The 50795-nt window shown below is 25.7% G+C and overlaps 1 protein-coding gene across 1 annotated transcript; it reads left to right on the plus strand.

The window, feature by feature from the left end:
• The first annotated feature begins 15604 nt into the window (after nucleotides 1-15604).
• LOC145842414 (uncharacterized) lies at nucleotides 15605-45265 on the plus strand. Its single transcript, XM_082949852.1, has 14 exons — nucleotides 15605-15786; nucleotides 18342-18479; nucleotides 21065-21151; nucleotides 22112-22214; nucleotides 37837-37967; nucleotides 38801-38880; nucleotides 39255-39297; nucleotides 40429-40565; nucleotides 41035-41185; nucleotides 41816-41968; nucleotides 42230-42397; nucleotides 42697-42828; nucleotides 43695-43809; nucleotides 44699-45265. Exons 1-14 carry the CDS (start codon nucleotides 15667-15669, stop codon nucleotides 44746-44748), a joined length of 1608 nt encoding a protein of 535 aa, XP_082805978.1. The 5' UTR covers nucleotides 15605-15666; the 3' UTR covers nucleotides 44749-45265.
• Nucleotides 45266-50795: the final 5530 nt, after the last annotated feature.

Raw genomic sequence — 50795 nt, forward strand, 5'->3', positions numbered from 1 at the left:
AAATTCAAAGTATGCTTAAATACCACATCCACAAACGTAAGTGTTTGATAAATTTAATAGATGCTAAATGTAAGAAAGGTTTTAGCAGCTAGAATGGCGCTTGAATTAGAAAACAAGTTTCAAGAAAAAGAAGAACTTTAAATTTACCGTTCTGCAAGTAGTGAGTAAACATAGAAAAGAATTGTTTTAGATTATAAAAAAATTATGGAAAGAAAGTAACAGCTTATTTGTCAAGCTGAAACTTTAATGAAACACTAATATTTATTTGACTACAACTACAAAGTCCATAGAACTGTGTCACTAAATTAAAAAAACGAAAACTTAGTATTTGACAGATTTTCATTTTTAAAAGTTTTTTATCATACCTAGTTTATTACGTTAGACAATTTTCCGAATGTAAAAGTAGATAGGAATAAAATTAACAAAGGCTTGCTGTTAGAACTTATTCAAACTATGTAATTCTACAACTGCATAAAAGTAGAAAAATTGTTTTTTCAAGTTTTTTAGTAAATTTATTCAGTAAATCACGAAAAGATAACAAGTTTAGATAAAAATGCATAGGAATTTTGACATAGAAAAAGTTCAAGTATTTAATTGTTTGAGCATTTAAAAGTAAAACTTCCTTTCAGACTGTTAGAATTCTATTCTAATTTTTCTAGTATCAATATATTACATTTTATAAGTTAATCAATAATCTTAGATAAATTTATACAAGCTTGGATAAGCATTTTATGACACTTATTTCATCATGTTTGTGATATTTTAAAAAAATGTTTTATAAAAAAGAAGAAAAAAGTACTAAAGAACGTGAAAAATGAGTCGAAAACAAGTTCAGAAAAAGAAGCAAAAGATTAAAAGCCAAACAAAGTAAATCAAACAAGTTAAATTTTCAAATAAATGCAATGAAAAAGTTTATGTTATTACGTCACTATACGATGTGAAAATTTCAAACTGTACTTGATCTTATACATTTTATAACTTTTTTGAATTTCATGCAAATAGATAAAGCTTTTATTTTGCGTACTTTTTGCTTTAAAGGTTGCAATCAAAGTTCTCGATTTAAAAAGGAGAATGATTCAATGATAAATTTTTAAAATTTTATTACAATACAATGTTTCACTCGTTTAAAAAAACGAGATCTTCAGTTGTTTAAAATCTGTAAAAATTCATGTGATAACAAGTAGGAAGGCATTAGGCTAAACTTGAAATAAAAGAAGTTAAAAAGAAAAAATGTATAACAAAAAACTGAGTAAAATCTAATTTAAACCTATAGTATAAAGTTACTAGCGTATGATGATTTTAATGTTGCTAGGCTAAATTTAGGAAAATGCACGTTACTTAATATTAACAGTCTTAAAACTTAAACAAATAAATAAAAAATATACAGTAAAAAATAATTCTACTAACATTTAGTGGCCTTGTGAAATCTGTAGATAACTAACAAAGAAAAACATCTCTTTAACTAAACCTTTAAGTTAAGTTTACTGGTTTAAAAAAAAAAGTTTGGCTATTGTATTATGACGTAATTATATACTGGTTTAAATACTTGTACAAATTAAAATAGATATTTATTTATCAAAACGCTCTTAAGTTTTGAAATAAAGCTTCTTAAAGTGTAAAAAAAGATTTAAAACAGATACTAACTAAAAATAAAATCATCCTTTTCGCAGATAAAACAAGAAACCTATACCAAACAAACCCAAGCAACTACAAGAAACTCTTTACTAACAACATAACTAAAACTTACAAAACTTCAAACGAAAACCTAAACGAACAAATAAATACCGAGTCACAAGAATTAATCACCGACAGAAAATACAAAAACAAAAAAATACCTAAGTTCTCAACCTCGGACACCTTTATAACAGTAAAGGATCACAAGAAACAATTCCCCCTCAATGTTGAGTGCAGACTCTTAAACCCAGACAAAAACGAGCTTGGGAGGATAAGAAAAAACATCTTAGAAAGAGCTGTGACGAAAATAAGATACGCGTCAAGATTGGTCCAGTGGAAAAACTCATTTGAAGTAATTGAATGGTTCAATAATGTACAAAATAAATCAAAAAAATGCTTTATAAACTTCGATATTGTGAATTTCTACCCCAGTATCACTGAAAATCATTTAACTAACGCTATAAACTTTGCAAAAAAATACACCATAATAGAAGACAGGGACATTAAATTAATTAAGCACACCTGCAAAACAATTTTGACTTTTAGCAAAAAAACCTGGATCAAAAAAGATAACAACAACTTATTCGACGTTCCCATGGGCTCCTTCTTCGGCGCCGAGTTATGCGATTTAATCAGGCTATATGCATTGAGCAAGCTTGAATCTCTTTATGATACTAAAGAGATCGGTTTGTATAGAAACGACGGCCTTGCAATTATCCAACCAAAAAACAACCAAGGTTTAGAAAATAAAAAGAAAAAAACAATAAAAATATTCAGAGATATTGGTTTTAAAATAACGATAGACACTGGTGCAACTATATGCAACTTTTTAGATATAACATTAGACCTTTCAAATAACTTATTTAAACCGTACAAAAAAGAAAACACAGAAATAAGATACATTAATAGAAACTCTAACTATCCTAAAATTATTAAAAAGAACTTACCGGCAATGATAGAAAATAGACTGATTAAATTATCTAAAAACAAAAACATTTTTGATCAAAATGCATACACATACCAAAGCGCTTTAGACAAATCAAATTTTAAACATAAACTGACTTATAAGGAAGATTTTAACAAACAGAAAAAGAAAAGAAACAGAACATGAAAAATAATTTATTTCAACCCACCATTTTGCGAATCAGTAAAAACAAAAATAGGAAAAATGTTTTTTGAATTAATCAACAAGCATTTTAATCAGAACAACAGTCTAAACAAGTTAATAAATAAAAGCAACTGTAAGTTAGCGTATAGTTGCATGAGTAACATAAAAATGTTAATCCAAGGACACAACAAAAAAACTTTAATTAATGCAGAAAAAACTGAAAATACCGACAAAGAAGAGTCACTATGTAATTGTAGAAACAAAAACTTATGCCCGCTAAAAAACAAATGCCTAACTAAGAATATTATCTATAAAGCTATGGTCACGACGAAAAAAGAATTAAAGCAATACGTAGGAAGCACAGGAGGAACTTTCAAGAAAAGGTGGTATAGCCACATAAGACATATAAAAATTTACAAGGAGAACGGAACCGAACTATCCAAATATGTTTGGAAGCTAAAACGCAACAACACTAACTACAACATCAAATGGGAAATTTTACACCACATCGGACACATAAGGAAACCGCAGAGAATCTGCAGGACCTGCTCCTATGAAAAAATGGAAATAGAAAACGTTGACGGGGAAACATCTTTAAATAAAAGGAACGAGTTAATATGCTCTTGTATACACTTTAAGAAGCTTTATTTCAAAACTTAAGAGCGTTTTGATAAATAAATATCTATTTTAATTTGTACAAGTATTTAAACCAGTATATAATTACGTCATAATACAATAGCCAAACTTTTTTTTTAAACCAGTAAACTTAACTTAAAGGTTTAGTTAAAGAGATGTTTTTCTTTGATAGTTATCTACAGATTTCACAAGGCCACTAAATGTTAGTAAAATTATTTTTTGTTGTATAATTTTTATTTATTTGTTTAAGTTTTAAGATTGTTTATTTACTAAGTAACGTGCATTTTCCTAAATTTAGCCTAGCAATATTAAAATCATCATACGCTAGTAACTTTAAACTATAGGTTTTAATTAGATTTTACTCAGTTTTTTGTTATACATTTTTTCTTTTTAACTTCTTTTATTTTAAATTTAGCCTAATGCCTTTCTACTTGTTATCACATAAATTTTTACAGATTTTAAACAACTGAAGATCTCGTTTTTTTAAACGAGTGAAACATTGTATTGTAATAAAATTTTAAAAATTTATCATTGAAAGCTTTTATTTTATGTCTTGGTAAACCATGGTTTGGTAAACTGCAGTAAAACCAAAATATACGGCCCGCAAATTTATTTTTTGCTAAAGCAAACTCGGAAACTATAGTAAAAACCTACAATTCTGCATTTAATTTAAAAGCTAATCTTCGCTAGCGCTCTAGTTTTGTTTACTTTATTATTTTTTTTTGTTTATAGTATATTTTTATTGAGTACTTCAGATTTTTCAAATAACGGTTGCACTCTAAATAACAGAGTTTTTTACATAGGAACATTTGTTGTATTTATGTTTCACTTTCAAGTGATAATCTATTTGGATTTTTTTCGAACCAGAATCTGGCCAGAATCGAATCACCAACACCAAATTAGGATTTGGTTCCGAACAATTTAACTTTATCAAAATAATAAAAGCTAATTTACACTCCTAATATTTTTTTTTACTTCCTTATAGTTTACTATAACTAAGTTGAATTGTTTAAGTAATCTCTGTTTTGTTGATTTCAAACTCAACCAAGTTGATCTCTGTACATCTAAAACATGCGGAGGTTATTTAAATAATTAATAAAAGGTTTCAATAAAAATCAAAAACGTAAAAAATGAAAATAGTATATGAAAAATTAATCTCACTCACATTACGATACTTGGAGAGCAAATAAATAAATTTTTATAAACTTTCATGATTGTCTGATATAGAGTAAGCAAATTTTCTAATAAACATGTCAAAGATAGTAAATGGTTTGTTCTCAAGCTTGTTGAAGAAAGTCTGAGTGGGCAGTTGAATTAAAGAAAAAGTACTAGTAAGACTAAAAAACGTCTGTTAAAGCAAAAATCTAAAGAAATAGTCATCAAAAATGCCATAATGTGCACTGAAATTAAAACTATAAACAATTTTTAATTATTTGTTGATTAAATAGTTGTTATTTTTGTTGCGCAAAGTTTGTTTTTAAGATATATCGAAGCTTATACAACTATTTTAAAGGATCGTATAAAATATCTTAAAAGCAGGTAACTTACGTAAGTCAATTTTCAGTAGCTCATCCACATGAAATTAAGCTACTCTAAAAGTGAAGTTAAAGTATAAGTAATTGAAATCATCGTTTTTGTTTAACAAATTCAATTTTGTGATGTTCATTGACCAATTTAAACAAATTTAGTGCTATTTTTGCAATTTGTTGTTTTATCTCTTTTGTGTAATTCTGAAATGAAAAGTCTAAACTAAATACTTTTAAGTCAGCAAAAGTACTTTTGAAAGTTTGAAATGGATTTAAAAGTTTTAAAGTTTAATAAAAGTATTTGAAGTTTCTTAAACGTTCTTGATTTATTGTTCTAACTTAATTGTGCGAATTCAAAGATATAAAAAAAAAGTTTTTCAAAATAAAAGCATATAAAAATAAAAATTGTGTCTAAATTACAATTAAACAAAAACAATATTTAAAGTAGAACTGCATTATATATCAAAAGTAAACGTCAAGCCTTTAATAAACAGCAGGTATCTAGCATAAATTAAACAAAAAATAAAAATTGGATTGATGTAAGATGCAAGTATTAAATTACGCGGACTCCTTTAGTCAGTTTCACCAATTACTAGTAATTGGTGTTATAAAATTGTTAGTTAGTTAAACTTTCAACTACACAGCAGGTATACAACACAAAATTTAAAACAAAAAAAAACAGAAATTAAAACGGCTTAATGTAAGATGCAGTTATTGAATCTACGCAAGACTTCTTTGTTGCACAAATCATTTTGCATAAACACTTATGTTTAATTATTTTCGTATACTGCTGCTCTGGCATATAGTAATAGCAACCCTGAAAATTTTTTACAATGAACTATGTAAATTTAATGTGTTAAACCTTATTTTACAGTTAAGGTTATTTTATAGAAGTTTAGAAACTGTTTCAATTGTTGAATTTACAAAGTTTTAGATAAAAAGCCAAAAATCACATACAAATAAATATATACGAGGGTTACTTTGGCTAGAATATTTTTTTTGTAATTTTTTTTCCTATCCAACTTTAAAACTCATTATTTTTAATTTCTTTAATGCTAACTTGGATTCATTTAAATTCTAAAGAACGTTTTAGGAATTTCCTAAATTTAGCCTAGCAACATTAAAATCATCATACGCTAGTAACTTTAAACTATAGGTTTTAATTAGATTTTACTCAGTTTTTTGTTATACATTTTTTCTTTTTAACTTCTTTTATTTCAAGTTTAGCCTAATGTCTTCCTACTTGTTATCACATAAATTTTTACAGATTTTAAACAACTGAAGATCTCGTTTTTTTTTTAAACGAGTGAAACATTGTATTGTAATAAAGTTTTAAAAATTTATCATTGAAAGCTGTTACTTATAGAAAATTTTATGATGATGATTGTAGTTAACGAGTTAATACTCGCTTTAGAATTTTCTACTAAATGAAGAAATGATGGAAGGATTTCTCTAGGTTGAATCAGCTTCATTCTTTTAAATACACTAACTTGAACAATAGTTCGTTTCAAAATCATTGTTACGTCACTAAAGCCCTCAGAACGCACATATTTTGATGATTTACAAATCTTTAAGTACACTAGAGTGCATTGGTGCAGAAAGACGCTATAATTTTCAATATATGCTTGATTTTTTTAAAAATTTTTTTGATAGGTACATTACTAATTTCTTAAAATAGCATATTTTATCTTTCTAATAAACTAATAAGTAGTAAGCGGCTAGTTTTTGTATTGAAAAAAGCTTATTAGGTTTAAAAAACATAAAAGACTTTTCATTTTATTTACAATCTGTTAAACTACTATTTTATTTAGGTTTTTATTACATACTACGAAAATACAAGAAAAAGTAATCAGTAAATATGTAAATATAAAATAAAAAACAATTTTAACTTAATTTTTGCGTTTTTAATAAATTGATAAATTTTAAAATAAAAAACATTTCAGATAGAAACTTTACCTTTTGACGTAGAGTTCAATATATATTTTATGTGTATATAATGTTAGATATATGTGTATATCAAAAATATTTTTTTGTTTTTTAGAAAAATATTTAATGTTGTAAAGTTTATTAATTTCATTTTTCATTGAATTTTTTGTTTTAGAGTTTAAATTTTGACTGTAAAGTTTTTTTATTTGTAGCTCATTATAATTTTGACAAGTCGGGTATGCAACTCGATGACCGAGTGGTCTTTTTGCGTATCTAGGTCCTTAAACCAAAAAGTGTTTGAGCAATTTTTCGTTCTTGTTAAATAAACCCTTATTGATAAAATGATAAAATTAAAAACTTTTTTTTACACAGTTTAAAAAATTCAAAAATAAAATATAGCGATGTTAATGTTATTTTAACACAAAAAAAACATAAATAAAGGCGAAATTTTGTTGCAGAATACCAAAAACTAATGTAAGTTATTTTATAGCTAAATTAACATAACTTTACAATAATCTACTTTACACAGAAAAAATAAACATTTATAAAAAAACATAAAAATCTATAAAATTCTTAACAACTGATCCAAATAAAAGCAAATAGTAAAATTAAAATAAGATATTTTTTATTTAAGTAAGTTTCTAAAGTTAGCTAAACATTAAAATATGTAATTTGATTAAGTATAGCATTTAGCTTAGCATTTATGTTTAGTTTAATAACTTAAACTTTTTGGCATCTTAATTTTGTGGAACTTATAAGGTTATTCTTTTAAACAATTTTGGACTTTTATGCTTAGTTGTAAAACATCTTAAAAAACTTTTCTTAAAATTTTTAGTATAAGTAAGACGTATTAAAAATTAGTAAATAGTATAAAGTATTGTGTATTTAAGAAAATAAGTTGCTATGTAAATTAGTTTTGCTAATTTTTAAATCCTTATGTTAGAAATTTATATTTAAGATGTATCTAAAAACTTACTAGTCTATGAGCAGAGAATTTAACTTGAAAAATTTATAGTTTTAGTTTATTGTAAGACAAAAAATGACGCTAAAATGCTTGGTCCTAGGACCTGGTGCACGAAAAACCTTTCGATTATTTAGTCGTTAACCACGGATACCTTTTAACGTCTTGTCCAGGACAATTTAGTGTTATAAAATATAAAATTACAAACATTATAAAAACTGCTCAGCAGAGTTTTTATTTAATTATCAAAACCTTAGATATAAAAATTACTCGAGCATTACAAACTAAAGTCCAAAATGCATTAATTGACTATGCAATGATAAAATTATTATTTTAGAAGTTCTGCCATGGTTCTAAGTAAATAATCAAGTTTAGGTATAAAATGACCTTAAACTATTATATATGCTTAAACATTTTCTAGAGAAATCTATGCCAAATAAATAAATTTAGCTTATTAAGATGATATAAATAATCCTACTTTGTAAACTTAAAAACCTTTCTTATGAAATATATCAAGTTTTTTAATGGTGTTTTTAACTTACGTTTTCAAAAGCAGAAATTTCTTAAATAAGTTTAAATAAATCTAGCTTTTTATTATTTAACTTTTTGACCTTGGTTCATTAAAAATTTGAGGTTGACGATCTGTGTTTAGAAGTATAAGTATTTACTATGTCACGCCATAATCAAACTCTGGTAATTAGTTTTTAGTTTGACAAAATTTTTATGTTTAACATAGACGTGTTGCTTGATAGATAGTGTTTCTGTGAGTTAAACATTGCAAGATATAGTTCAGTTGTCGACGACACACATATAAAATAAATCGAAATTAACTTTTAATCTAAAAGATAGTATTTGAACTTAACTAAATTATAATGTCGGCTGCAGTTTCAAGGTCGATATCATATTTTACTTTTTTTTATTTTTTTAGTTTCAAGAAATAAAACTCTTTTTATTTGATATGATTTTATATATTTCGGTAAGGTGGGTTAGGGATAGTGTGTATATTAAAACTTTTAAACCTTTTGGGTAAGGTGGGTTTAGAAAAACGATAAAGTTGTTTTTCATATACTGCTGTATTATATTTTTACCTCATTTGCACAGTTTTATGAATGAAAAACTTCCAAAACCTTACAACTGCAACTGATCCTAATATTTTGAACAATGAATGTTTGCTAAATGCCACAAAAATTTATAAAAAAATGTGTAAATAAAGTTCTTACCAGGATGTAATTCTGTTTAATCAATGTTAATCACATATAAATTTTTGTTATCCTTGAAAATAAGATTAAATTATTTATTTAAAGTAAATTTTTATTTAGTTAACAATTGCTAAAAAATTTAGATGAAAAAATAGCGATCTTGGAAAAACTAGACAAATACTCAATTATATGATTTAGTAAAAGCTATATTTTTTTGAATGAGTATTTTTAAATATACCTTTCACATCATTTAAGTAAGGGTTTAGATTAATAAAAGTTGTAAAGTTAAATTCTCAATTAAAAAGCTTAATTAGCTTAGTTTTCCATTCCATTTCAATTATAGCTCAGTATATTAGATATTTAAAAACATTTTATAAATGTTGATATATAATTTTGGTTAAATTTTTATTAAAATGTACCACAAAAATGTCTAACAATCTTAAAAAAGTAACTTAAATTAAGATTAAAATTTATTTTTACTTTGTGTTCTGTGAGCCAATAGCTTAAGGGTCCCATAGAACTTGCTGAGTTGAGCTTTGCAAGATTTAATCCAGTGGTCAACACATATACAAAATACAAACAAATATTACATCTGGTTTTAAAATCAGTAAGTGAAAGTTTAAGCCACTTCAAGTAAGGATTAAAGTTAAATCAAGTTTTAATTATTAATTAAAATTTTCATCTTGCTAAACTCAAACTAGAGACTGACAAAGGCAGTCATTAGGTCTTAGATCATTACATCATCAGGCCATATACTCTTTAAATATATTTTAAATATAAATATATAAAGTTGAAGACCAGAAACTCATATTTACTAAAGTTATTGCACAAATAGTTATAAAAGTTTGTGTGTGTACTTTAGAAGACCTTAATAGATTTATTTCCATATTTAGCTTGATCAGCTCAATTATTATGACTTGACACCACATCAATTAAAATTAAACAAATGCAAAAATTATAAAAAAATGGATCAACCCTAAACTAAAAAGCAAGTTTATAAAGGTCTCCAATTGGGTACATACAAACTTCTATATCTTTAAGTGCAGAAAAAATAAGGTTTTTTGTTTGATGTCTAAGTTTCAGTGTGGATTTACATAATGTCAGGAAGTTATATTAAAAGGTACTTCAATTTTACATATACATATTTTCATAACAAATTTCCAATAAGGAAAAATCTTATTCAGAACTTTACTCAAACGTCTTTTAAAACTATAATGTCACAGGTGCAGAGCAAATGAACAACCTTAAAAACAATATCTTCTATGAATAAAAACAGTAAATTCTTATGTTTAAATTTTAATAGAAATCCATAATTTATTTTAAAATTAAACAAAATAATAATCATTTAATGGTGCTCCTTATAGTATCATTGTGCTTAACCCTGGGTTGTTAGATAAGATTTTGGTTTTAGTAACTTTCAGTAAGAACTTTTTTTTATTTGATTTATAAAACATACCACTTGAAAAATGTACAACTTTTATTACTTAATTGCATTTGGAGAGGTAAGATCATTTGTTTTAGAAAAGTTAAAATGGATTTTTCTCAAAAGTTAAATTATAATATATATGTCAGTTTTTATAGGGTATCAAACTTCTAATTAACTTTTGAGATACATTCATTACTGTGTAATTATTCAAAACAAATATACAGACTGATTTTTTTGTAATAATTTAGCATTAAAACTAAAAAAATACTAAAAATATATCTACTTTATAGTTTTTTGACCCAAGGTCTAAAATTTAAGGAAACATTCTTTAAATGAAAAAAACCAGTTTAAATTTGTGAAAAAATTGAAGTAATAAAAAGTATTTAAAACAAAAAGGATCACTATTTAAATAAAAAAAAGTTTTGGGTGAATCATTTCAACAATTGTAACAGTCTAATTGTAAACAATGAAGAAGACAAGGTTGCCAAAAAACTTGGAAACCTGGAAATTAAAAATTAAAAAATAAAAACCTGGAATTTTTTAAAATTTTAAATATGTTAAGTAGTAAAATTTTGGTTTGAATCAAAAAATCTGTCATATATATGTAAATCTTTTGTCATCATCAAATTTTTTTATTAGTAAACACATTTACAGTAGCTTTACTAGATCTTTTTAAATTTTTTATACTATTTAACACAGTTTGTTACCTTAAACTCATGGCATAGGGGGGTCAATCAACTTTTTCACAACTTAGTCTTATTTTATTGAGTTTTAATGATGCTACAATTTGATTTTTACAGATTTTTGAGTTAGTTGTAAATAGTTTTTGAGATATAGCTGGTCAAAGTTGGAGACTACAATAGATTCCATATGGGAGGCACAAACTAAAACAGCAAATAACTAGAAATCACTAAAATAAAAACCTATCTCCAACTACGTTTTTTGAGATAACTACCTCAAATTTTCAGGAAATGTTGCTTGCAATATTTAAAAAAAATTTTTGGAACAAAATTAAAATAAAAAATTCCAACAAAAAAACAAAAAAAAAGCTGTTTATTTTGTTTATTTTTTAGATAAATTTTTATTTTTTAACATTTAAAGAAACTTCTGCAACAGAATTTTCTAAATATTGCAAGAAAAATTTCTTGAATGTTTAAGGTAAGTAACTCAAAAAATGTAGGAGAAAATAGATTTTTAGTGAAACAGTTTTTTTTTGTGGTTTTAGTTTGTGCTTCCCATGAGAAACCTATGAGATTCCCATGAGTTTTATTGTAGTCTCTGACTTAGACCTTCTATATCTAAAAAATCGTTTGGAATTTTTTAAATCTGTAAAAAGCATCCCATACCTTAGTTAAAACTCAATAAAATAAAATTAAATTGTGAAAAATTGATTAACCTAACCTCCTTTGATTTAAACTAAAAATAGACCCAAAAATGTGTAAAAAAATGAATGTTTTAAAGTTTAAATAAACATTAAGTTATTCTGTAAAGACAAAATATACATTACAGCAGTTTTGTACTCTTTTGTAAAATGTTTTTGCTAATTTAGTCTGTATAATAAAATGTTAATACAACTTGATAAAAGATATTTTTATATGTAGATGAAAGTAAAATGTAATAAAATATAAGGTTCATCATCGTGTTTATTTGAAGGTTATTATTACTACTTAAATACATATAGTTCATAGAATTATTTTTGCAGAGTTGGCTTTTTAAAATAAATTTTACCTAAGCTGGCATTATTAGGTAATATAAATCACAATATTAATTTTTTCAGTTCAAATTACCAGTTTAAACTTATTTGATTAAATTGAGTCAATAGTTGTTAAGTTAAACAGCTTTATTAAGTTTTAATTTCATTTTAAACTTGATCTTTTAGATTTCTAAACAATGGTATAGTTTTTTGCAATGAAATGTTTAAACATTTCTAATTATGTCTGATTAATCTTTTTAAATCTTTTTTCTCTCAATTATTTATCTGTGTTCTTTGCAATAGTTGTTTGTCATTTAAAAAGTTTTCAGTCAACCTTTTATAAGTAGTTCGAGTAAATGTCTATTAGTTTTCAAGCTTTAAAAACTTTAAAATAAATTTTAAATATTAATAAGCTCTAAATATATTTGAATTTTTTTTTTAAATTGTTACTAAAAAATCTTGGCTGTTTATTCTACTTCACTTGTTTTTTTTAAATTTTTTGAAAACAAATTGTATTAATAATATTTTTAAGATTTATATTTACTGTTTTGCTTTTGATATAAGTTTTACATTGTGTTTACAAATTTCATTTGGTACTTTTAATATCAAAAGTTTTCAAGTAAATTTTTAGTTTTTATATGTTTAAAGAAATTAATTAAGAAAAGCCAGTGCATACTAAATGTGACATGCTAAAGTAGGTACATATTTTTTATTGCATTTACATAATGTTTTGCACGCATATTAAATACCAGCTCATATTCTATAAAGACTAAGCAATGTTTTTTAGAGTAATTTTTTCAAAAATTTTCATTGTATGTATTTATAATAAATTATCAATTATTTAAGTAACCACCACAAATTGTTATTTAAGTTTATTTTGTAAGTTGTTGTTAGCTTATATATATTGTTTTAATTACAAGTTTTATTCTATAATTGTTTATACAGTTTTGTACAAAACTTTTTGATAACATCTTTACTTAAAAGTTACTTAGTTTTCATCAAATAGTTGTATAATCAGTTGCTTCAAATTTTTAAATATATTAAAATATCTCAACAGCTTTTGTTTGAGCAATTGTTTTTATAATTTTGATATATTAACATCATGTAGTTTTACTTTTATTTGATGCAAATACTTTAAGAACAACTTACTTAAATTATGTTACTTGTATTTATAAAATTAAATTAAGCTTGCATATTATGAATTCAAATTACTAATTAAAAAATTACAAAAAATAGCTTACAATTTTGTAATAACACTTTACAAAAATTATAGTTTATTATTTTTACAATTCTAATTTCATATATGTTATGTTATTTATTATTTTGCTAAAATACAATTTCTCTTACAAGATTATAATAAGTTTTTATGCTTTTTAATACCACAGCTAACTTTTATTGTCATATTAAATACTGTTGAACTATATATAATAGACAATTTGAAAATTTGCTATCAATTATTATTAAACTGATTTTTATATCTAAAACCTGTGAGATTGTAATAAAAAACAAGTAAAATTGTTTTATTTTGTTTTAGTTACACTACATTATTTATTTCTTATTTTAATGTTTTTCTTATTTATCAATTGCAGCTGTAGAAAACAACATGTATGAATTCAACACAACTTTACCAAACATTTTTTAGTTAGCACAGCTATGATTGTTCTATTTTTGTTTTTGTATTTTTCAGCAGTCTGAAATAAAACTATTTGCAGCTTGACTATTTTTTGTTCAAGTTTAAAAAGGTTTGAAACAGCAAATAACAGGAAATAATTGATAAGTAGTTTGCTAATTTGTTTAAACTGAATTTAGTTAAGCAATAATCTGAATGCTTGCTGTAAATAGGCTAATTTTGTAGAATTTTTTTTTAATTATTACTTTGTTACTATTTTGAGTAATTACTACTTTGTTATAACTTTTGTTGTAATGTAAAACAATCCCAAAAAATTTAAACAATGAAAATAGAAATGAAACTTGTCTAAGTTTAAAGCAAGTTTTGGTTACATTATTATTTACTTAAACTCAGTTTAAATTTTAGTAGATTTATGTACTATAAGGGTAGAAAAAAATCTATAAGCTTAAGGATAATGTTTGATAGAATTTCTACAAGCTTATATGTTATTATCTTTGTTATAGTAATTTGAAATGTCACAGATGTTCTTGTGCTAAAACTTCATTTCAACTAACGGCGTTTCACTGCTCTCAAATAAATTTAAGAACAGATCTACGGAGTCTATAAAATGTTAACACACATTAGAAAAAAGCAGAAAAAAGCATGTATAATAATTTTTCTGCTTTTTTCTAATGTGTGTTAACATTTTATAGACTCCGTAGATCTGTTCTTAAATTTATTTGAGAGCAGTGAAACGCTGTTAGTTGAAATAAAGTTTTAGCACAAGAACATCTGTGATATATATTCCGATAAGCTTAGCTTATCAGGATCTCCAGGATTTAACGCCTTATAACGTTACATCTTATCTTGTAATTTGAAATGTTAATATTATCAAAAGAAATGTCAGTTTTATTTATACACTGCTTTTTAACCTAAATAATATTTATAACTTTTCATATTTCTTTTGAGACAAGTTAATTATTAATAGTTTAGTTGCATAAATAATAATTAGTATTTAAGAATACTATTTAAATACATTATTAGAACTAGTATTGATAATTTGAATTACTACATTAGTTATATTCCATTTTATATAGTTATTATAAAAATTTCATTATTGCTGAGTTTTTTCACTGTTTTGTGTTTTAGTTTGACCATTGTACTACTACATTTTTTTATCCAGTTTTTTAGAAAAGGTTTTTAGTAACATTTATATAATATAAAAAACCAATCTTTACTTGAGTTAAACTTTAATAATAGAACTTAAATATTATTTAAAACTTTTATAACAACCATTTTAGTTATTATTTAGAATAAAAATTAAAATCATTGATGCTTATAAATTTTGTGAAAATTGTTAAATTACAATAAGTTTGATATGGTATATGAATGTGAGTATTTATTAAAACCTAAAGAAGTTAAGTTTTTTTTTTGGTTGTTTTTAAATATGACAGTAACTTTAGTCTAAGTTGCTATTTAATTTTTTATTGTAAATAAAAACAAAAATTATGTACTTACAGCCAGTAATATAAATCATTGAGATACTTTGTTTATTTTGAATATAGAGGTTTTGTTTATGAAACCTACTATTTTAGTTGTACTGTAACATTTGCTAACAAAATCTGATACAATATTTTAAAATAACTTATTTAGTTGTCTATGATTGTGTCATAAGGTAAGACAACATTAAAATAAGTCAATCAGAAAAGCAGGATTTATTTTAACAAATCAGCTAACTATATATCTGTAACACTATTGTTTCAGTATTGAAAATTTAGCTATTTTCTTTTTTATTTTGAAAAACTTATGTAATTTTTAGTATCTAAAAATAAACTAAAACAGAAAACAATATTATAAATAGTAAACAAAGATTTGTTATAACATGCCAGCTAACTAAACAAATAAACAATGAACGGAAGAAACTATCAACAGTCTAAGAAGAGACCTACTGCACAGAATGCTCCATCAGTCTTGCTGAATGACCACGAAAACCAGTCACTGTTTGCCCTGCTCGGTAGAAAATGTGTGGTGAGTTGAAGTTTTAAGAATTTGTAATAATATTAAGTAAATTAAAAAAACAATAATTGTTTATCCTCATAAATCAACAATGTTTTGTATGACTTGAAGAAAGTTTTTAGTACAAATGCATTTAACTTGTTGTGTTTTGTTAAAGATTCTTTTTTTTTGGTAAATTAATATTTTGTACTTTAAAAATATTAAAAAATGAGTTGGAAAAAATTTAAGTATGTCTATAGACAATCAATATAAGTATGAGAATACATTGTTTTGCATATAGTAAATCTTTGTTCAATTTATTAACCATTGGAAATGTTTTCAAATATTTTTCCATGCTTATTTTGTAAAAATATGTTTTGATTTTAAATAAAATTTCAAGTATTTTAATAGATTTTTTTAAATGATATACTGAAAATGTTAGCTCAAAAAGTGAATATCCTTTCAATAATTGTTCAATACATTTTATATAATGAACAAAACGAAAAAGAATTATCTTTCTAAGCTGGATAGTTTAAACTTTGGTTAAAATATTAGTTTTAATATGTTTATTTTTATTATTAATTAGATTTATTTTTATGCTAACTTATTAATATTTTTAATTTTTTAATGACATTTGATACCTCATATTTATAATTTTGTGTATTTTTAGAATAGTATTTAAAACAAATACTAAAAAATTCCTAAACTTTAAGACTTTAAATAGATTATTTAGTTTTCAAAGTAAAACAAAGGGTCCCTTAATTTTTATTTCTATATTTTTAGTTTACTTAATACTCATAAATTAATAAATAAACATAGTGTACTTTAATTTTTTGAGTTATATAAAAGTACTCTTATACATGCTTACAAATTGTTTTATTTAGATAACTTATATAGATATCACTAAACAAATAATCAATCTATTGACAATTATGTATAGTAAATAAATCAGTTAAGTCATTTTTAACAATATTTTGTTATTGGTTTGGTTAAGTTCAATTAAGGATGAGCACAAGTAATAACAAACTTAAGTTTTAAAATTTTATAAACAAGTTTAAAATAATTAAACAAGGCAAACTGTATAAATAATCAAGGGTTGAACAAATTTAAACAAAGCAAGTTGTAGGACACTTATTTAACTGTGAGCAAGGCATAAGTTAATGATTAAAAGTAAATATTTGCAATGCATGGATTTAACATAGGTGAAATTGTATCAAATCAAAAACATTAACAACTGTTTATATTGTCAAAAACATCCTGTTTATGATATAAGTTTTGTAAAGCTGCTTCTTAAGTATTTTGGTATATGTGTTTTGTTTTTAATTTGATAAGATAAATATTTACAAAACTTTCAAGCATTGATGTGGTGTTGCTTATGTTGTATATTTACACATAATAAAAAAGTCACAACCATAAATTATTTTTCCGTTGTCCTTGTAATATTTTACTAAATTTTCCAAGAAAATTTATGAAAATGTTAATTTAATATTTGAATACGAATAATTAATAAAAAATAAGTTAACTTGAACTTGTGGCTATTTACATTCTAGATTTATATAGTTAGTTTTTTTTTAAAGTGCTTTTTTTTAAATAGATAAGTCTTTAAAGGAAAACATTTTTTGAAAATAAATTATCCAAGTTAAAATGGTTTGGCTTTTTAAAGTATAAGTTGCTGTTGATACATTTAGATTAGATTTATGGTAATAAATAAATTGTTTAAAGTCTATCATACATTAAAAAATAATCAACATATTCTAAAATAATAACCATGTGTACTATAAATTCAAAAATTTAAGTACTTTGTATTTTACACACAAACTTACACATCATAAGTTCATTGTTGTAATAACAGTTATAACAACTAGTTTTTGCAATCTGCTGCTTGCTGACATATCTAATCGAAATACAAGTTTTCTTGTTCTAGGCTAAATCTTTATGTAATCATAATGTATTCTTTGTAAAATGTTCTCTTTTTATCATTACAAACGAACTAAAATTAACAGTTTTATAAAATATATAACTTAGCTGGGAAGTGCTGCTTAAATTATAACTTGTTATTTATACAAATTGCTTACATATCTCCTCACAACAGACACTAGCAACAGAAGTAACACAGGCGTTTCAATAAAATTAATTAACTATACTAAAAACAATTGTTTTAACTTGATATTAATAACTGATTACATTAGTTGTCAAAAATAATCTTTATTAAAGATACTTGCCACAATTATATAGCACAATTTTTTTTTTTGCAAATTGTAAAGCTCAAAATATATAGTGCTTGGCTAAATAAAAGCTGTAAAATTAATTTTTTCTTATATTAAATTATCTTTAACACAGACACTAGCCACCGGGGTTGCACAGGTGTTCCTCGCAAAAGGACCGCAAAGGGCATTCAATAAAAATTATTTAGACTATAAAGCAATTACATGAGTTATTTGAAGCTATCTTTATGTTAGAAGCTAGCCAAAATAACAAAACACATTTTTTTTGTAAATTGTTCAGCCAAAGTCGATAGTTCTCGGCTAGATAAAAGTTGTTGAACTAATAACAAAATTTTTCTTACATTAATTATCCTTTTATTGCAGACACTAGCCACGGGGGTTGCACAGGTGTTCCTCGCAAAAGGACCGGGTGGCAGCTGGAACAAGGAGTGCACAGGAGTGTGCTGTTTCGTGAAAGACAACATAAAGAGGTCCTACTTCATCAGGGTGTACAGCATAAAGGTTTGTTTGTAATATTTTGTACAAACTGTGTACACTAAAGAAATTATACTAATAATATAGTAACATAGTATTTAATAAGTATTATTAACTTCATAGAAGGGTGTACAGCATCAAGGTATGTTTGTAATATTTTGTACAAACTGTGTACACTAAAGAAATTATACTAATAATATAGTAACATAGTATTTAATAAGTATTATTAACTTCATAGAAGGGTGTACAGCATCAAGGTATGTTTGTAATATTTTGTACAAACTGTGTACACTAAAGAAATTATACTAATAATATAGTAACATAGTATTTAATAAGTATTATTAACTTCATAGAAGGGTGTACAGCATCAAGGTAAACTTTAGATGTTTTTGTACAGTATAAATAAATTTTAAATGAAATAATAGTATTAACTTCATAAGGGTGTATAGCATAAAGGTATGATAAAAAGCTTTAATATTTCAAAAAGTTATTTTTTTATAATAGTACGTGTTTTGTTGATTAATTAGGTTGTTTCCCTGATAATTTTGTGTATGATTTAAAGGTGTTATAATACATTCTAGTGTATTGAAAATTTAAATGTTATGTAATTTTCCTAAAATTTGTTTGTTGTTAAAGCAATTATTTAAAAAAAACCTTATTTGTTGTATTTCAGCCTGTTTATTTTATAACTATGTGATTTTGAAATATAAACACAGATGGTTTTGTTTTCTATTGTTATAAAAAGTAATTTATATTTATAAATCAACCCGCATAGTTAAAAAAAAAGGCATTTGAATATTAAAATATCGTTTGACCTATACTATTATATGATTAATGTTTCAGCTGAATAGAAATGTTTTGTTTTCCATTAATCATATAAATATATAAGATTGTCAGCGAGGTTCAAATACACACTAATGTAAATATGTTTCTGTTTTAGTATAATTTGAAACTTTAAAAGTTATTGTTAATTAAAGTCACGTTTTGTTATCACATTGTTTGGCAAGTCTTAGAAAATTTGTTTGAATAGGAAACACTTTGTTTTAAAAGTATCTATTTATAAGAAATAAGTGTTTAAAGTAGTTAAAATTGTTTTCTTAAGTTCTTAATGTATTCTGAGAACTGTAAAGCACTGTTTTTGGTATTTTAGTGATAAAACTTAAAATATTATAATTTTTCTAAATTTTCTAAATTTAAGTCAGGTTTTTCAATTTTTTTAGGAATGAAGTTTACTAATTACATTTCTAATAATATGTAACAATTTAATCTTTAACTATCATCAGTAAAGTAGAGTTTTATAATTTATACCTATTTTAAGTTTAAAACAATACTATCAAGATTTAAAAGTTATAAGGTTATGAAGTTTTGTAAAAAACAAATATTAACTTTTGCAGTTATAAATAGCAGTAGTTTGTATAAGCTCTTCAATAAATAATGCTGGTAAATTTTGAGATCACCATAGAAATTAATACTACAATTTTAGGAACTTTTTTCTAAGGTTTTATGTTTTAACAAAATTTTAGTATGAATTTGCTTGAAATAAATATTATAGTTTGTTGTTAATACATATAGACACTTAAATTTTTAAAAAGTGAAAATATTTTGTATTTACGATATTTTTATTTCTTGGTATGGTAAAAAAAACACATCTAAAAATTGTATTTGTAGTTTTTTAAAACTGTTAACATCTAGCATTTTATTAAGTTATTAAAATACTTTATTTTTTATATAAACAATTTTGATAAATAGTTGTACTACAACATATCATATATTAAATTAATGTTCTAATTAATTTATTTTTAATCCATTTAATTATATATTTTAATAATTTTTATGTTCACTAAAAACTTCCTTATTAACAACTGTTTGTATTTATTAGTATATAAATACAATAATAAATAGTTATGTGGTTAAAGATATTATTTTTAGATTTTTTACTTTATAAAAGATTTAATTATATTAAATCACATACCTGTATAAAGTTAAATTTTTTTACATACTTTGCACATGTTTGAAGCATTAAATTAAAGTAATAACCTCAATGCCTCTTCTAATATCAATGATTAGAATGAAAATACTTTAGTATTTAATTATGCACTTAATCTTAATCTCCAAAATAACATAAAAGATTAAGAAAGTGAATGTCTATGTATAACATATATAAACCAAATGAGCTTTAATGTACTTTATTGTCAGTGCTTATAAGTCGTTTGTGGTTTTCAATTTTTTTTTTGAATTTATGTAATGGAAAAGGTGCAGTCAGGCGATTGTGTTTTAAATCTATATAAAGTTTGTACGTTTGAGTATTTATAAAAAGTACTATTTAGTTTTAATAAATAGAGGTAGAAATTGTGAACCTTAAAATGGCATTATTCTAGTTGGTATTTGTTTCTAAAAATATTTATATTCAACTAGTTTAGGTTTTTTAATTTATATTTTCTTTTTATCAAGTTGTTTTTTATTATTAATTTTTTTTTATATACTTAGATAATGGCAGATATAAGAATGATTTGTTTCTTAAAAACCTTATCAATAAAAAAGTTTTATGGCAACAATTTGATTGCAAAATATCATAATTAATAACTATTTATAAATGTTAATTTTTTTTCCAGAGATCAGAACAATTATGGGAACAAGAAATGTACAGTGAGTTCAAATATGTAGCTCCAAGAAACTATTTTCTTACTTTTGAAGCAAATGTTAGTTTTATTAATGTATTTTAATATTTATTAACTATATTGAATTCAAATATGTTGCTCCAAGAAATTTATTTTCTAACTCTTGAAGCTAATGTTAGTATGGTCATTAAAATTGTTTTTTATTTTTTTGTTGATATTAATATAAATATGTCGCTTCAAGAAATTACGTCTTGAATTCTGAAGCAAATGTTAGTTAATAATTTGACATGTAAAGTAATACCATTTGTTGATAAGTATATTAATGAATTCAAATATGATGCTATATAGGAAATTATTTTCTCACTTTTGAAGCCAATGTCAGTACTATTTTGTATTTTAAAATATGTGTTACTAAGTATAACTAGTAAGGTAAATTGAAAATGTTGTTGTAGGTATGATCTTTACGACATTGTAATTTACATAATGCATTATTTCCTTACAATTGAAGTCTATTAAGTTTAAATTATAATGAATAGTCTATAAGGATTTGTGGTAACTACCAAAAATTGTTTGATATTGAATCAGTAGCTCAAAACTAGTACTTAAAATAATTAATAATTGTAAAACAAACTTTGTTGAACTGGTAAACGTAAAGTTACTATTATTTATGATCTACTACAAAAAAAAAGTTTAGTAGTATATGAAAAAAGTTGTAAAAAATCAATTTGTTTTTAACTAATAGTACACAACTTTGGCTGAGGAACACCAAACAATTGATAAATAAACTACTCATAAAAACTTCTATTTTATGTATCCATATTTAAAACTAAAACTCAACTTAATAAATTGCAGTAAACATGTTAAAACAATGCACCACATGACTACTCAATCCCATTAATTTGAGTGCGGAATTTTATGTATATATGGGTAACAAACATCATATCAAACATTTTAATTTACATGGCTACTAGTAATCTAAATACAAACAAAGTTTATTAATTTAATACTATTTTCAAAACTTTATTTATATCTAATCAACAGGACTACAGAGCAGCGCTAAATTTTGCAAGTAAGGAGGAATCCGCAAAATTCAGAGGAATTCTCGATGACAAAATAAGAGCCAAGAGTGAAAGTAGGCAACGATGTTAGTAGTTGTGATTGCTTTATTATTCTCATATTGTTGTAAAGTATATAGTCATACTGAATGTTTTAGCTTTGTAGAACAGATATGTAAGTTCAAAAGGTCGAAGATGAAATAGAATAAATACTATAATTGTCTTTAATGTTTCAAGGACCTCATTCAATTACGTGTCTTGACCAAAGTACATGGTATAGTAAATTGACTGTAAATAAAACAATTTAAAAGTTTTAGAACATTTTTCGTAGGTAAAACGAAAACGCATGGAAACTTGTTATTTAACCTTTTTTAAGTAACCATTACTTATATTTGACGCGGTACTTCACATAAAAGATGAGTTATAATAAAATAGTTTAGAACCTATATAATATATTTTAAAGTTAAAAGAATACATAACAATAGAATAAGTGTCAGAGATTATTGTAATATGTATAATGGGCATTTTCTAAATTTTCAAGGACTTAATTAAGCTTTTTTAGACATTATTTAATCAAATCAAGCTATATACATTATTTATTTGTAGACTTAACATTTTTTAATTTTGTTACAATTTAGATTTTTTTGTTGTAAAATCTTATGTTTGTTCAATATTGATAATTAAAACAGATTGCATTCCTTGGGTTTTTGTTACATAAGTGGTTAGATCAAGTTTAAAGAGCTTGGCATAATATGCGCATCATTATTTAAGCTGAAGTATTTGAGATTTGTTTGCATAAATTGCATATTTTTGATGAAATTCAAAGTTCATTTCCCCTAGTTGTTTGCATTGCAAAATAATTTTGATCTATTTTTAGTTTTAATTAATCTCGTATTACTAATGCTTGTTTAACTTTTAAGAAGAGTTCTACAAGGCAAATTTATTAAGAAGTTCTGAGATTTAAAACTTTGAAAACTGTTATTAAATCATGCTTTATAGTGAAATATAGTTTGGTAAATCAAACAAGTATAAAAAAATAGATTCAGGAAATAAGTATGCAGTTTCAAATTAGTATGCTTAAGTTAACACGTTAACTATTAAGCTACTCATTTTTTATGTTTTGGAAAGTTATGAACTACCAGATAATAAATGTTGACTGTTTTTAAATGTGTTAATAAAGTTGTGTTTCTAGTGTTAAAATTTTATGAATATTAAGCTGTGTTTAATTGAAAATAATTCTTTGATGTTTTTGGTTGAACATGTTACTCAAATATAAAAAAAATGTGACCAACTATTTTGTAACATTTCAAACGTCGTGTTTTTTTAATTTTACTATAGAAATAGAAATAAAAACTAATTTATTGTGACTAAACAATTAACTTAATAAAAAAGCAAGTATGTTTTATTATTAACTAGGTTAAACTGTTATCATACTGTTGTCAGGGTTCGTGCGCTTCAGGCTAAATCAGGTTAAGTCAGGCTAAATCAGTTTTTTTGAAAAAAGTTGAAAAACGTCAGGCTAAATCAGTTTTTTGATCAAAAATTTTAGAATCTCAGTTTTTCTCAGTTCAAATGCTTGAAAGTTTTTTGATTGAAAAAATTGAGAAATCTTTTTAAGATGAAATTGAGATGTGAATTTATTTCTAAAAAAAGATTTAGTGATTATAGACAAAATCGGTCAGTATTTGTAAAAATAAATGCTTAAAACCTTTTGTTGAATCTCTAAAAATTTTTTAAGAATCTTCATTATTTTGTTTTGAGTAGATTATATACGTCATAATTATGAAAATTCATTTAAAAAAATCAGTTTAAACACTACAGTTTAGTTCAACTACTTAGCTGTTTGTTTGAATTTGTTTACATCAGCTATGTTTTCAGAGCTTAGTTGGTTGAACTGTTTTAGTTTCTTATTTAAAGGCTTTATACCAAATACTTTTAAATTAAAACTGTTTGTAGTTTATTCATATATTTTACTGTTTGTTTAAAGTTATTAGAGTTATTCACAACACTTAAACTTAGCTTCAAGATTTAAATACTAAGTTTTGTGGGAGTACAAATTTTAGGTATAACTCATATTTCTTTACAAAAACAAATATTAAAGGTTTTTTATTGAAGTGTAAGCTTTTTAAATCTGATATGACTTATTTATTTAGAGTTTAGGATTTGATTATGTACCAATTTTAAGTAACAGTCAAAGTACTGTAATAAACATTATTTACTTATTTTAGTTTTATGTAAGGGTTTCATTTAAAATTTTAATAAAACACGACAATGAACGTCGTTTTATTATAAATCTTCTGGTTATAATGTTTTTACTTAGTGCTTAAATAAACTGAACAATTGTGTTTATTAATATTAAATTTTTACACTAGTAATAGATTAGATATAAAAATTATTTTAAAACTTATCACTGAATTTGTTATGTTAAGGGCATAGGGGGTCAATTACCTTTTTCACAATTTAGTCTTAATTTATTGAGTTGTAACTAAGCTATGAGTTGCTTTTTGCAGATTTATATAGCTCAAAATAGTTTTGAGATAAAGCTGGTCAGTAACTATAATAGTACTAATCAAGACCCCCAAATACCTTAAATGACTTCTAAAGGGGATTTTTCTTTATTTGAAAAGATGTCAGGCTAAATTGGTTTCAGTCAGGCTAAATGAAAAAAATCTTGCGCACGAACCCCGTGTTGTTGATATTGCGTATATAATAGCAAGTTAATCTTTTCAAGTATTTTCTCTTTAAAATAGTATTTGAGTGGACAAGTGCATATGTGATGATCTCAACAAATGTAGTTGCTCAATTTACAATATTTAATAGGTCAATCCTGCATCAGTATATAAACTCGTTCAATAGTTTATTAACTTTTTATATTCGAAAAGAAAGAGTATCCTTTTGAGTACTTCCCACTTATAAGTGTTACTATACACACATAAAACATTTAATTGTGAAAATTTTTTTAAGTTTACGATTCAATATTGATTTGAGTGCCCACTTTACATAGCTTTGTTATTATTTTCTATTTCAAATTGTAAGACAAATTGATTAAGACAAGTGCATATGCCACATATAATGTGAACATTTCAACATATACAGTTAATTCAGCAAAGTTTAATAGGTTAACCTTGCATCAGATTATAAACATTTTTTTAAATACAAAAAGCAAAAGTATCCTTTTGAGTACTTTCCACTTGAAATTACTATACACACATGAAAATTACAATGTGACAATTTTAATAAGTTTACAATTTCATATTGAGTCAAGTACGTACTCTACATAGCTTTGTTATTGTAAGCATGATAAGTTTTTGTGTATTGTCCAATAAAAATATTTAATTGATTTGTTTGTTATTATATATTTAAATACTATATGTATATTCATGAATATATAACACTTTACACAGTTTTGTTATTGTAAGCATGATAAGTTTTTGTGTATTGTCCAATAAAAATATTTAATTGATTCGTTTTGTTTGTAATTATATTTTTAGATGTTAAATGTATTTGATAATAGTACTCAAAATAGCTTTACTATTGTAAATAACTTTTAATGTTTGATATAATTAACCTTAAACAAACTAATAAGAAATAGAAAATTCATGGTTTTTTGCTGGTAATTTATTGTTTTAGAAATAGTTCTGTTGTGTACTAGTAAAACTATAGTTAAAAAAATATTATCAAATATAATATATATGTAGACATTAACTTAATATATCACCTCAAACCTTTAATTATAAATGTATTTTAATCTGGTAATGTCTTAAAATTATTTTATGCTACCAGAAAAATAAAGTAAAAATCATTATAAGAATAGTAGCTAATGAATTTTAACTTATTAAAATAACAATTTGATAGATTGTTTAATGATGGTTTAACATTTGCTAGTTAAATTTTAAATTGATAGTAATTTACAATTTTAGTAGTGTTTAAATGATAGCCTATGGCCAATTAAATTCCTTTTGGTCTTTTTAGATAAAAGTCACTTAAAATTCTTGAAGTTGTTAGTAGGTCTTAGTTTGCAATCATTTATAATAATAACTTAATATTAAGTTTCTTGTGTTTTTTAATAAAATTAGTTTTTACTCAAAGTAACTTAATAAACTTATACACAAATGTGTAAGTTTACTTACCTTGTATGTATAATGGCATTTTACAATATTATTCCGATTATTTTTCGATACATACTAAATAATATTTTAATAATATGATTGAAATTTTGCAAGTATCAATACATCTTGAATAATATTTTAGTGATATGATTTAAATTTTGCAAGTATTTATACATATACTGAATAAGATATATACATATACTGAATAATGTTATACTGAATAATATTATTAATATACAGAATAGTATTTAAACATACATATACTGAATAATATTTAAATATACATTTACTGAATAACATTTCAATAAAAATGTTTTAGTAATATTTTAGTAAAATTATTGCAAGTATTTATACAGACGTGTAAATATTTACACAAACAAAAACATTCAGTTTATTGACCTAACATAAAGCATAAATGTCAAAATATGTGCATTTTATTTACGAAAATTTTGATATTTTATTCACTGCATATTGTTTTTGATATGCATTATGATAAAGTTGATATAAAATATTGATATAAAAGTCTTTTTTAAACATTAGTATATACTTATGTCTTATTGAAGTTTAAATGTATAAATATTAATATAGGTAATTTTATTAAGAAAAAGGTGCAATGTTATTTAATGTATGAAATTTTTAGTTGACACCTATAATGTATAACTTTTAAATAAAAAATGAAAAATTGTTTTTGGTTTTAATTGTTATTTGTTGTGCTTTTGTATTTTCATTTAAACTTAAAAAATAACAGGTGTCAATTCCTAATTTTATAATAATGAACTTTATTTGTTTTAAAATAATCAGTTTTTCTAAGGCATTTTAGTTTTATTAACACATTAAAAATGTCTCAAGTAAAAAAGCTATTGGTACTGAATTAAGTTTTTAAATATAAGTTGTTGTTTTAATTAATTGTTTTAACACTTAGCCTGTGGTTTTAATCAATATTTAAAACTTTTCATGCTGCTATAAACCTATTGTTCAAGTGTGATTTGTAATTACAAAAAAAATTGTTTGACAAAGGACACCAAAAAATTAACAATGAGTGCCTTTCACAATAGTTTACCTATAAATGAACTTAATAATTTCACTTTAAACGAGCTTAACATGTTATCTAATTTGCAAAATCACTAAGGTGTAAAAAATAAACTTTTTGTGGTGTTGAAAAAATGCTGAAAATAAATTGTATAGTCACAATAAGTTTTATTACAAGTTTGATCCGTAAAAACAATACAATTCATATAATTTACAAAAACCAATAAGGTGTAAAAATACAAGCTTTTTGTAGTATTGAAAATGCTTGAAATAATAAATATAGTGTTGATAGTGTTATTACAAGCTTAATCCGTAAACTGCATTAATGCTTAAGTTTTACATGAATTGGTGTAAGTAGTTTAAAACTAGTTCTTTAATACTAGTTTTTGTTTTCAAGTGTTTTTGAAAGTTTTGTTATCTTAAAAATTATAGCATTAGTATTTGAATTTAAAATATTACCAGGTTTTTGTTTGGTTTATAAACTTTTATGCAATATATCAAATAAAGGTTTTTCAATCATGTTCGTAGTTATATTTCAATAAATTAACTTATTCAACAATTTTTTCTGTTTAAAAAGTTCTAAGGTAAAAAGCATTTTTATAAAATTTGAAAGGAACTACCAAGTTTTAAGAAAAAAATTTCAAACAGAGTTATTGGACAGTTGCTAAGTCAAACTTTGAACATTGTCACAAAAAAACATTTATTTTTCAATAGTAAATAAAAAAATAAAACGAAAAATCAGTTGCTCTAGTTATTAAGCTGCAAATTAATAATTTTTAGCTATAACAAACAGTTTATGTATCAAATTGTTGATGCAAATAATGTAATTTAAAAACTGTTTAGCAATAAACAAAGAAAAGAATCAGTTTTTTTATTAAGTTTTGCGTCATTTTAGTTGCTTCCGGCTTCAAAAGACGTCAAACTACATAATTGTTTGCAAAATTTGTTAACGAGTTAAATTAAAAGTTTAAATAAACACATTATAAAACTTAAGCTAAATGTGCATTATAATTGAACTTTAAAAATGTTATCTTTAATTAAATGCATTTTTAAATTTGCCATTCTGAATTTCTTTTAACAGCTTTATTTTTTAAGTTAAAATTTTATTGACTAGTAAAATACAAACGCTTCCGTATAAAAAGTTCCTAAGATTTTAAGTACATAAATAGTTTTACTTAATTCAGAAAATAGATTGGTTGCCCAATGTTTATATCAAATATTAAAAAAAAAACTTATTTAAGTAAATAAATACTTTTAAAGTTTGACCACGTAAGATCTGTATTATATTTTAATGTCGACAAGAATTAATAACCTTATTAGAAATTGATTTGTTATTCTGAATATTCAGATCATCACACAATAAGTTAATACTGAAATACGTATTTCTATATGTGTGCGTAGTTTAATCTAAAAGTTATTTCTCACATAGTTTCAAAGCTTCATACTATCTTTTTATAAAGTTGTACTATGGATTATTCGATCAATGACTAGATCATGCATAAACATGTTGCAAACATATAATGTATACACATTGATCGTTAGTGTGTTACTTGAATTGATTGTAAGAGCTGAAGTATTTATTTTGTAAAAGTAATCTTGAAACTTTATTATTTGTTTTAATTTTATGCTAAGTTAAAGTTAAACAGCATTTCAAATTATGACTTTTGTATAGCTTTTGTCAAATAAACAATTCAACAAGTGTATAAGTAGTATAAATTTAAAAACAATGTATTTTTTTGATATTTTCCACAAATAACAATTTTTAAGTTTAAAAAAAATGTTGATTCAAATTTTTTTCATTTTTTTAAGCAAACTCACTGTGCATTCAACACTGATAAATTACAAAAATAGTAAACATTAAAAAAACAACTTTGATTTAGCAAGTTAAAATATCTTAAAGCCACTAATTGAATTGAGATATTTAAAAACATATCTGGTGTCAAGAAAACGTGAAAAATTAAATTATAATAGACATCAACTTTAAAAACATAATTTAAAAAGTATATACGTTTATGTAGTTTATTTAAATTATTGTAAGCTGCTTAGTGAGATATGGTAACAAAACTATTTGATTTAGCTGAACCACATCTAGAAATGTATCTTAAAAAATTACAAAATTAAATACCAGACAACTAGCCTTGTGTGAAGTGTTTAAATGCTTATCTGAATTTTAATGGTTAGTATAACGTGAAATGAATAAATAGCGCTAATTTTTTAATTAATTTGATAATTTAATAATTTTGTTAATTTGATACTATTCGTGTCTATAATGCTTTTAATCCGTGTATTTTTGTCAAACTGTTGTGTTTTATTTGAAATGTTGTTTTAATAGCTCGCTAGACCACTTAACATCTCTGCTTATATAATACTGATCAATCATTGTTTTAATAAAACTGTTGCACTGTTTGGATTTTGGTAACCATACAATAGATACACAAAGAACTATATTTTATAAAATCTTTTTGATTTTATTAAGCTGATTTTAGCCTATTGAACACTTTTATTACCAAATATATAAATAGTTATATATACTTTTAGTGTGAATTAATTTCAACTTAACTACTTTAGTTACAAATTATACTTAAAATTGAAGTGTATTTGCAACAGTTGTTTTTAAAAAAGGGCAAACAAATATATACTTTCAAAAGCTGAACAAACAATAATGAGTGTTATGAAAACATACAAGATACTTTCTATTATCAAAACAAACTTGTCTTAATATTTCTGTAGATGAAAGTGGAAACACCATTTGTTTACTTAGTAAGATTCAAAATGCTCTTTTGTTGTTTACAAGATAAAATTCAGTTGTTTTTTTGAAGTTTTCAATTCGTTTATGCTTGTTTACACAAAAAAAAACATTCTAAACTACCAATTGTATGCTTAAAATTAAAGTTATTGTATTCTACTTATTTTTAAAACAAGTGTTTTCAAATAGGTATTTAAAACTTAATCTTTCACAAGTTATTGTCTGTTAAAGTATTTCACGTGTCCTCAACAAAAACTCAGTAGTTTTGTAAACTTTCCACAACAAGCGTGATTACTTGATAGATTTTTTGTCTTGTTGTAAGTTGTTACAATTAACTTGGAATTCAGTCATTGGATTGTCCTTATTTTGTAAATATTTTCAAACAGTCAATTAAAAATGCCTGTTTCAGAATTCAAATCAGTCAAAATTTAAAGCACTTGTGTTTTAAACCTTACAATGAAACGTGAATACAAACTCAGCTTTCCTCTCAATTAGTTGCTACTGTCAGTAGCAATTTACTTGTGATTAATTAAAAACAATTTGAGTTATCGCCTGAAAAAAAACTTGTTAGCTTTTGTTAGTTGCATCCTCTTTAAAATTGGTAAAAATAATTTAAGTTGTTGCAACATAATGTGTACAAACAAAATAGGAATTTTAAATGTTGAACGTAATTAGTTGTTGATTAAAATAAATTTTGACTACAAAACATTAAAAGAGTTACAGCTTTTTAAAACATTTAGATCACTTTTTAAGTTAAACGATGAATTAAACGTAAGTAATAAAAGTATTGTTTTGTTACTGTAATGCCAACTGTAGTGAACACATTTTAAGATTAATAGAACATGACAGAAGTTTCGAGTATTACATCCAATTAGATACTTATTCCAAAAGTGTGTGTTTTCTAACTAAAAAAATTTCAAGTTTGAAATTCATAAAAGGCTCAAGCTGTTTTTTTTTTCATTAAATTTTTCAAAGGCACCAACACTCTTGTACAATAAAAAGGTCGCTCTGGTTATTTCTATTACCAATCGAATTTTGATGATTTCCTGAGTTACCTTGTTGGTTTTTATTGAGAAGAAAGTTCTATTCGATAAAAATCACCTATTTAGCTTATTTGAAAATTGCATTTAGTTTCTCATGATAATTTAAAATTGGTTTCTGACCACATTTGTAAGAAAGTTGTTTGTTTTAAACGCATTTTAGTTTCATTTGAAGTTAATGGGACGGAAGTTAAATTTGCTTTTTTGTTTAAAATTTTTTATTTTGTTTGTAACCAATTGTGAGAATCATTTACATTGATTTTTTTTCAAAGTTCAGTTTTTATGTTTTGGTTGCTAGTTTATTTGAAAAAATATTTTTGGCACTTTAAAAGCAAATCACAAGACACAAGATCAAAAACGTTTATCTGCCAAGCGAAGTTTATTCATTTTTTATTGTTTTTATACAAATATATTGCAAGCCATATCAAAACAGTTTTTGGTCTTTAGAGAGAAGCTGCTGAGGATTTTTGACAACTCAGAACATTTGTTGTATTTTTTTTTGTTATGTATTTTTCAAGTCTCGCCCACGCGATTTTTGGAAATTTTTTTTTAATAAGTCGATTCATAAATTTTAGAGCTCACTGAAAAAGTATCTTGAATTTTTTTAGATTGAAAGATCAGATGCAAGTTTTTTTCAAACAATTGATATTGCAGTGTGGTTTGTAAATGAATTATATTGCGATTAGATAAAAATTATTTTTAATGAGAAGTTTTAAAGCAATAAACTGATCAAGTTGATTCATAAAATTTTGAGTTGACTGGAAAAGAATTTTAAAATATTTGAGTTCAAAGCTACTAGATTTGTATTTGTTCAAGTAGTTATTATTTCAATTTAGTTTGAAAAATGAGTTGTATTATTGAAATATTATTGTAATTAAAAGATAAACATTTTTAATGTGAAATTAAAGCAATGAAAAATGATTGAAGAAAGATAGTCAGTGTTTTAAGTTTAATTTTTTGAATTGTAATTGATTGTTTGCAGTTTTTAGCTAAATAAATCGTTTAGTTTTGCTTTCCATCTTAATTAAATTTTGAAACAAATAAAAAACATTAATTAACCATAAAAAACAAAATAGTATTTATTAATTTAGTTAGAATAAGCTGCAATATAAGTAAAATAATTTCAGAGTTCAGCCCTATTAATGTCCAGCTTTGTAAATAAATATTTAAACAAGTTAAATACCAAGGCTAAAGCATAAAGATGTTGTTTTATCCTAAGCTACTAAGCACCAAATAAATCTAAGTATAAAAGCAAAAATGCAAAAATAAAACCAAGCTGCAACTAAAATACATATTTTTCAAGCTCTACTGAGTTAAGCCATCTTAATGTCGGGACGTAAATAAAAATCTTGTGTTTACGAGTGTAAATGCTAATATTCTAGTATAAAAATATTTTAAAATGTTTAAAGAAAAAGAAATGTTTTGTCAGAAATAAGTTGCGAGTAATATTAAGTTTTTTCCAAACTTGACTTAATTTGAGCCATATTACTGTCATAAATAAACTTCTTGTATATACAAATGTAAATGCTAATATTATAACATGAAAATATTTTAAATTGTTTTTACTAAGCAGGAAAAAAAAGGCAAATATGAAATTAATTTGCAACCAAATTACAATTTTTCCAAACTTAACTTGATTTAAGCCATATTAGTGTCTTAAACATCTTGTACATGCACTAATGTAAATGTAGCATTTGGTTAGCAGTCGCAGTTCATTTATTATTTATTTCAATCCCTTCTCAAAGATACACCGCTATAAATGAAAAGTATATTAGTCTGGAAGTTGTACTGTGGAAGTAGTTTGTATTCCAGATTTAGTTAAGAAGTTTTCTGAAATGATTAACTTATTTGTGTTTATCAAAGTTTTTAAACAAAAACTTTGAGCAAGATTTAAATCTAAAGTGTTTAGTTTTGTATAAGTGAAAAGTGTTTTTATTAGGTTTGAGTAATTTTAATTTCAGATGTTTGTTTATTTGTTTTGACTTTCTAAACACACACTTTAAATCGTTACGGACAGTTTCGTAACAGATTAATTATTTATTATCACTTTATTTGTCACTTAGCTCTGCCAATTTGAGTTTGAGCTAGTTTGGTTAGTTAAGATTTTTTTATATGGATCTTTATTTGAAAAATTTGAGGTTTATAATGGACTTCATCTGAAACAAATTAATTATTCATAAATATAAAGAATGAAAGTCAATGTTTTATTTATTAGATTAAAAGTTGCATTGATTTTTAAAGAATGAAGTTGATTATTTGCATTCAATCTTAAACGTTTTGTGAAATTACACAATGCAACGATCAAAACTTTTGTAACAATGGGTTGAAAGATTTTATTATTTTCTTTTGTTTAAAAAAAAAAAATGCTTTAACAATTGTTAAGAACTCTAGTTTCTAACCGTTTAAATAATTACATTATTGCTGATCGTATAACTTAAGATTGAATAAAATTAGTATGTTTTCCAAGTTAATTAGATATAAAAATTCTTAAAAAGTAATAATTAAATTTGCCATGTTAATAAAATAAAGATTATTTAATACTTGCAACAATAAATAACACGTATTTGTATATCAAATAACATCATGTTACCAATTGAAAAAATATTTAATGTAAAATTTAAATTTATCAAAAGTAGAGTGGCATAAAGGGTAATTAAGCCACCACAAAAACCTTGTAAAAAGTTTCAAAAAAAAGAGGTTTAATCAATTTAAACCTTATTTAGACAATTGAAAGTTTAACATTTTCATCTAGATCAAAAAAAAAATAGTTTGTGGTGTTTAAAATCTTTTGCCTAAATGAATAAACTAAATACAATATAAATATTAAGAATAAACTGATTTCATGATCCTAGCATGCATAACATGAAATAGTTCGACTACTTTTTATCAATAATAAAGTTAAATTTTGAATATATCTAAAGTACACGATCATTTAAAGTATTGAAAAAATTATAACCTAAAATTCCAATAACATACTAATGGTTATAATAGGAATTTTAGTATTTCTGAACTGTTTATTGTAATGGCTACCGTGGCATCACATTTGACTTTCTACAACTCTCAACAACACCAGCAAGAAAGTAAAAGTTCAGATGCCAAGTCAGCATGCTCCGAAATAAGATCAGAAATAAATGTCAAATCCAATTTGGGTTCCAAGTCTAAACCGATTTCCAGACCGAGCCTGGGTTCCAGATCTAATTCAGTTTCAAGGTCCAGTTTAGGCTCCAGGTCTAATCTGGGTTCGATATCTGAACTAGACTCAAAGTTGGAGTTAGGTTCCAGATTTGATCCAGGCTCAAAATCAGAATTTAGCTGTAATTTTGGTTCTAAGTCCAACTTAGGCTCCAGATCTAATTCAATTTCAAGATCTAATTTTGGTTCCAGATCTGTTTTAGGCTCCCGATCGGAATTGGGTTCAGATTACAGTCTATCTGACATTGAGGACGGCCTTCACGACAATAGTTTCCCCATGCTGAAACGACCCGCGATGCTGAAATACCAAATTACTCCGAAAAACTCCCCAAAAAGAAAATCAGCTCTGGTGTCACCCAACGCGCTGTGGATATCCAATAGGAATGTTTCTCCCATGAAAGCCAGACACCACTCACAGTTGTTGATAAACTTAAAGAAAAGCAACAATTCACCACTAAGTGGAAAAATAAACCAGTCGAAATCGGAGGATAAATTAGCATTTGAATGTGTAGAAATTGATCAACTTGACTCAAAAATTAGAAGTAGTGACAACTTACCAATCATAGCAACAAATAATACTACAAATGCTGACGATGAAAAGCCAGAAAGTATAAAATCTCAAAACAACCAACTACCATTGATTGAAAACACAAACGACTCACAAATACAAATTGACAAACCAGAAACTTCCCCTAAACCAAAAGTGAAAAGAAGATTGTTATCCGACAACATAACAACCATCAACACGAACGTGAACAACAACCGGCCCCGATCGATGAGCAGTGGCACTGTTTTGGACATATCGGGCAAGAAATCACTGACATTGGACTCGCAAGGTCTGATCAGGTTTAAGGCCGGGGAGAACGTCACACAAGCAGACAGGTACCAGTTGGCGTTGCTGACGTACCAGAAGAGTCAGGAAAAGTACAAGAACCTGCCTAAAAATGGTAAAAAGGAAGAGGATTATTTTGTAAGGAACAGCATGTTTGATCTGGGTAATACCGGCCAAAAAAGCCCCATGCTGGAGAATGTACCCAGGAAAAGGTTCGCCAACCACAACAACTCTATGAAAAAGCACCACAGCATGCTGAAGGAGTCGACCTTCGAGCCGATTTACGAAAACTCGCTGGCGTTGGACTACCGCAGCTTGTCAAAGAACAACTGGTGCACGCTGCGAAAATCGTTCAGGCGGAACCAGACGCTGAGAAAAACCCCCGCTTTTGAAACCGACGAGGTGACCGACATCGACTCGTTCATATCAGACGATAAAAACGACGAGATAAGCTCTTTTGATTTCGTAGATGCTGACAACGTCGATTACGATGAGGTCGTTTGGAAAAACGAGGGAAGAAGGGGCAGTCAGTTGTCTACTGAGGACGGGAACAAATTTATAGTGTCCTCGCCCAATGATGTAGAAGAAAATAAAGATGATAATGATGAAGAGCAGAAAGTTTTCAAAACCAACCTGAGGACTTCGACCAGGATCAGGGCGAGAAACAAAAACGGGAGAGCTTTCTTGTTTCCCACTGTGAGGAAAGGTGCTTCGAGAAAGTCTTCATTGAGCGCCGACTTGTTTGAAAAACCTGATGGTAACAGAACAAACTCAAGGAGAAATTCCAGGAGGAGGGTGGATCCGCTTGATATGCTGCAACTGCCCACCCCGCCCCATTACTTGACCAGGAAGCAGTCGAACGGTCTTTTCGTGTTTCCGGACCCGCCTAAAGATATTGAGCAAGTTGTAAATGGATTGGGAATGAGTACAGTGAAAACTGCTGAGAAAGAACGGTATTTTGTAAAAGAAAGCCAACCGAAACGTGAAATTAAAACTTCAAAATCTGCTGGATTTCTTCCGAATATTAGAAAGCAAAACAACCATCTTAACTTTAAACCAACAAACGATATTAATATAACTGCAGATTCGTATTTAAATTTAAACAACGATGAGGAAGATTACGTTGATTATGACAAGTTCTACTCAGAATCTAAGGAACCGCAAAATAAAGTTTCTCAGATGCCCGACAAACTGGAAAATGAAATAGACGCAAACATCAAAAAAATCAAGAAGGCGTTCAAAGATCACAACAGGCTGAAGTCTAAAAGCAGCAAGAACTCTAAGGGCAAAAACTCAAAGAAAAAATCCAAAAACACAAATAATATCATCTCAGGTTTTTCCCCCAATTCGAAAAAGTTTGCCAGTTTAGGCAAGTACGAGGGCAAGAAAATAAACTTGAAGAAAAACGCCACATTCGCCCACTCTATTGGCAACATCCACTCGTGCGCGACGAAAGATTTTCAACCAATCAAGGACAAGAGATCAAGCTGGAAGTCCAGACTCTTCAGGTCTATGAGCAAATTGAAATTGTCGAACAGTGTGAATACTGAATGCAGGATTTCTGTGCCGTTGATGGATGATAAGAGGTTCAGCAGGGCTGAGAAGGAGCTGATTGTTGACAAGCTCACTTGCAAAAATAAAATTAATTCGGAATTTTGCAAGTTTATGAAGTTTGATAGTAATTTTTGTGTGGATGTTCCCACGAATGGTTTGAAAGGTAAAATTAAATGTGTGATGTATTTTTTAGTTCTTTAAAGTGCGGTTTTGTATAACAAACCTTTTTTTTGTTTATTTTATACTAAGTTATTAAAATAACCTTTATAAATATTATGAATTTTGACAATTATTGAACAGCTGCCACAATAAAAAATTATAATTTAATGTAGATCACCAGACCTATGTAAACAAAAATAGTTAGTATTACTGAAATTAAAACTAGTATTTTACATTTTTATTGGGTCTATCTAATTTGGCATTGTATTTTTAAAGTATTCTTACATAAATAGAAAATACTAACATATTAAACTTATATATTTGATTAAGGTTTGTTTTCTAGCCAACAAAAATATAACTTAGTTGTAGTTCCTTATATTTGTTTGTTTTGTCATCAAAACTCACGCTCGTAAAATTTAATCCTTCTCACATGCTTTCAAGTGTGCCTGTAATTTTTATTGATTTTTAAAATACTTAACACAAGTTTTATACTTCAAATGTGGTTTATATGAAATACTATTGAGAAAATAAAGATAAACCTAAACTAGTGTATAAGTAAGTCAAACAAATATCACCTCTTAAAAACCGAAACCTCATAAAGATAATTGTATAAAACACAATAATAAAGTTTAAACACTCATTTTTAAATAGTTTTTGAGGTATTTAAACCTTTAAAAATGTTTGTTCATTTAACTCTTTATGACGTAACTATTTTTAGCTAGATATTTAAAAAAAGGCTTTATACATAACTAAAAATTTATACAATGTTCTGATCTGTTTTTTGCAACCTTATTCTGAATATGTGCTAAATGAAATTAATCAATCAAGTTTATCACTTTTAAAAAATGAGTGATTTGTATTTAAACTTTGTAATAAAAACCAGTACCAAAGTAAAATTTTTTATAAAACATAATAAAATCAACCTTAATGATTTTGCTCATTTTCCTTTGATTTAAAAAGCTCAATAGAATCATAATTATCCATAAAATCATTGAAATTGTGATTAAAACTAAAAACACTATTTTAACAAAATCCCCTCACACGAAACAGATCACAGCAACCAGCAAGCTGGGCACCAGAAGAAGCAGCACCAACCGGCCCCACCGGTACCCTCGATGCACAACAGGCCTCCCATGCCTACAGTACCCACCGGCAACAACCTCACCGTAACCGATGTCAAGGTTTGGTTTTGTTTCCTATACCTGAAAAATTATACCTGAAAAATAACTATTGATATCTTAGTTTTTCTACGTGAAAAAATTAAAATTAATAAGCTAACTTACAATTCAAAAGTTAAGTAGTTTACATTCAATAACATATTTTGTTGTTTTATTTTATTATTTTAAGTGTCTGTACATTTATAAAAATCTCACTGTGACTAATGTTAAAGTTTGATTTTAGTATAAAATTATTTATTAAAAAAATTATATACAAGGTTTTGAATATGTAAAAAAATAATTAAATTAACAACCTCGTTGCGGCCAATTTTAAGGTTTGCTTTTATTATTTTATTATACATTTCAAAAAGTACTAAAGATATTTTAATTTTTCCGCATGTAAAGAATAAAAGTTAATAAACTTCGTTGTAATCGCTGGTTACTTTTTTTAATTAAAAAATTTTTAGGTTCTCTTCAGTTATATAAAAATATTGAAGTCATTCATTTGAAACTATATTAGCATTTCTTATAATTATTCGTTAATTAATATCATGCATTTACGTTATATAAAATTTCTTGTGTTTCTGGGCACTAATAAATGCATTGTGACAACTAGTCTCACGCCAAGAAAATAAAGTTATTGCTAAAGTGTGATTAATTAGTCTATTAAAATATATATTTGAAAATGAGAAGAGTACGCAAAAAAATAAATTTAATAATGTTAATGTTACTTAATCACAAAAGTTGTTTAAAGTTTTTAGCATGAATTAGTTTTACACAGAATTTTTTTTTTGCTAGATTTTTAAACAATTTCCAGCATAGAATTTTAAATTAATGATAAAAAAATGAAATTTCAGCCGAGCAAAAAAGACAAAAAGAAAAAGAAGAAAAATAAAGGGATCAGCAAAAGTGACATTAGTATGCCTTCTTCTTTCAAGTTTGTTATATTTTTTATTATTAAGACTAGTTTTTTTTTATAAAATATTGTAGTACGTTTAGGAGTTTGCAATTAAATTTTATTTAATTTAAAACCTGTGTTGAAAATTTAGTATGCTAAGTGTAGTAAAAACTGTAACTATAATTTTATAAAAGTTTTTTGAATCATTTAATAAACTTAATTATTTTGATTCTTTAATACTTCCAAAATAAAAAGTTACTGTATGCGAGTAACAAAAGAATTATTATATTAATTTTTTTAACATTTGGTAAGCTTTTCAAATGGTTAAATTTTAATCAAAACCAACTTAAATCATGTATTGCAATTATGATTGAACAAAAGAAGATTTTTATATTAAATATTTTTTTTTAAAGACACATTCATCACGTTGGGTTTGACCCGGAACAAGGATTTGATGTGAGTTTTGTTTTTATTATTATTAAAATAAATTTAAAAGTCTTTAAGTTTAGTTTTTTCAGTAGTAATTATTTTTTCACATATTTTAAAAACCTGGTGGCGGTAATTTCAAAGGTAAAGCTGTTAGCCGTCGTTTAATGAAACAGTCTTTATTGGTAGAATTAGTGTGTTTAGTTTAATTTTTTTTTATTAAAAAACTTATTAATTCTTAAAGTTTCAAAATATTTAAATAAAATTTTTCAACTTCTTTCTCGTAAAAACTCCTAACGGTCAGCATCGGTCAAAGTTATTTTTATTTGGTCACAAACTGTCAAAGCTATTTAAAATTGAATTTATTAATAAAAGCGCAGCTTATTCAGTATAATCCTCATGATGTTAGGCAGCTGGTTTCCACAGCTTTTATGACGTAATAATCGGTGTAGCATGCATATGATGCTGAAATGTTTAGATTATTTTTTATTTCTTTTAGTTGAAGCACTTCTTTTTAACTTAGAAGAGATTACTATGATGTCTCGTAGACATTATCATTTAAAATTTCAAAAAAGTGAATCAAAATAGTTTAAGTAAATCTAAATGGCCACCCCTTCAAACCTTTAAAAAATGAATTCATGTATTTCCTTTTTTTATTACTAGCAATGCTTCAATATGCTCATTTTTATACCTTTTCAACGGCTTATAAATATAAAAGTCATACATTGTATAGTACATTGTTTTAGTACTTTCTAGCTTGTAAACAATTTTTACCTACTAACAGTGCAGGTGAAACACTAACTCACATTTTAAAACAGTAATATAGTAAACAGAAATTATTGTTATTTTTTTTAATGTAATCTCAGTAAATCTTTTATTTTATTTTATTTTTTCTACTCCTTTTCTTGTATCGTACTTCCATCTGAATTATTAGTCAGTATGTGACTTAATAATTTAAAATTACGTTTTAAAACCCAAACAAATGCAAAGTTTAACAAAAATTTTATAAGTAACAGAAAACGTTTTACTTATAAATGAACAGGGTTGCCAAAAAACCTGGAATTTGACAATTAAGGCTAAAAACCTGGAAAAAATTAATACTTTGAACAAAATATTAAAAAGAAAGACTTATTTTTCTAATAAACAAACTCTCCCTAACAGTTGGCAAAGGTGGACGGAGCAGTCAAGGACTTGCTAGCATCGGCTGGAGTCACTGAAAAACAGATGCAAGATCCGAGCACTAAAGATTTCGTTTATGACTTCATTCAAAAACAAGGAGGACTTGACGCAGTTAAAAAGTTTTATATTGTTTTAATATTTTGTTAAAGAATTGTATATGACTCAATACATATATGAGGAGGACTTGACGCAGTTAAAAAGTTTGATATTATTTTGATATTTTACTAAAAAATTTATATGACTCAAACATATATGTTATTAAAAAGTTTGAATTTTTTGATGCGGTATTAAAAGTATTTTACTCTTATAGGTTATTAGTTTTGAAAACATTTTTTTTATAAGTTAAATTGAATAACTCTTGAAATTATTTGAGTTTGTATAAAATTTTTTACTGTATCAACATTTTACCACAATATTTTTGAAACAGTTGTTCTGTAAATTATGAAAAAAATTTGTTATAAAAATGATTGTAAATACAAAAAATTTTGAAATAATTAAATCATATTCGTTTAGTTACAAGTGCGAAAACAAAACACCCCTCACTAGAAATTTGACCAAAAATCCCCTAAAACAAAATTATTTCTACAGGGATCAGGAAATTCGAATGTCGAGGAGGGCGCCACCTCCCGTTCCCGCGCAAAACACGGGGATTTCCCAGCAACGAGGCCACGCCCCTCCACCGCCACCGCCCAGGAGCGACGGAAGAAACGCGCCGCCGCCTCCGCAGAGAAACAGCGGGGTTTGTTTTTATATATATACGTAAAATTAAAATACGCAAGTATACATATATGTATATATATACAAAGTAAATTTTTCTCTAGTTTTTACGATGGCTGTAATTTTAAGTATATTTTCAGTTTTGGTAGTTTTATTTGTAAATATATTTCATTTTTTAATATATACTCCATAAGTTATAACTATATATGTACAATGTTGAAAACTGACATTGGTATGACAAAAAAAAGTACAGTTTTTAATTTTTGTGATTTTTTAACTATAAATTTAGAATTTTCTGATTGCTGCCATGAGTGAAATATATTTAAATAAAGTAGTTATAATATTTAAAACTTCATGCTAGACTCATGAAGACGTTGGTGTAAAAACCAATTTACCAATCTTGTATTTTCGAAAAATCAGTCACGTTAACTCTGTTATTAGGCAGTGTTCACTGCTGTCAGTATATTGTGGTTTGCTTTAAATCGAACAATAAAAAGTTCTCAAATTAAATAGTCTTAAGTAGATATATATTTTATTTCACAATTTTTTTGAAAATAAAATATATTACTATCAGGCAACTAATTTCTCTATTTACTCATCACACACATGTTCAGTTCATCACTATAGTAACCAATCAATTAACTTTATCCAGGGTCCACCGCCGCCGCCACCCAATCGCCGCCCGCCCACCAACAGAAATCCCCCGCCCCCACCGCCGCAACGGGTCAATCACAATCAAACCAGGCAGAACAGGGGAATTCCCCAACACGCTCAAAACAACAGAGGAGTACCAGCTCCTCCTCCGGTTTGTTGATAATTATCATTTAGTGTATCAAGTAAAAAAGTATATGTTTTAATCGTTGTAAGATCAACTACCGGTTTTATAAATGTTTATTTTTTAATTAAAGTAAAATAAATATTGTGTAAGTATATTTTTTTGTATTGGTTTTTTACGTGAAGCTTATGTTTATCTCCTTCCAACTTATTAGACAGTTTGTCAAAGTTTACAATTAGTTACGGAATCAACCATGTTTCAAAAACTAGTTGTTATTAAATAAATTTACAGGTTTCAATGCAAGGAATTCCCCCACCACCTCCCGCACCAGTTGGAATTCCCCCTCCGCCTGCAGTACAACAGGGAATTCCCCCACCGCCCCCAGCTGCCAACATCAAACCTAGCTTACCGCCAGCTCAGTCTGGAAGGAACGATCTGTTGAGCCAGATCAGGCAAGGAGTGAGTTGTTTGAATATACGTGGATAAATAACTTTAATTTTAGTTAAATTAAGTGCTTCAGAAATGCATATTTAGTATTATCTTTTATGTCGGTGACTTTTTTCTAATTTATTTTAAAATATTGTAAATATATTTATTACGTTTTAAGATAACTTTATAGGTCATAAACTGACTTGCAATTAATTAGTTTTTTGCTTCTGTTTTTAGTTCTTTCTTGCAACTTTGTAAGGAATCTTCTTTACTTGTCCTCATTTTAAATGTTTAAATTGTAATATATTTACATTATGACGTCACCACAGAAGGGATTGAAAAGCGCGGGAGAGAGGAAGTTGGCTGATAAGGCGCCATCTAGTGCTGGTAGCGGAGACGGTAGAAGCGCTATGTTGGAACAAATCAGGGGAATTCAGCTTGGCAACAACGGACTTAAACCAGTAAGTTGTATTTCTTTTAAGCATATATATCTGTGTCTTTCGTTATTGTATTTGTTGGAGCAAATAGGGTTAATAATGGACTTTAGCCAGTTAGTAGTTGTTTGTTTATGACTTGATTACTTGTGAGTTTTTGTACAATAGCGTAGTTTAAACTGAATAGAGACTTATACCGAATTGTAACCAACATTATTGAACAGATAACTCTTATATCAACCCAATCCTTTTATGGTTGCTAGAGGCTATTTAATTTTTGCCCTTAATCTTTATATGCCCAATACTTAGCCTTAACCCTTTATGTGGTAGATTTAAAGTTACACGTATCCTGGAAAAATAGTGTATCTAATTATTTTTACACTCTGAGTAAAGTTTACAACGTTTCTCTAACTTTAATCCTTATCTATTCTATATCTTTTATGTCTATTAACAAAATACAAAATATCCTTTACAAAATATAAGTAACCTTTTATATATAGCATATAACCCTTTAAAAACTTCTAGATTTAATCTGACAAGTAACTTTTAAGATAAGTTACTGCTCATTTAACTGCGAGTTGTTTTTTTTGTGTGTACAACTATATAAACACTTGATTGTAAAGCTCTAAGACACAAAAATTTATTTTTGGGTATAACATTAATTGTGTTAATTTATATTAACAAATATCGAAATGAGTAATTGACAGCGCAGTTTTCATTTTTTTATAATTTAAACACAGGTATCAGATAGAAAATATATAAACATACACCACTATCAAGTGTTTTTAATAATAAATTAATATCACAGGTATCAGAAAGAGTAAAATATAGCGAAGTAGAATCGCAATCATCATTATTTATTTACTTGTATATAATATTTATTTTATCAACAGGTATCGGAACGTGTTATTGACAGCGAAGTAGAATCGCAATCATCTGGAGGAGGTGGTGGAATTGCTGATGCATTGAAAGCTGCTCTTGAATCCAGAAACAAAACTATTCATGCTGGTAAGATTTATTAAAAATTATTATTTTTATTTCAAGTATATTAGTATTATAATTACAAAAGCTCTTGAATCCAGAAATAAAACTATTCATGCTGGTAAGTTTATTTGTTATATGCTTATAAAAGTTTTGGTAACCATGTCAGTTTGTTTCTATTCATAATTAATGTTTTATATATAAGTTATTGATAAAATTCGACTTTGAAAATAACATAATATACGTTTCATAAAAGTTTTACTAAAATTGAATTATTTTTTCTGATATGGTAATATATTTATATAAATAGTATTTACTAATTTTTATTTGTTCATGCTAGTTTGTTCACTTGTTTGAAAATATTATTAAAGTTATAATAATTGTATACCTTTTTTTAAATTGAAATGTAGTTTTAGGCGTTTTTTTCAATTTATATATTCACCAAAAAATTGCTTGTAAATTGCTAAATGACGTAATCTTTCAAAAGTTCGCATTTTCTTTTGATATTTTTTTTATAAATCTGAACAAAAATAGAAAACGATAATTACCAATTTTTTTTAATCTGGTTACCTCAAAATTTGTAAGTTAACAAACTGTTGACTAGCTTGAAAAAGTATATAAAATCCAAAAAACAATGATAATAGTTATTAAAATATCACTTAAGTCAGAAAGCTGTTCGTCACAGTATTTTTATAGAGATTTAAAATTTAGTTTTTTTTATTTCTTACATTATTCATGTTTTTTCACTTCAAACCATGCACCAGGTCTTTTATAATTTAAAACTATAACTACAACTATTTTGTACTGTATTGATCACATTTCTTTCTATCGGACTTGCATTCAAAATTTGTTTCTTGTTATGGATTTTCAGCTAAAAAAACACAGATAAGATATTAAAATTGGTTACTCTTTTCAGATTCTGACGACAGTTCAAACGAATCAGATGACTCTGAATGGGATGATTAAATAAAAATAAATAAAATTAATTAATTTAGTATGTTATTTGAAAACAGTGAGTTTTGAATTGCCGAAAATATCGCGACAGAAAACCTATCAAATAAAAACGTTGTTAACTAGAAATACATTTTTTACTTTGGTTTTTATTATGACTTCGTCCTCTAAATTTTATATTAATAAATCGTTCAAATGGTGTATAAGAAAAAGATATTTTATTTTTGACACTAATTGAGTTTTTTATCTTAAAATTGTGTTTTTTTTTCTGACACTTTATAATTTTAACGGCAGTTTACGCTTTTATATTACTAATAACTTTCACTAAATTAATTGTAATTAAAAGTTTACGTTTCACTTTTCAAGCCCTTAGAAAAATATTTAATACCAAACTAACTTTGATTTGCGGAAATAAATATTTTTCGTTTTATATATATTTTTTCTCTATATAGGGCTGTTGAACGCGTATATATTATTACTTTGTTTATTTTAGTCCTTTTTACTATCTTTCTCCTTTTTTCAATTAATAAACTTTCACTAATTTATATTTCAAGTTTTATTTAATTTTTAAAGAGATGTGTTGTACAGGTAAATTATTTTTTAATGAATACTTTATCTACTATAGCAAAAAAAGTGTTTTAATATATATTTTAATTGATTATAATGAAACAAAACTTTATAATTATTTTATAAAAGACTAGAACTAATGGATGATATCTGTTTATATAAAACATTTGCCTAAAGCAGGGTTTCCCAAACTCATTTACTAAATCGCCCCCTTTTCAGTAATTTGAAAAAAAAATCGCCCCCCACGATTTTACAAAGTAGTTTTTCTTTTGAGTACAAACTTTTGAGCTAAAAAAAGTTGTGTTCGAAATGTAATTGAGTCTGGTACTTCTTATGCACGCACTTTTGTGTTCAAAGTAGTTTACAGGGCTTCAAAAAATAATTTACAGTTATTTTCTTAGAAGCCCAGTAAAGTGTATTAAAATACTTAATTATTAAAAAGCCTTGTGTAATCTGTAATCAATCTTGTTTAAATATGAACTGTTTTGAAACTAATGAAACTTTTAGGTCAGTGGTGGACAACTTTTGTAGTCAGCAATTCATGTTTAGTAAAATATCTTTTCTAGTTTCAACTCGTTAAAAAAAATTAATTGCGGGCTGCATGATTTAAAAAAATAAAAAATAAGAAAATTAAAAAATTCGAGCAAATTGGAATAAAATGATTTATTATCATTGTGATCTAGGAAATACTTTTGTGAACTGAAAACGAAATGAAACCGTATTTCAAAATATTAAGTATCAAAAAACTAAATTTTATATATTTTGCACAAGTAGTTTTCAATTTACTTAGCGGGTCAAAATTCAACTGGATCTGTGACTGGATCTGAGCCATACGTTACCCATCTGAAATTTAAACTGAAACCTGACATTATAATAATATCACATATAACAAATTTCGGACATTTAGAAGTTAATACTAAGTAACTTATTTAAGCCGCACAAAATACTTAAATTATTTTATAAATAGGCATATTTTAAAATAACTATACCAGAGATTAAAAAACTATAAAATAATGAACAGTTTATTTCACACATAATAGAATAAAAATTAAAAAATAATTTCTGATCTAGTTTGAGGAAGTTTGACCGACTGGTTGATTATCTCACATGAAAAGTGGTTTCATCAACAGCTTCAGTTAATGTAGAAAATTTATTAATTTCAATGCTAAGATATATTGTAAGCAATTTAGTTGTAAAGTTAAAAATTTAATTTTAAACTTTTTAAACTATTTGTTTCGTAGTACAACACCATGAAATAGTATTTGACTTGGAATAATCATTACGGAACTAAACCTAAATTCTAACAATTTTTTTGTTTAATTAAATTCAAAAAAAAATCCTATGTTTTACAGTGAATTCTGTGAACAGAAAGTAATTAATTAAAAAAAAAAACTTTTAACTAGGTTAAAATATTGTTTTGTAACTGTAGCAGTCTTTTTTGTGGCTTATTCAATTCTGTTAAATTTATTTTTCTAGCTATTGGCCTCTCATAATTTAATAGAGAAAAATAGTGAAAACTAAAATCTAGTGTTGAAGTATTAAAATAAACTAAGTATGTTCTAATTGCTAATATATGTTGAATTAAGATAAAACAAAAAACAGTTGTATTAATAGTTTAAAACTCCTTATAGAATAATAATTTTTTTAACAATAATAAACAAAGTTAGAAAATAAAATTGAGTTTAAGAAACTTTTAAATGAAAACGTAGAAGTCATTTCAAATAGAGACCTCAAATTTCTACTCTTTTAGAAATCCAAAAACCAAAAAAATCTTTTTAGAAATAAAAACTTTAAAGGTTACCAAAATTTTACAATCAGATAATAGTTATATACAGATTAAACAAGTAATAACAAAAACCTGTCAAACAAAGGTCTTTCAAACAAATATTTTAATCACTATGCTATGAAAACTTTTGTGTAATGTAAAACGACGAATATGAACTACAAAATTAACAAGGTCAAAATAAAACTATTAACAACTTTAAAACATAAACCATTTAATAAATATAGTAGACTTCCGCTTGAGTTCGCACTTTGAAAAAAATCAAAAAGTGCAAACTCAAAAAATTATTACCTTTTTTTTTTTTAAATGACAAATTTCAATATGTTATATGCAATAATGTTAAGATTAAACATGAAATCCACTAAAATATAAAACAAAATTCATTAAAAAAAAAAGATCTATATTAGCTCAAAAATATTATTTATATTTTGTTTTATAAATATTTAGTTAGTAATAGATTTTACTTAAGTTAAGTTTGAGAAAATATAAATTTGAACTTTTTTTTTGGGTAAAAAAGACGAACTCAAGAGGAAGTCTACCATAATTAATAATTATTGACATTATGCAAACCTGTTGTAGAATAAATAGCTTATAAAGTTGTTATTTTAAAAAGACTACTTAAATACAATACAAACCGGGCTAAATAAGAAATATTTCAAAAGATCAAATAAAATTAAAAAACTTTCATAAAATAATGTCTGCTACTGAAGTCTAATATGATGTGAAGGATAAGGTTCATGACTGCTTGCAAGTTTTTCTAATCTGATTCTTAATCAGTAAAATAGAGCCTTAAGTTACCTCTTTTATAAATATTTAGATTAGATCTTTTGCTCAAGATGCTGATAACTGAACTGAAAGCTTTCTCAACAACATAGCTAGAAGGAAAAGCTATAAACAACAGTCTAAATTCCTCTAAATTTTTGGATACTTTTGCTTTTTTGTTGAGTCCAAAAGCCTTCATATCGTTCTTTGGAAAAACTTACTTTAAGTTCAAGGTCAGTTTGTAAGTCTGAGAAGGTTTCCTGTAAGTCGTTTACTTCAAAAGTATCTGCCTTGAAGGGATCCATATGATTATCTATATGATAGCTTTTTTGTGTCAAATCAAATCTTTACTACTTAATATTTTAAAATTGTTAAAAATTCCGGATTTTTTCCAAGTTTTTTTTTGCCTAAATTGTCAAATTTCAGAATTTTCCAAGTTTCTAGGTAAATTGGCAACTCTGTATAGTTTTATTTCTTAGTCTAACTTAGTGACTTTTCAAAAAAAACTGGAAATATTATGAGATGATAGTTAATAATAAATAACATAGATTTTTACAAACCATTTATGATCCCAAATAACATATATGTCAGGTTATAAAAAAGTGAGAGGGATTCCAATCGTCTATGATCTCTGTAATTGTTAAATAAGGAAATATTTACTTGAAAGTAGGAGTCATAAGCACTTGATTTTTTTTTCTATTTGTTACATAAATAAAAGAAACTTTTTTGTTTAAGTTTCACCTCAGGGTCAAATAATTAATAGCAAGCTAAAATTAGTAAAATAGCAAGAAAAAAAGTAAAAATCTTGTGACAGCCCAAAATTTTAAAATCGCCCCCTTTTCGCCCCCTTACTAGTTATCGCCCACCCTTTCGCCCCCTTACTAATTATCGCCCCCCGAATTACTAAAATTGCCCCCAGGGGGGCGATATCGCCCACTTTGGGAAACCCTGGCCTAAAGACAGATTTTCGACTTGTATGTAGTTTGTTTTGAATAATTGACTAGAAAAAGCTCTTTAAAAAAGTTTATATTTAGGGTTGCCATAAAACTTGGATTTTTGGAAATACCTGAAACTAGACGATTTAGGCAAAAAAAAGACCTGAAGTTTTAAACAATTATTTATTAAAAAGTTTAAACATAACTGACTCATTTTCGAAAAAAGTTTACTTATTAATTTCGTTTAGCTCTCTTCAGAATAACATTGCTAAAAACTATGAATATTGTAGAGTAATTTTAGTTATATATAATGAATTTTAAAAGTCTAACAAAAAATAGTTACGTCATAAAGTATAAAAGTCTGTTTAGAAAAAGTTTGAAAAATAGTATAGAGCTGTACTGAACTAACTTGAAGTAATTTATAAGACAAAATTGCTAAAACAAAAACATTTAAAATAGTAGAAATTTTTACCCGTATAAATCCACCCGATCAAAATCTACCCGGTTCAAAATCCACCCGATCAAAATCCACCCGGGTCAAAATTCACCCGATCAAAATCCATCCGAGTCAAAATCCACCCGAGTCAAAATCCACCCGTTCAAAATCCACCCGATCAAAATCCACCCGATCAAAATCAACCCGGTTCAAAATCCACCCGATTAAAATCAACCCGATCAAAATCAACCCGAGTCAAAATCCACCCGAGTCAAAATCCACCCGTTCAAAATCAACCCGTTCAAAATCAACCCGGTTCAAAATCCACCCGATTAAAATCAACCCGATCAAAATCAACCCGAGTCAAAATCCACCCGATCAAATTCTACCCGGTTCAAAATCCACCCGGTTCAAAATCCACCCGGTTCAAAATCCACCCGATCAAAATCAACCCGAGTTCATTTTTTTTCGAAATAAGAATTAATTTCTAATAGAATTTTGTAATATTGAATAAAGTTATATGTTTAAACAACTATTGGTATAAAAAAGAGTAAGTATTTATAAAGAAAGAAATTTTAATTTATTTAATAAAATAATTAAATAAATAAGTTAAACAATATAATTAAACAGCATTAAAAAAAAAATTCATAGTAGCTTTACAAGTATTTAAAATGTTTATAATTTATTAATGTTAGTAGTGTTGGTGTTACTTTTAAAAAAAGAAGTTAAAAAAAAATAAAAAAAGATTTACGCTCAGTTTCAATCCATTTAAACTTCCTTCTAATTTAATTTCCCAAAGTCAATCATAATTAAATAAAAATATTTACTAAGGATAACTCATAGTAAATTAAAATATCAAAACTATAGAAGTTTATAAATTAGAAGAATCTTTAATAACATTTATTAAGCTAAAGAAAATTACAAAAATCAAATACCAAAAAATGTAAATTTATGGAAAATGTTAATTAAATGTTACAAAAAGAAAATTAAAATATTAATCTAAAATTTTTGAGCTTTTTTTTGGTGTATAAAGTTTTGTGTTTTGTGCTTTACTTAAATTTCAAAATAGTATTACATACAATATTTTATTATATAAAAAATTTCAACTAACAGTGTTTATAAAAAATAAAATATAGATAAAGAATAATATAAAATTGCTACGTGATAATAAAATAAAAATCCTTTGTTAAATTTGGAAAAACTATCACCTATTAATTATATTTTAAACATTATTGTTTTCGACGTGGAAAAGACGTTAAAAGATATTTTTGGTGTGCGACTCGATAACTTTAAGGTATGTTCGTGCAAGAGGACTTAAGACCAAATATTTTGAGCGCTTTTATTTGTAGTTTAGTAAACAATTTATTGACGTTTCTTTTATTAGTAATTTTTAAAAACAGAACATAAATTTTAATATAAAAATACGAAAACTAATTTACTAAAAATATAAATGAGGAATATGTAAGAAATCAATAACTGTTTTAAAACAATTTTATTGTTTTCTATCTAATTTTTGTTACAAATATTTTTTAGTTATTTTTTTGTAATTTATACAATAATTTTAGCAGCTATTATCTTT

The sequence above is a fragment of the Thalia democratica genome, chromosome 8 (genome assembly GCF_965202585.1).
Source record: "Thalia democratica chromosome 8, ktThaDemo2.hap1.1, whole genome shotgun sequence".
Lineage (NCBI taxonomy): Eukaryota > Metazoa > Chordata > Thaliacea > Salpida > Salpidae > Thalia > Thalia democratica.

What these genes read in the sequence shown, in the direction of transcription:
- LOC145842414 (XM_082949852.1), top strand. Translation starts at nt 15,667, where the DNA reads ATGAACGGAAGAAACTATCAACAGTCTAAGAAGAGACCTACTGCACAG. An exon ending in TGCTCGGTAGAAAATGTGTG is followed by an intron (nt 15,787 to 18,341) that starts GTGAGTTGAAGT and finishes CTTTTATTGCAG; the next exon opens with ACACTAGCCACGGGGGTTGC. An exon ending in AGTATGCCTTCTTCTTTCAA is followed by an intron (nt 38,881 to 39,254) that starts GTTTGTTATATT and finishes TTTTTTTTAAAG; the next exon opens with ACACATTCATCACGTTGGGT.